Raw genomic sequence first — 72089 nt, forward strand, 5'->3', positions numbered from 1 at the left:
CCGCGCCATGATGCGCCTCCAGACCTGCCGCTCCTGTCCAGGGAACCAGCTGCTGGATCAGAACCATATACTCTGGGGCTGCTCGGATCTCGCCGAGCACCGGAGAAGAGTGATAGCCACCCTTCCCCCTAATCTGAGGCCTCAGGATTTGGACGCCTGGCGCCTTCCCACTGGTCCCCCCGAGAGACGGCGCCTCATATTCCAGTCGTTACTACAATTTTTACAAGAGTCAAAAATGATGAATAATATTTGAACCTCCTCTTTTACCCCTCCCTCCGCCCTGATGGATTCATTTCCTGGGGGCGGAAACTTTTTATGATTATTTTAATAAACGTTTTAACAACAACAACTTTCCCAATGTTTGTTCCACGTGGCAATTGGTCGTGGTTTGTTGCCTCCAAGCATAGTCGCGCTTCAATCGCTGCTCCCGTAACCACCCTTGCAGATGTCGGTGACGATTCGTTTTGAACCGCTTTTCGCCTGAAGCTTCGCGACTAGAGGTGTGCGCAGAGACGTCGGCGCGCCGCCGCCGACGCAAACTGATCAGCGCGCTACCGCCGCCGCCGACGTTTTTTCTCGGCGCGGTCGCCGTGCCATTTAAGTAGGAATAATTTTTTTAAGTAAATCCAGCTTCGTTTGAGATTTGTGTTGTCTTGTTTAATTTTTTCGCTGTCTCACGCATAGAATCATAGGGGGAGCAATGAAGCAACATCAAACAAACGAAAGCAACGCTGCCCTCCACGCGTCTGCGCATGCGTGTCGTCACCAGTCAGCCCCCCCAACGTGGGATTCCGAAACTCCTCTTTCAAAAGCGCAATATAGAGCTACGAGAGGGAACAGCGGCCTCACAACGTCGTAATGACGGCTTGACAGTCGTGGGTACTCTTCTGTATTCATGATAACTACAGCCTTTCCAAATCTTGCCTCTGAACGAAATTGTTTGATCCAATCATTGTTTTGTACCCAGTTTGTTCGTTTCCTAAATAAAATTATTTCTACATGCCTACTGCATGGTGCTGTTTCTTTGGAACATTCACATGAAAAATCGAATGCAACGACACCGATAGCTGCACTGAACTATAAAACAGTTTCGACGTGCAGGTCAAAAAAACTTTTTTTTCCCCTGAAGTAATTGTGCATCCAAGCAATGCCTGCATTTCTACTAATCCGCACTTGGTTCTATCAACCTCGTGACGACGAGTTATCAAATTGAGCAAATTGGTTTTGAACCGCATCATAACATATCTCAGCTGAAAAAATATTCACCTGAAGCAAAAACAGAAAATGTATTTTGATTCATTTTTCTTCCGGGAAAAGGCCGTTATAATAAAAGTTACTTAAGCAAAGGGTCACTAATATTCAGAACAAGTGATTTCACTTACTGTCCAGTCGGGAATGTGTTATAGCATCTGGTGATTGGTTGACTGCTTAAGAGTTGAACCCAGCAATATATTGTCATACAAGAGTTCTGTTCTATTTTTTATTTATTTTTACATAAAGCATTCAGGACAAGTGGAAGCAAGATTAACATATCTAGAGAGTGTCACGTGCGTCGGTGCTGGCTTAGCAATTCTAGACGAATTCACTAAGTATTTGCTCAATGGAACAATATCTCATATAAACCGAGGCATAGCAAAAAAGAAAGCAATTGCGACTACGAGGCAAAAAATTAGCAAGGATCGGCATATTTGGGGGCGGGGCGGATGAATTGTACAAACACACCATACGCGCCTTCAGATATGTGCTCAATGTTTTTCCAAATGTGTCGGCTAAAAATCACAAGATTATCAAAACGTTTTGCGTTTCTCTCACTTTCAAGGCCTCCGTATTCGGTCCTCTCCGCCCTTATTATGAAAAGCCCAGAAATTCAATCAATTTAGCAGTGAAGGATGTAGCGAAACAGCTCTTTAAATTTGTGGCTTCGGTTCCCACGCCGCCGGCGCCGCCGCCGCCAAGGAAAAATGGCAGTGCGCCCATAGAGTAACATACAAGGATAAGAGAGGACACTTCCATAGGCCCCTGCGGCCGATTTTGGTTCGCAGCGCACCTAGCGGGTGTGTGGAATCTACGCAGACTCAGAGATTGAAACCGCAGGAAAGCTGATCTCGAAGGCAATCTTCTGGCGATTAGAAAATGTACACGGCCTCCAAGATTGCTCCCTTGTGAGTGCTCGTCCCGGAGGCTATATTATGGCTATATTTTGATTTTTTTTAACGCGTTGCTTGCATGCATCGAGTAGCTTCGTGTAAGCTGTGCCGCCAGAGCAGCAAGCACACGATACCACTGTGTGTTTATGCAGGCACTTTAAATAAACATGACAAGTGTTGGAAGAGACGAAACTTTATTTTTCAGTCATTCTCAGTAAGCACATGTACACTTTTTTTTCGCAACGTTAGATGAACGTAAGCACAAAAAGATGGGCACACTGTACAATGAGAGACATGCTAATACAGCTGCCACCTGTTGAGAATAAATTTCACAAAAGGAATAAACAGGCGATATTATGAAAAACCCCACCGAACAGCAAAACTGCAGAAGATGGCATTAGCATTAAAGAGGAAAACAACGCTCGTCCTTTGAAGCCTAACCTTTCTTATTAAGTGGTAGTTTCGGGCTGCATAGCAAACAAGGAATGAAGGCTGCACACTGCAGTTGTCAGCCAACCATGCTCTCTCCCTGTCCTGCCGTTGTTACTGCACCTCGCAACACAGCAGTAATTCCCGTAGTACTTGACTATGGTCGGCATGACCTGAAAAAAAAAAGTATTGGTTATGTCTTCTCTCCCGCCTTCGTACAAATTTTCACCTACGCACTTCAGATCGCCCTTTCGCGAAAAGCGTCACGTGCAATTGCTGCAGCTAAAAAAAAGCAACCTTCGGTGCCATGCATGCGCTACTGAGGCAGGAGTGTTTATTCAGATACGTCGTAGCCACAGCTTACAAACATGCTTCTCAATTCGCAAGTTCTCTCTAATTGCGCTCGTAACAAAGGCTTCAACAATATGTGCACGCCACGAATAACGATCCTAAGCATAACGTTTGCATTCTTTCACAGAAGTGCAACATAGAGCACTGCACGGGCCGATTTTTGCGGCCCGGGCCCGGCCCGGGCCCGTTTTTACATTGGGCGGCCCGCCCGAGCCCGATAAAAACTTTTATGCCGAGACCCGGGCCCGGCCCGGGCCCAGAAATAATCTACGTTACCCGCCCGGCCCGGCCCGCCACCCCTTTACCTTAAGCCCGAGCCCGGCCCGAGCCCGACTCGAAACTGGCCCGAACCCGGCCCGAGACTGAAAAATACGTGTTTTTCAGAGTTGAGAAGCCCGAGAATAACTCGCAGAAAGCCCGAGCCCGGCCCGGGCCCGTGTCAAAAAAACCTGAGCCCGGCCCGGGCCCGGGTCAAAAAGCACACGCCGTGCCCGAGCCCGGCCCGAGCCCGTGAAAAAACTGCTCTACCCGGCCCGGCCCGGCCCACGGGCCGGGCCGGGCCCGGGCTTTCGGGTAAGCCCGAGCCCATGCAGTGCTCTAGTGCAACACACGTGCATTAAATTCAGACTACGTATACTGGCGTGTGCCGACTCACTTTCTCGCGCCCAGAAACGATTTTCTCGCAAACGTGCTGCGCAGCATTCCAAGTTGCTGTTTCTTACATAATGTGAAGCAATCCACGAACATCATGCGCGAAGTGAATAACACAAAAAGCTCTCTGCGCCGAACAGCACAATGCGACAAATGTTAACTTACGGCTGAAGTGACAAATACATAAGCAATTTGCAAAGTAATGAAGGGAAAAAAGAACGTAATGAAGGCCTTCTTACCAAGCAGCAGCCAAGCAGACAGACACGTTCTGGCAGGCGAACCCAGCAAATACCACGCAGACGTTATCGCACATCTTTTGTAGCGTCGCCTTGCCTAATCACACCATGGCGGATATTTTGTAGCGATGCGTTATACTAGTCTTATCATCCAACGCTCACGGCCGGCTGATCCCGTTGATAACGTCTACGTCTACAGCCAAGGAGGTTATAAAAAAAACTTCTGGAGTGGAGATCCCCTATGCGCGCCCATGCGACCGGCTGAAGCCTGGAAAACCGGTTGGCGGCCATCTTGCTCCAGGCAAGAACGAGCGCTGCTTGCGCGCTGGTAGCGTAACCAGTGCGATTTCGTGGTGGCGTTTTATGATGAAAGCGGGAGAATTACTATGATTTATTTAGCGCAGATGTTTTTTCTTTAATGCGACAGCCTTTTATGCATACCTCATAGTGGGGTGTCCGTCTCAAGGCCGTTTCAAAACCGTGCTGTTGACACGAAATGATCCTCTTAGGATAAGAGGTGATAGCGCGCGCAATGCCACTATTAAGTATACAATATTAATTAAGCATGTGAACTGCAGTAACAATGAATATAGATAGGTGAATGAAGTGTGTTGAGACTGTAATAATGTTGAATTAGGAGTAAATAATCGTGGATTAAAGGGGTTTAGCTGGGTGATAGGAGTTCAACGAAAGGTAATGATGGGAAGAACACGCGGTGCTGGGCTAGTTGATGATGATGGGAAAGCCACATTTAACATTCTAAAAGTGATTACTCGATTGAACTGAGGCGATAATGCGTGCACAGACAGGTGAATTAGGCGAATTTAGAGTGACTTTTTGCTGAAAGAATTGTGACGAAATAAAGTGACGAAGTGACGAAATAAAGTACTCCGTAAAAGAAGTGGAAAGCGGCCGTCGTATCATTGAATTAGCGACGCTAGGGCTTTCATGTCGCCTAGTTTTATCATCAGGAATCCCCAGTAATCTTTGTCATGTCAGGCTAAGGACAAATGCACAAGGCAGTTGTTAACGCAATAATACGTGGGCTGAAGCTGTAACGCGTTTCATGCGCATCAGCTTGCCACATTACCGAAGTGACACGAAGTACAAGGTGAAATCAGTAAAGTGGTAAATAAATTTTTATTATGTCCTGGCTATTTTGATAAAAATAAGCATAAAACAACATGGTGGAAAAAATGAATAAAATATTGCATAACTACCTGGTGCATCACAGTGTATACTACAGGAATAGACGAATTTGTATGAACTCTGATTTGTATAGAGCTTTACACGACGGCATGGAACAGCAACTTGATCTCCGAAAACAGTAATATTCGCGATCCAGCCTAAGTTAAATTACGCCGAGATAGGATACCTATGGCTGCACAAGAACTGTTGTTGCTCCAGGCACATATCTTGTTGTTACACACATGATATGTGACTGGCAATACTCTTTATTTACCAGTTACGTCAGTTATTTTCTTGTTTTGATGCGAAACAGTTGCGTGCCACGCTCATAAACAGTCAACTTGTGAGACGCAGCTACGACGTCCGCCAGGTCTGTGAGCTGTATCATTTTATATAAATAAGTAGTAAATAATTCCTCTCGACATGCGGAATCTCATATGCAAGCGCACCGGAAATATATACGAACAGCAAGCATTTCTTACGAACTCCCTGTTTTATGCAGATGTGCGGAGAACACTAGAAAAATGGTTGGAGTGCTGCCCTGTCGCAGCCTTGTCGTTTGACCAGACCTGTCAAAACAACCCTCTTCAAAGTGCACCGAGCAAATAACATCCGAATCTTTAGGCGCCCAGCCATCTCTGCGAACAGCGGGCTGCCATGCGTCACGCAGCGCTTTCTCTTTCGGGAACCTGTCGCACAAACATGCAGAAAAAAGCTTGTGTCAGCCTATATTAGCCAATTAAAAGTAGATTTCATGTACAACAGCGCTCCTCGACGGAGATAGTGCACAGCAATGGTCGAGCGATTGAAGGCTTTTTCGCGCTACATATACACGTGAAACGTTACTCCTGACTTTTGCTTCGCACGATTCGTGCGACGCAGGCGTTCACCATCCCGTTCAGCAGAGCTTGGATGTTCCCTTACAAACGCAGAACTACCGCTCAGTAGACCGTAACTAAGCACTATAAATGCCGCAACTGCTGAACTACCGCAAGGGCCCAAGCGGCGCAGCTGCGTTTTCTGCCAGGAGCAATATGGCGGTCGCCGGCGTCAGCCGCGGCGCGGCATCTCCACTCCAGAAGTTTTTTTTATAACCTCCTTGTCTACAGCCACATAGACAAGTAGACGTATAGTGCACTATAGAAAAGTTACAATAGATAAGTAGTACGCGCGTTCCCTTGGAGACAGGGAGTGTTGTATTGCCCTCTAGCGGGCGGCATGAAGCTGCGTAGCTCGGTCGCTTTTAGGATCGAGTGGCCACTCTTGTAATCCGTATGTTACTCTATGCTGCGCCGCCGCCAGAGTTTCACACTATAAAACATTTTTTTATAGTGTGAAACCCTATGGCCGCCGCCGATCAAATACCCGGCGCCGCGCCGACTATGCCGCCGCCGCCGACCAGAAACGACCACCACGCCGCCGCCGGCCGAGACCGACACGGCGCACACCCATTCTCTACGGTGGCTACAGTACATCCTCCATGCGCACACCTCTATTCGCGAGTCCTAGGGTTGCCAGACTGGGCTATTAATAGCCAAATTGGGCTACTTTTTATGCGGCTTGGCGTCGAAAATTCCGAGTTGGCTACATGGCTATATTTGGGCTATTTTTGTATTAAGGACGTCAGCACTGACAAAATTTGGGAACGCCGGTTTATGAAAACCCAAAGCTCATCGCTGCGAAAAAGTTATGTAATCAATCTCGAAGGCCGTGTTTTTAGGAATTGTCGGCGCTGAGTAAATGGCGTTAAGTCATCGCTGGCGTGTTTACACGGCTTTCATGGCTAAGCTCTCTTTTTGTTTTGGTTTCGGCGCCATCTGCTGCCGCTTCACACGTGTATCAGTATGAAAACCGTTCTCAAAACTAAGCATGGGCAAGTGGGCGAAATACAGCCGTGCACATAAGAAGGAATTGGACAAGGACCCCTCTTTCAAAGGTAAATTGTACTTTATGCGCATATTTGGTTTTAAGAGCGTCTGGTGGTGCGTTGTTTCGGAATGGAGTAAGACATTCGGCAGATTTATTACTCTATTACAAAATGTCCGAAATTCATTTCGCATTCGAAGGCAACTGTTGCATCTGCAAAGCATAAAGCCATTCAGAATTTAAAATATTGCAGTTGAGAATGAGGATGTTTTAAGGTAGCGTGAATGAGGTCTTGCGTGAGGCTCCCACATGATCACGAACTTCGGCACAGGCACGGGCGCACTGTCGCACCTCGTACTTGCGGTGGACGTACTTTGTACTCGCTCGTCGTCTGCCGTTATCTCAAGATCGGTAGCCACGGCACGGTGCGCGTGGAGGACCGCTGCTGTTTCGTCCCCTCTTGCCCTTTTAGTCTTTGGAAACACACAGATATTGCCGGCCCACCGGCTTTATTAAAGAAAAGTTAATCGAATGCGCTATAGGATATTTATTGCGTTTCCTTTTTGCAGAAGTAAGAACGCAGGTGCGCCATTTTCAGTTAGTGTGACGTAGAGACGGTAACGGAGGGTGCGCCAGCCAGGTCGCGTATTTCCATTTGCTACTGGGTACAGCGTTTGACCGCTGGCGCCACGCTGCGCCGCTCGCGCGTACCATGTTTCGAGCCGCCGCCGCTGGAACGGAGGAGGCGTTGACGGAGAAAACGCGGGGCTGGTGGTGACTTAGCCTGCTGTTGGGATCGGTGGTATTATAAACGCATCACTGTTTTGATGATCCAAATATAATCTCACTATCAGGGAGGGAGCAGTCTACCTGAATGGAGCAGTATTTTTTTATTTGGGATGTTGCTACGCTGCGCTCCGCAACACCCCAACGACCGCCGCTTCGCGTCGGCGCCCGGCACCACGGCTGCCGCCGTGGCGCCGGGGTTCAAGCAACCGCGCTGGCAAACAGTGAGAGAAAAAAAAGGGAAAAACGTGATTGAAAAAAAAAGAAATGTAGCCAGAGCGGGTTCCGAACCCGCGTACGCAAGATCCCGAAGCGAGCGCCGTAACCACTAAGCCATACAGCCACTTTTTTTTTCTTTATTACATAGGAGCAGACTCTTCAGCAACACAAGAAACAATGCGCTACAGGTACATATTCAAAAGTCAGGCAAGCATGTGCACGCGTCCAATAAAGGCATCCAGTCCGGCGCTGTTTCTTGAGCAGCGTACACACTACGGACGTAGGCAGCAGATTCCCGAAAAAACGACCGAGTGCTTCGCGGTGGTTCAGCGTGCCTGTCACACATTCTACTGCGCCAAAGACTATGTAGACCAAGTACTATGAACATGTCATATGGTGGGTCACAGGAATCTTTAAAAGGTAAAAAACGAATGGTGTATGGTGTGATGTCTAAATCTTTTTAAGTGTTCTTTGGAGAATGTCCCAGAAGAACACGGCATCCCTACAATCGACAAAACAGTGATGAATCGTTTCAGCATGTGGACACAAACGGCAGTTTGTAGACCACGGCACGAAACAGCCCCTTTTTTCTAACCAGGTTTTGACAGGAAGGGTTGCCGAATGTAAGTTAAAGAAAAAAGTTTTGATCCCCGGAGGAATGATCATTCGACGGACACGCTTGAGTACATCTAAGTAGCAACATTCCAAATAAGGCGCACGATAATGGGGAACAGGAAACAATGTCTCTATCAGTGCAGCAGAAATTTCTTTACGGGATGCAGTGAAAATATAATCCAAGCTAAAGCGAGCTTTAAGGAAGTGAAAGCCTTCAACAACCTCTTTCAAGAAGCCCCAAGGAGCAGGTGGTGCATCATTGACAGATGACGACACAACTATTTCTGGAAGGTAATTCATTAATCGAAGTTGTAACATCTCTCTTAGAAAAGGACTGTTTACATCACGTAAGAAGAATAACCGGGAGACAAGTTGCCTAACAAAAAGGTGAACTAGGCCAAGACCACCACTCTCAATAGGAAGAAAAAGGTTATCACGCCGCATGGCCTCAACACGTGAGCTCCATACATAGGTAGCAAACACACGATGGAAAGCTTGCAACCTAAGTCGCGAGCAGTGTAATACCTGCAGGACATACATAAGTCGAGCTGCTAGAAACAGATTGCAAGCTTCAGCTCGGCTAAATATGGACAACTGCCGCCCCTGCCAGTTGTTAACCTTACGTTGTACTTCTGCAACTTCCGCTGACCAGTGAGGATTACTATTGCGATATTGAGAGAGGGGTACACCTAAGTACCTAAAGTCTTGTCTCCACTGAATACCTGCGAAGCGAGTTGGCATTGTACACCATTGACCGAACCAAAATCCGGAACTCTTCTCAAAGTTCACAGTTGCACCAGAAGCTGAGCAAAACTGCTGCGTTATGGCAAGGGCAGTCTCCACACTTTTCTTGTCAGCACAGAAGAAGGCTATGTCATCTGCATAGGCAACTACCCGGATCTCATTGGATAACAATCTGAACCCATGAAAGGTATGATCCTTCAAAATTCGTGCACAAAGCGGTTCCAAGTACAAAGCGAATAACAGAGGTGACAAGGGACAACCTTGTCTTACTGATGCCCTGAGGTGGATAGATTCAGATAGACAACCATTAACTATTAGCCTACTATTAGCCTTGTTGTGCCATTAGCATAACACATTGAGATGCCTTTAAAAAGAAGAGATCCAATGTTTATGTACTCTAAAACACTAAACAAGAAGCAGTGATTAACTTTATCAAATGCTTTTGCCAAATCAACCTGAACTATTGCAACCTGACCCACACTTTCTGTCACACACTCTAGCACAGACCGTGCAACGTGGATATTTGTCTGAATTGATCTTTCTCTAATGCCACATGTTTGATGGTCTCCCACCAATGATCGAATTACTTCTTGAAGACGACTAGCTAATATCTTAGCAAATATTTTGTAATCCACGTTGCAAAGTGATATGGGGCGATATCCCTCAACTTTCTGCAATTTTGTTACATCACTGCTTTTTGGAATAAGTACTGTGTGCCCTTGATAGAGCATGGCAGGTAGGTATCCAATCCTGTAAGCTTCTTCATACAGTTTAAGCAGAAAGGGAGCCAATATAGAGCAGAAACATTGATAAAATTCCGCACTCAAGCCATCAGGCCCAGGAGTTTTGCCTTTAGTTAGCGAAGCAATGGTTGCTTCCACTTCCTTGATATTTATGTCTCTATCAACGTCATCGCATTCTTCTTGACTGAGCTGTGGCAGCAACGAAATAAAGTTTTCCGTTACAGCTTCACTCTTAATTGCTTTATGAGACTGAAAGATATTCTCGTAATGATCCGTGAACGCTTTCATTATTGTATCCTGGTCATTAACAATCGCTCCGGTATACTTTATCTCGAGAACTTGCTTCGACAGAGCATGCTGACGCTCATCACCAAGTGAACGACTACAAGGCTGTTGCTCCAAATACCGACGAGTACGCGCTCGAACTAATGCACCTCTGTATCTCTCAGTGTCCATTGTCTGCATTTGTGCCTTAACGTTGTAAATGTCCTCAATGTACTTGCCAGGATGCAGGCATTCATGTTCGTGTAGCGTATCTAGCAACTTGCACAACTCTTTATATTTTCCTTTTTTCTCAAAAGATAATATGGAAGCTTCTTCAATGGCTATCATTTTAACTTCTTGCTTGAATATCTCCCATTGCGCAAAGACAGATAAAGAATTACGACTTGAAACGTCAATAAGAATTTCCGGGACGCGCTTGAGAAAAGGCTTATGTAAGAGTAACTGATTGTTAATTTTCCATAAATCCCAGTTCATTCGCGAACTTTGACACTGCCGGTTGCCAAAACAAACCGACACCAAACAATGATCACTGAAGAACACAGGGTGCACACTGTAGCCGTATAGTCTAGGGAGGATAGGTAAAGATACATAAATCCGATCAAGCTTGCATGAGATGTACCTTGAAAATGTGTGTAGCGAAAAGGGACCTTTTCATGATCCCCTACATCAACAAGCTGGTAGTCACATGTCATGGCATTCAAAACGTCAGCGCTGGTATCATGGCGTTGCCTTGTAGACGACCGATCCTGACCACTACACACACAATTAAAGTCACCTAAGACAACTAATACACGGTCATTGCGTAAGTGCTGGGTCAATGAGAGAAAGTAGTCTTCCCGGTCGCGTGCCTTACGTGGCGCATACACGCAAAGAAACCTCCAAACATGACTATCCATATTGACATCACACCATACAAGGCGCCCTTCCCTATCAGTGCACAGTCCCAACACGTTGCATTGCCGCGTTTTTCTCACAAATATCATACATCCTCCAGAGACACCAATCGCGTGGCTGACACATACTTCATACTCCGAAAGAAATGGAGCTACAGCAGCCGCTGTGTCGTCATCGGATTCAATTTTCGTTTCCTGAATTGCAATAACATCTAACGCTCGGCTACGCAACAAGTGTAATAACTGACCCTGCCGTCGCTTACTACGTAAGCAACGGACATTCAGTGTTCAAAACGTTAAGGGAAGGGCGCCCGCCATGATTCCACTACTGAGGCGCAGCGCCTACACGTAACGCTGCTACCTTTGTTCTGCCTGTCCCATCCCTTTGGGGTGTCGCAGCTGCAGCAACTTCTTGAACTGCAGCGGCATCTGCACTCACAGGGGCTCCATGAAGGGGTTTCTTCGCCTTAGCCGCGGCGACCTTTGGCTCTTTCCCAGAGCACTCCAAATCATCTGCCGGCGCTGGACGCTTCTTTGATGTCTCAGTCATTTCAGTATCCTCGGCAGGATGAAGCTGGTCCCGAAAAGGTGGTGATTCGGCCCACGTTGCACAAGGGTCCTTTTCACGGTTAGTCACTGTTTGTTCTTCAGTAAACTTCGCTGTAGCTGTGTCCGCAGCTGTCGATATTTGCACTTCTTCAGCCCGGTGGTCTTCAGCAGGCGCTTCGCCAGAGGCATCTACGACCTCACTTACATCCATGAGATGGTTAACGATGGTGTCATCGTCCACCGGTTTACTGCCACGAAGCTTGTCAGCATACGTGCCAACGCATGCCTCTGCGTTATGACCATAACGGTGGCACTTCGCGCAGCGTGGTGTTTTGCACTGTCTTCGTATGTGCCCTATTCTGTTGCATCGAAGGCACAAGGGAGGTCGTCCGGGAATCAAAAGTAAGCATTGATGTCCGAAGATCGTCAGAAGATGAGGGAGGGAACTGGTAGAGAGGCCTTCTTTGAGCGTGAATTCGACATCACGATTCGTCATCTGCCAACTCTCCATGCCTTCGCAACGCCACATTTCTCTGGTTATGGATTGCACCATGCCATATGGTTCCAACGCTTCAACGATACGCTTCTGTTCTAGGTGAGGAGGAAGCCACAGAAGCTTCATTTTGATGTTCCGGCTTTCTGGGTCGATGACAAGGCACTTGAGTCCTTTGACTAGTAGCTCACCTTTATCGACGAGCTTCTGCTGAGAAAGGCTGTTGGCACAGGTGACGAGCCACAGATGGCTCATCTGATACTATAAGCGGTGTTCAGCCATACAGCCACGCTTGCAAGGGTTGCATTCGTGCAAACCATATCATTGCGTTCGAGCGCCCTCGGTGAACGGAACCACCTAGAAACGCGGTACGTGCGAGCGGCGCAGCGTGGCGCCAGCGGTCAAACGCTGTACCTACTAGCAAATGTAGTGTTGCAGCCAGGTCGAGCCGATTGTGTTCGCTAAGAACGGGTTATCAGAGTGCGCGGGCTCGTTTCCTTTACTGTTGTCTGCACCGGCGGGCTGACCACCCGTAAAATGAGTATTTTTGGAACGTGAGAAGGCTTTCACTAGGTTTAGCAAAAGTGGTTGTCTATGATAAAATAACAGGTAACTGAGCAAGAGGTATTTCCTTTTATTGCGATAGCAACTATATGGGGATTCCAAGCGCATTTCTAGCGTGGTGGTGAGGTTGCGTCTAAAGTTCAAACACGGTAACATCGTCGCCCCGCGCGTATGTTCCCCAGTGGAATTACATTTCTTTATTTTTTTTCAAGTCACACTGAAGGTAAGGTATACATAGTTTGCACGTGACGTCATATCCGCCGCCTGCCCCGACCGTCCGCCATCGCTAGGCACCTCGCTACTAGCCGCTGGCACGCTGCGTTTGTGTTCGGCGTTCGTTTCTACGTGTTAGCGCCGCGTGTTTGCTTTCGTGAAAGCTTTGCGATGGGAAAAGTCAGGAGCCCTGAATTTTGCCCTTTCTACATGGACGAGCTTGTAGGGCCGACGCGGGCTCGCTACAAAGAAAAGGTCGGAATGTGCGACGGCGTGGACCCATACTAGCTGCACGTTGGCGTGGATAACACACCCGGCCACGACGTACGTGGATATTATTAATTATCTTGTCCCGCCCACGAGCTACATCACGCTGAACGAAATAAAGGCTTACAAATAGCTGAAGGCGCACAATTACTTCACGAGCGGTTGGATGAGGAAGGTTGCAGCGAAGCGCCTGTCGTCGGGTCTTACCATCGTCCTCGGCGAGGTGAGTCCATGAAAGCATATGTTTCTTGGCGTGCGGCAGAGAAAACTATCTCAGTATTTTTTGTGCTGCTTCATTCAGGGAAAGCTTTCTTGCCACAATGGTTCACCTATATGCACTTTTTCCCCAAGCTTCAAGACGTGTGTTCGTTTCTTTCTGCGAGTTTTGGTTTAGAGTTATGTGCATGGTCCGTGCATGTGAATTTTGTTGCGTTAAATAGAAGTAGCCCACTATATTAAAAGCATGTAGACATTCAAATATTGCTTAGCATGTCGCTAAGCGAAGCACACATACCAAGAAATGACGATACGAAGCAGTTTGTAGGCCGTTAAAAAAAAATTGGGGTTTTCCGTGCTAAAACCACGATCTAATTGTGAAACACGCGGCAGTGGAGGGTTCCGGGATAATTTTGACCGCCCAGAGTTCTTTAACGTGCACTACAACACAAGTACACGGGCGTTTTTCAGAGCGGTAAAGGCGACTATGCGTGTGGGAGCGGGCGGTCACCAACCAGTACGGGGCTTTCGCTGCCGCCCTTTTACGATCATGCGTGATGTGCAGTGTTTTGGCGTGTTATATACTCGCCCGAAACAAAGTGACGACACGCACGTTGTTCAGGTCCTTCCGATTTGTCCGGGAAAGCCACAGGCACCGACGTTTCTCCGACAGCATTCTTGTGCGTTCGCACTGCCATGTTATTACGTTTGGTGTGGACCTACGCCCGGTTCTGCGTAGCTCGGCTTCGCGGCAGTGGTACCTCTTGTGCGGCAACCGAAAATCGCGCACACTGGCATGATCACAACGCGAGAAGGAACTTCGGATCAACAACGCGTCAGCGCGCGCAGCCTGCCCCAGCACGCTTCCGCAGGCCCGCAGGTGCCTAAAGATGGCGGACAGGCTCACGGACCGGTGCGGAAGTGACGCATGTGCAAACTATGTATACACAGTCCCCCTCGGAAATTTGACAACACACGCATTCGTGCCTGCATTCACTGAAACTTACGCACACGTTTTCAGATTGCACGAATCTTGCCAGGGAATCCCTGTTTAAAAATTGCACAGTTCAACGCTTCGATACTAATAACACCTGGGTTACTGCCAGCGCCGTAATCCAGGTGGCAATTGAAACTGTAAACTTTATTTCACTTCTGCTGCTACGGGCCAGCAGGTCGTTCCGTTTTTGCACTGAAAGGCGAATTGCAGTCACAACTGTCCCTTCTTTGCACGAGGAAAATGCGAGGTTTCAAGTTTTCTCCAGAGTCCAGTGTGCCTCTAAGCAGCAGCATTTGCTAACTCATCGTCAAGCTGCTTTCGAGTAAAAAATACAAAATTGAGAAAGAGAGAGAGAGCGGGATAGAAATAACATGCTTATTTTATGAATCATGCTTAGGAAAGGCATCACTATTCTAAAATGCATTGAGCTCGGGCCGCCTCTTGGGCACTCGATCGTGACCAGCCGAAGGTGATCCTAGAGGAACTGGCAGTATTTTGCCTGGCACTTGTAGAAAAATCCCTCGAGTAAAGCGAGGCGTGAACTAAAGTTAGCTCACAACGTGGCTCAGTAAATACTGATAGCGTCATGAATCAATCGGAAACGAAATCCTTCGGCTCGTAACAATAAGCGGTGTTCAAATCCACGTCCGAGTGGCAGCTCTCACTAGAATTCTTTACGCAGATCTTGAGGCCACTGTTTTGCTGGTTGCATGCGGCAGAAGTAATTTTGGAGCCGGAAATACGCGGTGAACCATCTGCACCATCTATAAGACACCTGCAGAACATCATCAAACATTTGGCTATGTTTGGACTACTTTTGGGTCACAAAAAATTAGGGTCTGGCTATCTTTGGGCTACATTTTGGGATCATTTGGCTATTTTTGTTGGGGTCATCTGGCAACCCTATTCGCGACCTATGTGGATCGATCTTAGTTAAAGTGTTCTAGAACACTTTACCTTGGTTTCGCTCCGATCTAATTTGTATGCGTTTATCGTAGACGTTCGCACGGCCCCTGCCGTTTGTGTGATTACATCACCCCCTCCATCGTCGTCCAACGGCGTGGTAAAAAGGCGTGACATCATTTCACTCGACCTGCCAGACGCTGCTGGATACGTTACATTTGCGTAGCCGCCATGGAGCGGGGTCTCGTGAAGCATGACTACTCGACTCTGCCGGACGAAGTCTGGCTCACGATACTCGTTCACCTTGATGCCCGATCCCTCTTGGCGATGGAAGTGTGCAGCCTGCGTTTCAGAGACATCGTGCACGACAGCGTTGTTTCTCGCAAAGTCCGCTGTTGCCCCAACGTGGGAATCCAAACCATACAGGCCTTCTTCACTCCCAATCGAGTGCCATTCATCAAACAACTTCTCCTCGACAACTGCTTCATGATTGACCCTCACTACATAATGCATTGTGCCGCCATTTGCACCAACTTGACCTTCTTGTCCTGCATCGGCTGCCAAGTGAACCCTATTGCCATACTGAGGCTAATTACGACACCGCAGAGCTCACTGGAGCGAATCGAATGGTCGCTGTGCGGACCGAACGTCTACGCTGACGTACTTCGGAGGTTTCGAAATATCATCGTGCACGAACAAGAAGTATTTGCCGAGAGCCTGCGCTACATGTATGTGGAAGTTTCCAAAGTGGACCCTGACGGGGAAATTCTCTATTATATTCTGGCCCGCTGCAGTGCTCTGGAAGACATGCATATTCACATCACAGACGGTGACCACTACGGGAGCATCGACCTATGTGGTTGCATAGTTGGAGACTTTGTCAAAAACTTTAGGTTCACCTACTCGCAGGAGGAAATCACGAGCCGCCAGATCAGATGCCCGTACACGCGATTCTTCGGCAAGATCCATCCTAACATTGAATTCAAGATCGCGGCGTCTCTTCTAGGCAACACGGTGATCAACACACGGCCCAACGGAGGAATAAACTGCATGTTCTTGTCTGACGTTGTGCAGGAGCCGGCGGCCATCTGGAGTTTCGAACAGCTTGTTCTCGCCATCAAAGAAGCAACCAGCAGCAGCGCAGAGCAGCTTGCCTTTGCGTCACGCCAGCGTTGCTGGTCGGTGCTGCGCTCTCTGACACTGACCCTGGTGCCGCCAGTACGCCATTGCCGGCTGCCCGTCTTTGACGACAACTTCATCAACCCACTGCGTAGCCTGCTTGCTTCTTGCCGCGCTGTCACCGAACTCAACCTGACCAGCATCCATTTTTCTACCAACGTCAACTGCTGCGGAATCTTGGCGCCCAACCTGCCCATGCTCCAGGCCCTGGCCCTCGCGCCGTGCGGCATCAACTACGAGCGTTCCGTGGACCAGCTCGCCAACGGTTGCTTGCGTCTCGAAGAGCTCGACGTGCGCGTGTCCCGAGATGGCGCCAGCGGTTTCTGCAAAGCGTGCGAGCTGCCTCTGCACATCAGCGAATGCAGCATGGCCTCACTTCAACAGCGCAGCCAGTTGAAGCGCCTCAGCCTCTGCGACATCCACCATATAGCCTCGCTGGACTTCCTCAGGGCGTGCCGACTGATCGAGCTTCGCATTTTCGCAGTCTCCTGGAGCGAAGACAAGAGCTACCGAGGTATCGGAGACCTGTTATGCGCCAACCCCAACCTTCGCACCTTCACCTATGAGAACAACAAACTGCACTTTCACTGCGAGGAATTCCGTCGTGAAATTATGCGTGCCAAACACCTTCGCATCTTGACGCTGTACTCCAAGCAGCACACCGATGTTCCCGTGATCAGGGAGCTCATTGAGGAGCTCACGTCCAACATGCCTTGCCTCGAAGCCCTTCACCTGCACTACACTGCCATAAATGGAACTGAGCTGCCGCTCTCCTGGCTCATCAACGAGCGAGGACTCGGGGCAAACACGCGTGGTGCCACGGTCGCCGGCAAGCCGTGTGTTTTCTGCGACCGGTCCACTTACATCGGCCTGACCCGTGCACACAACCGGAGCGACGCCCGCTTCTAGATCGGTTCGTTTACTCACGGAACAAGTGCTTCAATATTACACGACTTGCACTTTCACAAGAACTTGCCCATTCAAACAATGCTCATGTATGAGAATTTATTCACCTTGTTGTCAGTTCTAAAACAAACATCGTCAATATTTATACGTCTGCTCATTTCCTTGACCTAGCATTACCACATTTTATTTTTTTGACCATCTGGCCAATTTCGGCACGCAATTTAGGCCGTGACTGCTGCAAAGCAGCCTGAAATCGCGATTAACGGGTCGTGCGGGGAGGCGAGGGACTCGTAGTGTGGGGAACACGATACACTGTTCTAATTGAAACGACGCAGCACGATTGAACGCCCTCGCAAATTTCTTCAATATCCCGTGAGCGTCGGCCGGGTCAGTGCAGCTGCGAAATGAGCTAGAATATGCACGTGCGCGCAAATCACGGTCATGCCAAGGTATATGTAAACTGGTAGCGTAGCCAAGGTCGATCCAAATGGTCGAGAAGCTTCGGACGAAAAGCGGTTCAGAACGAATTGTCACTTACCTAAGCAAGGGTGGTTATGGGAGCAGCGATTGAAGCACGACTATGTTTGAAGGGAACAAACATTGGGAAAGAAAAAAGCGTCTTTTAATTTAAGTGAGACACAGATTCATTCAACGAAAATAAAATTCCTAATGAATTTTATATACGCATGGCGAAAAAAGAACAACTCTCTTTTACTTGATCATTATCAATAAATACCAATACATACCATGTCAGCTTGTTGATTGGCTGAATATTCTGTGAGGAGCGTCACAGGAAGGGCCGTTTCGTAAACGTCAATTTGACATTGCGCTGGGCCGCTATTGCAGAGATTTCCCGCCATAATTTGTGGTGTGACGAGCCACGCGAATTATGGTAATGACCGGCCACATGCAATGGCAGTTGGGAGGCATGCATTTGCCGCATTTTCCGTCATTTGGGGCCATGAAAATCTTTTGTTCACAACGTGTGCTCATAGCATTTGCATCGCTCTCATGTAGTGTTGGCATTTGTGTTTTGAACCATCATTTTTTTTAAAAACCACGTTTATTTGAAATAATATTGGTTAAAACTAACAAACTTTCCGAAACTTTATGCACTTTTCACTACAGCGTTTGCATCATAATCAATCCCTACTGAAAAAATGTGAATGAGAATGTACGAGAAGTAGTTGTGCGAGATTATTGCTCCGTAGACTGTGCGAGAAACTGGTTCAGTCTGCGAGAACTCATGCAGTCTATGCAGCAATAATCACGTACATTTCTCGTACACGTGTACGAGATCACGTTCTTGTCATTGAACGAGATTCTCGTACATTATGAACGAGTTTGTTTATACGAGCTGAGTGCATACAAGATGACGAGCATGTACGACCTGCGAGAGCATGCACCCTGAAAAAGATAGGCACCTCATATTCATATTTAGTATAATGCAAATACAATTCTTGTAAGTACAAGTGTTCATGCACGAACACTTGTGCTGACCTTACTGCAGTGTTGTGTTGCTGTAATGGTTTGTTCAGAAATCTACAGTAAAGAGTTACGTTGAGGTGAAAAAATGGCAGGTGAGGTAATGGTTTTACTTGTTAATAAACAAGCACACTTTACACAGGTTCTTCAGCACACCTATTCAAGCTTACACTAATAGTGAAGTCCTCCAATTTTAAGCAAGAGCACGTCATACATCTGGCAAGCGTTGTTTATTGGACCTCGTAATGGTACTTCAATACACCCAGTCTGTTGACAGAAGACCACTGGAATGTGTTGCTTGAGTGACAGCTTGCAGCGCACCTGAAAAAGTAAACACAAGCCAACAGTTTCTTCTTCACACATGCAATATAATAACACATAGGCAAAAGCAGTTGGGCTTACATTCACACAGCTAAGAATGCTTCAGCATTCAGAACATGTGATACTGAACAAAATTTATTAAGAATAAGTGGTTTTCTGCAATGCTTATGACTCCTAAGGAAACGTGCAGGAAACGTGTGTGGTAGAATAACCTGTCACATTAGCAGATCACTGAAACAGGTGTTATCACACTAAAAAAAGACATTATTTGAGTAACAATGATTACTAGTACTGAAGCAACATAAGTAGCATGCATAAAATCTACCTTTAGAAAGCAGCATCAACAGGTCAAGCTAATTAAATTACTTGGAAACTGCTATTCTGCCAGCAAAGTACCGTAAAATACCGATCAAGCGCCTCCCCTCGATGTGAGGATAATGCAGGGAATGTTGGGGAGGGGGCCCTTGTTCGGTACTGCCACAAAATGCAAGATGGCGGCGAAAAATGCTACCCCCCCCCACCCCAGAAAAAAATGCAGAGTCGAAAAAAACGGAACCGAAAGAAAAGGAAGACACACACAAAGTGCACTAGAACTAAAACTCTTTATTATTCATTCATTTATTTGCTTTCAAAGCTGTCAAATGAGTCTTCAGAGTCCGATGCGAAAACGAGGCCTAGGCACTCTGTCTGCAAGCCCTCGCGAAGTTCTGGGGCCACGGCGCCGATGTCACAAAGCTGGTCATGCAGCTGACCATCCTCGGCACCGTCGAGCGCGTTAGCAATGCCGCACCCTTTGAAGGAGCGTGCGACAGTCTCTTCCGTGACAGCGGCCCATGCCTCTGACACAAAGTGCAAGGGCATCCTGTCGCGACAGCTTCCTTAAATTGCCCTTCGGCGTTTTTTCCTCTTTTCTAATGAAGCTTTTCCACGTACGGCGAAGGTTGGCCTTAAATGGTCTATTCCAGAACACGTCAGCTGGCTGTAGTAGGCTTGTGCACCATGCAGGCACGTACACGACGTCTGTGTCGCACTGGTCTAAGGCGTCCTTTGTTGCCTGCGTTTTGTGGATGGGTGCCTGATCGAGCACAAGTAGTCGCCGCACGTCATTGCTTTTTGGCCCCCACACCCTGATCAGCCACTCCTGCAGCTTGCCCGATGTCATCCATCTATTTTTTGATGCGGTGACGCGAAAATTTGCTACGAAAAGAAAAATAAATAAGTTAGCAGTAATCACTGTGATCGAGCATCTCCGTTATCGTTACTCTCCGCTTTGAAAGCAAGCAGAAAAGAACTTGGTGCACAACGGTCATCACTCACCTGGTATGCAAGACTCATGAACGCCTTGGGTGGAATTCTTCCGCTCGGTTCCTTAAGAATTACAAAAGCTGGGAGCTTGTGTCCACTTGCGCATGCTGCCAATGCAACCGTGAAGCCCCTCCGGGCGCAACCAGTGTTTGCTATTCGCACAGTGCTCTCGCCGACCACGTTGTTCGTCCTGTTTGCCGGAGAGTCCATTCTGACCATCGTCTGGTCCATATTTGAAATGTTGAAGAGGGTGTAGGCGTGGTGCATCCGGAGAGCGTTCACGGCAGATCGAAAAGCCTTTGCTGCCTCCGTGAAATCTTCGGGTGTCTTCTGGCTTTCGTTGGTGGCTTGGCGCATTGTAACGCCGAACCGCTGTTTCCATCTCTTGATGTACTGGCTGGATGCAAGAAAATTTCCCAACTGCAAGCTGTGCGCAATTTTAACAGCTTCTTCAGAAAGCAGTCTGTTACTTACAGCACGCCCTGGGCTTCTTTCTCGCTCTAGAAATTCAAAAAGAGCGTCATCCACTTCTTCGCTGAACACTGGCGCTCCATTGCTCAACTTCCGCCGAAGCTTGGCCTTGCCAAAGTTCTGCTGCAGCAGTCTCATACTTCTCCCACTCACGGATCCTCTTTCTATCTAGACTGAAGTCGCGAGCTGTCGCGTGCACATTCTTTCCGTTGTGGCGATGCCATTCCACGACTTCGATTTTCTTTTTCACTGTGTATGAGTGCATGTCGCGAAGTCACAGCCACGTTTGGCACAGCAAAACAACAATGATAAAATGGCGAGTGTCGCCAGTGTCAAGGTTGCCAGCGCGAGTGTAGGTGGCCCGTTCTTGGATTGGATTTTGGATTAGACAAGAACGTAGCCAGAAGCACGGTTTTTGGCACGGTTTAGAAAGTTCCGGGGCGAGTTGCCAGAGAAGTGGGGGGGGGCTTGTTCGGTAGTGCACGATAACTCGAAATTCTCAGATTATGGGAGGGGGGCGCTTGCACGGGTGGGACGTTTGATCGGTATTTTACGGTAAAAATCATGGTGGCATAGTGGCTTTGGCATTGCACTGCTAAGCCGAATGGTGCAGGATAAAATCCCATGCACAACGGCTACATTTCGATGGCAGCAAAGTGCAAAAACACCCCCATAAGGTGCATTGGGCACATACCCCTGGTGTTGAAAGTTAATCCAGAGTTCCCCACCACAGCGTCCCTCATAATCATATTGTGCAGAAGGACTTGATGTTAGGCAAGTTGGTGTTTGCTGAACGACATATTGTAGTGCAAAGGCACAAATACAGAGAAGACATGTCACAGGCGCTACTAGCAACTTTATTTGAAGGACAGCGAGATACAGTATATGTACTCTTCACAATGCACAGGCGCACCAGCTGCTTCGGGCAGACCACAGAGGGTGATTATCAGGGTTAACACGATCATTTTGAAAATCTAAAGAAAGCAAGTTCCACATCTGAAAACAACAGAAGTCAACTTTAACAAGCATTACTTTTTTTCTTTTATGTAAAATGCTTCCAACAGCTCACATGCGGTTTTATCTTTAGTTCTGCTCAGGATCTTCCCATCGTGAAATCTCGCACAAGGACAGGCTTTACAGTGTGCTGAAAGATGCACATTCAAGTCTTTCGTCGTGTTGTTAGCATGCTCCATCATTCGATCATTGATGCAGCGGCCAGTTTGTCCTACATAGGACTTTCCACAAGACAGTGGGATTTCATAAACCACTCTGGTGGCACATCGCCAGTAAGGTGTGACGTGTTGTACTTGGCAGCCTACCTTAGATCTGCCCATTATGCGGGGACATAGTTGGGCCAGCCTATTGGGAACAGAGAACACTAAAAAAGCGGGCACACTGGCGAATGAGGCCAGAGCTGGTGAGCGGAGTGGCCAAAGGCCGCAAGTTGTACCGTATGTGCATAAGTTGAGCCTCAATTTAAAGAAAGCAGCGAACAGGAATGGAGTGCCTGTAGTGTTCTCTGCTCCCAATGGGCTGGCCCAACCGTGTCCCCACATAATGGGCAGATCTAAGGTAAGCTGTCAAGTACAACACATAACACCTTACGGGCAATGTGGTCCCGGAGTGGTTTATGAAATCCCACTGTCTTGTGGAAAGTCCTATGTAGGACAAACTGGCCGCGGCATCCATGATCGAATGAGGGAGCATGCTAAAAACATGACAGACTTGAATGCACATCTGTCAGCGTGCTGTAAAACCTGCCGTTGTCGTGCGAAATTTTATGATGTGAAGATCCTGGGCAGAAGTAATGATAAAATCGCATGTGAGCTATTGAACGTGTTTTACATAAAAAGTAGTGCTTGTGTAAGTCAGACCTCCATTGTTTTGTACGACGCAGAACTTGCTTTCTTTAGATCTTCAAAATGATTGTGTTAGCCCTGATAATCGCCCTCTGTCGTCTTCCCGAAGTGGTTGGTATGCCTGCGCGTTGGGAAGAGTATATATACAGTATCCCGCTCTTTCGAATAAAGTTATTAGCAGCTGTGACACGTTTCTGTGTATCATCTGTGTATTTGTGCCTTTGCCCAACAATATGTCGTTCAGCAATCATATTGCGGTTTTGACAAATAAAACCCCAAAATTTTATTTAAAGCAAATAGTATTGCATAAGGCCAAATGCTTATATAGAATCATCTGATAGCAGCTATGTTTATCAAAATTTAATACTTTCTAAAACTACTTTCAGATGGTTTGAGCAAACATCTACTTATGTCAAAATTATTGCCATTAATTTTATATGGCCCATTCTGCCTTACTTTCTTTTTAACCAAAATTATAAATGCAGTGCAGGTGCTCACCACACCTAAAGAAATTGGCACCACTCCTTAAAGTGCATGGTATTGTTTCAAATGACAGCACAAATTTGCTTTGCGATTGTTAGCCAATGAAATGATTGTCAAACTTCTTGAAATCACGGACTCCTGGACAGGATAACTAGTCACATTGGGCACCCTTTCATCAGTTTTTGTCCAAGAAATCAAGCAGATAAAGACATTAACCTGAGTCTGCAACTGTTAATGCATTCTGTTTGGTAATGATAATTTTATGGTCATTGACACAAGGCAAGCCAAAAAAGCTCCTTTTCTGGAGCCGACAAGGTTCCTGGATTACACCATGGAAGGTAAGCTCGTGGACCTTTCTCCTGCTTCAGAAAGAGCTTACTGCTGGCACGTTACACGATGCAGGTTACTTTCGTCAGGGTCGGGTAAAGTGCCAGCTTAAGTTCAGTCTTTTGCACAGAATGGCAGTTTCAGGTTCAGTGGGCTTGTAGGAAGACAAGCTCAAGATAACTTCCTGGTTTGAACAGGCTGTTTTGGTTATAATACATCAAGCTTTCTTGTGACTCCCCACACAGGTGGTCCGTTAGTCTCACTTTGAAGTTGACATTCAGCTGTATGACCCAGAAGACCCAAATAATGGTCTGCTCTAGTTCACACCTTGCGAAGAATGCTCGAGTTTCCAAGCTCTTGATTTTCTGTCGGCATTCTTGAACTCTTGCTGCAGTAATTTCTTCCCACCTGGCCGAATTATCTCGACGCCCCACGCTGACACTACTGATGCTTTCAAGTGTAGACTTTTCAGGATAAGGTTCTTTGCAGGAAAGGTGGCACTTACAGATTTCTATTCCGGACGCGAGTCAGACGAACCAGTAAGTCTTGGCAACAATGTTTTGTCCATAAGTTCTGTAGAAGGTATTGTGAAGGGTTTGACGAAAATTCATTTAGCCAGGTCACATGACTATGAAGTTGTGGTGAATGACCAAGTGCCTGTCATCGTGTTAGTGACGATACAATTTTTCGTAAAACGTTTAACTCCTACAGGACTACACACAAGATGGAACCAAGACTTGCCGGTTCATTTCACTCATGTCTTGAATAGCCACCTGTAAGTGTCACCTTTGCTTAAACCACACTTGCAAAGCCAAGAGTCTTATCCTGAAGTCTTCAATTGAAGACATCAGTAGCGTCAGTGTGGGGCTTCAAGATAATTCAGCAAGCTGAGAATAAATTGCTGATAGTACAAGTAACAGTATGCCAACAGAAAATGAAGGGCTTGGAAGCCGATGTATTCTTCACAAAGTGTAAACTACAGGGTCATTGTTCACGAGTTTCCGGATGCGTAATTCCATGCCAACTTCATGCCGACGCTAAGGAAACGCCAGGCCAGGCAGTTGCAAGAAAAGAAATTTAGTGCTCTAAGAAAAATGCGGCCACTCAAACCATGGAAGTTAAGTTTAACTTGTCTTCTTACAACTACACTGAACCTAAACATGCTGTTTTGGGCAAGGGAACAAACATCAACACTGGTGCCTTGCCTGACTATGAGAGTCATCTGCACCGTGAATGGTGCCATCAGTGCACTTCCTTCCGAAGATGAGGCCCGCACCTGCACTGTCAGTGTGCTGTACAAATTGCAGAAGCACATCCCACAAGCTTGTCTGCCTCGCAAAGAAGCTGTGTGGGGCTCCGGAACCCATAGAACCAAGGAACACAAACCTAAACCTCGTCCTTTCACCTCTAGCTTTATATTGCTGTGCAAGCGGTAAAATTGGATGGTGTTAGTAGTGGTCTGTCCTGTCACCTCCTTGCCTTTCCTATGAATTTTGTGCTAAATACGGCTTTTTCTTGGTGAAAGAGTGCTAGTTTAAGCCTTAAACCAAATCCATGGCAGCAAATGTTCACACTCCAATTAAGGAGTGTGAACATTTGCTGAAAATAGGTCCACGAAGAATATTGCCAAAAGAGCACTTTAAAAAAACACACACGTGTATCTATCACCACGGCCAACCCTTGTGTCTTCTATCTTAACAGATTTCTCAAAACTCAAGCTGAAAACTGATATCCAGGTGCAAGCTCTCCATATCATATTACCTCAATGATGAAGCAAAGCACACTGGTGCCTGGATGTTGTGGGACCAACTCAGATGTGGAGATCAGCACTGATCAGCAACACAGCACAGCCTGCTTACACTTTGTCTGCAGGCCCAGCCATACCTGCATTAAAACAAGTGGGCTTAGTGTCACATGAGTATAATATAAAAAGTGACACTGTGACCAAAGCAATTCTTGTTCGGTATGCATACAAAAACTGCAGATATTCTCCATATAGCAAGCTTCACTTTGAGTAACAAATCCTGCACTATAAGGAAAATATGATACATGAGCCATCTATGCAAGAAAATTAATTGAAGATCCCTTTTTTGCCTCCCTCCTCCTCCTCGCGTATAGATGGCAGTCAGGTTAAGTAAACTAGGCCAGACAGCCACATAGTGTAAGCAAAGGTGGTCACTTGGTGGGCCAATTATGATCCCCTAGCACGACATGCATCATAACAGTCGTTTTAATGTTTTTTGTAAGCTGGCCATCCTGCAGGCACTGCAATGTTAAAGCACCCATAAGCCTAGCAGCATTACCCAATTGGGCTAACCAATAAGTGTCCCCAGCAGCATAACTCGACATGTTTACCAGGAGGCTTTCATTACACTTCGACAACTATCCTCCTACGGCTCGAGCCCAATTTTTGTCAACAGAAGACAAGCCTTAAGCATCTGCACAAGGGCACTTTAAAAAGTACGATAGCTTCCTACTTAATTCCACCTTTAAAATAACATTGGCAAGTTCAGTACCATGTGTAGAACCAATCAAATTGTTCTGCATTCAAGTAAGCATCCCCTTTCATACACGCAAATATCAGCAACACTACTACTGACATATGGGCATTTTGTAGACAAAAACACCAAGCGCAAGAGCTGAAGCTTTGGCAAGTTGGTAACAGTTTATTTTGATGGTGTTCATGGCACACAAATGCCAAAAGAATAAGCGACAGGAAGACAGTGAAAAAGAACTGTCCTCTTTCGCACTATGTGTGTCCCTTAGTTCCTTGGAATGTGTGAGCTGTGAATGCCACCATCTGCCTGTCCCTTATCTCCTTAGAAAGTGTGCACTGTGAATAGCATGGAAAGGAACATAGAGACCCGATAATGTTAGAATTGATAAAGAAAAGGAAACATGTTCTCTGATGCAGCACATCTTTAAGCAACTTAATTTTCAACCAACATCCTAAGCCTGCCGTGCTTAAAAAAGCTCACTCCAGTTGCTGTGCAAGACAACAGTTTGCTTTTACATAAAATAGTTACATTTATTCTATTATTTTGGCAAACTGGTGCTTCAGTATTGTGAAAAGGTGGTATCATTGAAAACCATGAATGCACTATATGTAAGCCAAACACGGTTGTCCACAGTGAGCAGCCAGCCAGTGGACTCGTGGCGGCACCCGCGGCGTAGCCAACCACAGCGACCAATAGCAGCTGCGTATTTGAATGTGCTTTATTATTAATAAAGCACTTCTGTGTGCTTTATTACATAATAAAGCACACTGAAGAGAGTGAGGATCAGTGGCTTCCGTTAAAACAAGAGTGTTTCAGAGAAAGGTAACTTTGCGCTCCGCTTGCGAGCCCTACACACCACCTACAGCAACAAAACTTGACTGAGATGTTCACAGAAGTGTATGCTACCCGCAGACTATGTTAATTTCACCAAGCCCGAGGGGTGGTTCAGGGCCCCTTTAATGGTGACAAGGCTTGGTCAGCAGAAGGCATGGCGAGAAGAAAAAGTTACAATTACAAGGCTATCTTCTACTGCTGAAAATGACTGCCATTAGCAGTTGCAAATGCTTGCCTAAAAGCACTTAATCTGGTAATTTCTGCTCGGCCTCTTGTCACCATGCATTCGCAGTGTGACCTTGCGTAACAAAGTTGGTGTTTTGCAACATTGCCCATTGCCTTCATTACATTGTACTGCATTGTTTCTTGTGAAGGGAAGTTGGCCTAAAGGAGGGCCAGGTAGTTGGCATTCTTCCATTGCTCAGACGCACAGTGAGTAGAGCAAAGCGCAGTAGAGAAAATGTTGTTTATGTTCCTGCCAGTCCAGTAGCTGGGTAGATTAAATGCCAACCATAAAGAAGTACTGACACATATTTTACAAGTTGTTTAACTCTGCCACATCCATTGCGAAGTCCAATTTCTATTTTCTTTATGCGTCTCTTACTTCTTTTTTTTTCTAACTGTTAGCAGGTGACAACAAGGGATTGCGACAGCGAGTTTCGGGCCAGAGTGCTGGTGAAGATTTTGATGCCGTTCGGCACTACCACAACTCCATGCAGGAGAAAATTGCTGAGGAGATGGTCTCCTCGGCAAAGAACCTGAAGCAGAATTCAGTGCTTGCTAGACACATTGTGAAAAAGGACACGGAGGTAATTAACTTGCCGTGGGCCTCCAGATTTGAAAACTCTTTATTATTGGCGCTGATGACCGCGAGGAGCAGTGCCGAGTGACCTCAGGCGCATTCCTTGCTCTTGTCTGTTGCACAGATTGGCCTTAACGAGCTCATAACACACAGAAACCACCTGCCACAGAATTGGAAAAACTCTCCTGTTACCTGGACGAAAACTAGAAAGCAAAATTTTCTAACCAATATAAAATTTTCATTAAGCACAGTATGACCTATAATTAAATTGAAAGCCTCACTGGCGTTTAGGACACCTTTGCTATTTTTTCAGCTTCAGAGGTAAAAAAAAGCACTTTATACTATTCGACTGAAATTCTATCACTACAAAATATTTTCCAGACCTTCATATACGAACTGAGTTCTGTCATACTAATTACATGTTCCCTTTAATAAGAGTAAAGTTTACTATACATCTCGATTCCTAGGTACCTAAGGTACCAATAGCTAGCTACATTCTTGTTACGTAATATGAGGAGCCTCTTGAGCATGTGCAGCACTGTGTTTTTTGCCCAAAGTTTGTAAGCATAAAAGTTTGTGTTAAATTTGCTGACATTCAATATTCACTTTTTTTTCTTGATTCAATTTGAAATAAACTATTCGGTGTTCGGACACCCCCACTTTCAAGCTGTTAAAACGCATATAAAGATGCTGTGTTTATACCATGTTCAAAATATTTTAAATAAAATAAAACTGCTTGTGTGTGTTTAACCTACAAAACAACTTAATAATGCTGTGTTTCTGAGGCTTATGTAAGCACATGCATCAGGTGTTGAATAGATGTGGCACTGAGAAGTAAAAAATGTCTGAAGTTAAATCAGGACACAAAATTTACCTCTGGACGTTCAAAAACAAGGGTCTGGGAGAATGTCTTCGAACATGCACATGGTATCCTTTCAGATTGTAGATTTGAACGTCCATTAACCTACCTGAGGTAATACAGTAGGAATGAAATCAAGGTTCCCAATATGTTCATCTTGTCAGACTTATCCTCTATAGATAGACATGACTGTGAGGTCAGTAGGAGAAGCATTTCCTTTAAACTTTACTACAAATTCCAAAGTTCATGCAATGCAAGTTAAGTGGAAAATCATAATTTACGCATTCTTTTGCCACCAAGCCTTTTGCTCACTAGTGCAACCTAGTCGGTGAAACTGTGAAGTCCAGGCTGCGTGCCAGGCTCCACGGATTTTCAACTTTTTAGATATTTAACACCCAAGCTAAATAATGGGTTTACAATTGTGCTTCCAATTTATTCGAAATGCTTTAGGTACACTGAGTACAAGACAAAAAATTTGGCATTGTGAAATCCACTTTCAAAACAATGTGCACTGGATACTATTTGGTATGATCACTACATGGCTCACCTGAATTGCAAGAGATATAATACATACAACCTGACTGCTTCAGGTTCAGTCAGTGGTCCCCGGCAAGATCAGTCAGTGGTCCCCGGCAAGATTACATAGCAGCCTAAACATCAAACATGTGCAAATTTTGCCCATTCATGCTCTATGAGCTGCTCTCAATAGCTATTTTAGCCACATTCTACTGCCCCCTGGGAAGCCAGAAAAAATGAAGGACACTTAAGCTTCGCCTTTAAGAGTAGAACACGATAGCGTTATCGGGACCCATTCGCATCGCATCGTTCGCATACGGCACGTAGGCTTCATTCACTGCAACACTGAATGTGGGAAAGCCAGTTTACAAAGACCAAGCTTACACCGATCCCCTTAAAGTCGGCTTCCCTTTTAAACTTAAATGCATTGCTGGAAAGACGTTTTTTAAGGGGCAATATAAGTGGTGTTATATCAAAATGTGAAGGCCCTAGGACCATTTTTATTATTTTATTAATTGTTTGCTATTGCCCCAACGCGCGCAGGTCTGATAGAAATGCTGGAAAAGGGGTTTGTGTTTGAGTTTTCTCGTAGCAGAATTAGGTTTTCTCATTCATTCAAATTACAATCCGACTCTGATGGTAAACAATCCGACGGTGAATCCAACGCCAAATGGTAAAGTTGTACTTTACCATTTTTCTGAAGGATTTCACTGTGAGAAATTCAATTTTTGTTCACCAAAACCTTGCAGCACGTGGAGGGCCTGCGCGGTCTATGTGGTTGGATGATTTTCTCTGCCAACCGCGATCACACGCCGGTTGTCGACGCTGGATTTTCTGCGACACGACACGGGGCCCTAAACGCTATCACGTCAATATTCGACTGAAAACTGAATTACTTTTCCAACCCAAGGGGTCTTCGAATACATTGAAAATGTAGCTGGCCAACAAAGGGCCAACAAATTCCTCTGAGGTTTCTTCGAATTATTGCAAGTCTACTGTGTGTAGTTATAGAAGTAATAAGTAGCAAAGCAAAAATATTTTGCTGGCATGACTTTCACCACGTTGAAGTGAACCATAGGTCGGCGCACTCACTCATGAGTGCACCCACTCACACTCACTCGCACTCATTTCAAAGGCATGAGTGCGAGTGTGAGTGAGTGTCAGTGAGTGTGAGTGCAGGTGAGTGCGAGTGCGAGTGAGTGCCAGTGAGTGTGAGTGCAAGTGAGTGCGAGTGAGTGCCAGTGAGTGTGAGTGCAGGTGAGTGCGAGTGTGAGTGAGTACCAGTGAGTGCGAGTGCAGGTGAGTGCGAGTGAGTGTGCGTGCGAGTGCCAGTGACTGTGAGTGGAAGTGAGTGCGAGTGTGCGTGAGTGCCAGTGAGTGTGAGTGGGAGTGTGAGTGAGAGCCAGTGAGTGTGAGTGCAGGTGAGTGCGAGTGTGAGTGAGTACCAGTGAGTGTGAGGGCAGGTGAGTGAGTGCCAGTGAGTACGAGTGCGAGTGAGTGCCAGTGACTGTGAGTGGAAGTGAGTGCGAGTGCGCGTGAGTGCCAGTGAGTGTGAGTGGAAGTGAGTGCGAGTGACAGTGAGTACCAGTGAGTGTGAGTGCAGGTGAATGTGAGTGAGTGGAGGCGAGTGCCAGTGAGCGTGAGTGAAGGTGAGTGCCAGTGAGTGTGAGTGGAGGTGAGAGCCAATGAGTTTGAGTGGAGGTGAGAGCCAATGAGTGTGAGTGGAAGTGAGTGTGAACGTGGTGAGTGCCTGTGAGTGGAGATGAGTGTGAACGTGACTGAGTGCTGTGAGTCTGAACGTGGTGAGTGCTTCTGGGTGTATAGAGGTGAGTGTGAGTGCAGGTGAGTGTGAACATGAGTGAGTGCTTGCGAGTGGAAGTGAGTGTGAACGTGGTGAGTGCATGAACAATTAGCAGAGGTGATATCGGTTCACCTTGTTTGCGGAAAAAATGGAGGCACGTTGTGTGTACAAGCTCACTCGCGGTGATGACTTATTGTGCACACCAAGATAGAAACCACTCACTAAGGTCGTAATAATCCAAGGTTCAGGCATGTGTGAGAAAATGTATAATGAAATGAGCGGATATATTATATTGCGATAGCAATTATATGGACTCTGCAAGCGAACTTGTCCCGCGGTTCTGGACGTCGTGGTGAGGTTCCGTATGAAGTCCAAACATGGTAAAATTGTCGCCGCGTGCCCGCGGTACGCTGTGTGTGCGAGTGCAAGCTTGCGAGGGTCAGCCGACACTTGCTGCTCAATCTCGCGCGCGCGAGGGAAAAGGCAGGGCAGAAGCGTGCTGCTTCTGTCGCGCGTGTGGCACGGGGGGGTGGGGGAGGGTGGAGGGTCGTCTTGCTCCGGCGGCGGCCGCGTGGGTGTCGTATCTCGAAAGCGATCTCCGACATGGAAAAAGTGCATGCCCGCGCATGTCTCCTCTTCAAAGCGATTTGCGACGTGAACAATGTTTAACTAGAGCCGGTAACTTAGTATGTGCTGTGTTTCGACATTTAGTTCTGTTTGAAGCGAGAGGCGGCACGAAGGTCAATTCGCTCGCAGGTATAGCTACGCCTCCTTACTCCAGCGTTCTGACAGCGAGTTCCCACGGTCATCGAGCGAGATGCATTCATGTTTACCTGTGTGCGCGTGACACCATGCTTGTCTATTTAGTAGGCGAATGTTTACAAGTTTATACAGCCCATTAAACTACTATCCTTGCTTCGTATATCTCTCTAGTAATTTGCTATCGCAATCGAAGCTTCGCGTTTTGGGCGAAACTGCGACATTTTCTTTAATACGCCAGGAAACATGTATGGGCTGGAGCGCTGATAGCAGACATATCCAAATCATGACCGGCAAATTTTGCCATGACTTCCACCAAGTGAAGACGCTTAATACCGTGTGATTTGCTACACCTTCGCTGGTCATCTGCCTTCAGAGGGTGGAATGGCTCCTCATTTTCTTCCTGCTTCCCTCTTAAACGTACACATACAGGCTCGTTATATAAACAGGCAGAGCGCAAGAGGGACTAGCCAAGTTAGCACAGACTAACAGACACGCACGCTCGCATACATGGAGAAAAGCGAAGATGCAATGATAGATACCGCTTTGTTTTCCTTTTTGTGTGTGTTTTGGCATTTAGTAGTTGACTAAATATACGGACAGTAAATCTCTCCCTCTATTTCCCGCTGTCTTGGCTCAATCCGACCGAAGGGGAGCTTAGCGAGCATGGGTGGCAAGCATGCACACGTCTAATGTCAATGACAGAGAGATGGACAGAGAGAGGTTGGGGCTGACGTCAATGTTTATGTCACCATGAATAAATTGAAACGAAAACTTTAGTCATCCTAGTTTTGCTCTACTTTGCAGTGTTAATAAACCAGCTCTCTTTAATAATTCAGTCAATGAATCCGTTAACTTTTATTTATTAAAACAGAACCGTATTGCCTTCCTCTGCACTCCTTCCAGTCTTGCAATGAGTTCTTTTGTGTACGGAAACCAAACAATATTGGCGTGCTCCAGCACTGTTCAAACAAGCATTTTGTAGGCCATCAAAGTTTATCTGGGGGCACAAGACGAAGGTGTCATCTCAGAAAGAAGAGCCGCTTTAGTGCTCAGTATGTACACTGATTTCCACTTGAGGTTATTTTGTTAACATGGCTTTCCCCTCAGAGAGCGTATGCTAAAGTGACACCTAAATATTTACGCTGAAATGCACAAGTGAGAGGAGTCTCATTAATAATGTAAGTAAATGCAGATATTTGTTTCTTACTGTTAGCGTTACAGATTTGGGGGCATTTAGAGTCATCTACCACTCCTGACACCAAGAAAAGGCAGAATTTTGTATATGGTGATTATCACTGTGATCAATTTCGCGGTACGAAATACAATAGTCAGCAAATAGACGGATGTTACCATGTAATTGGGAAGGCAAATGTTTTATGTATATTAAAAATAAAACTGGGTCCAAAACACTGCCTTGGCGCAGTCCCGATGCAACAGCTGCTAAATTGGAAGCTTCGTTATCAATACACACGAATTGTGAGCGGTATAGATAGGCACAGTGTGACTCAGTGCACTCACTCAGAATAGCACTCATTTCAAAGGCGTGAGTGCGAGTGAGTGCCAGTGAGTGTGAGTGGAGGTGAGTGCGAGTGAGTACCAGTGAGTGTGAGTCGAAGTGAGTGCGAGTGTGACTGATTGCCAGTGAGTGTGAGTGCAGGTGAGTGCAAGTGAGTGCTAGTGATTGTGAGTGCATGTGAGTGCGAGTGATTGCCAGTGAGTGCGAGTGCAGGTGAGTGCGAGTGCGAGTGAGTGCCAGTGAGTGTGAGTGGAGGTGAGTGCGAGTGAGTGCCAGTGAGTGTGAGTGGAGATGAGTGCGAGTGCGAGTGAGTGCCAGTGAGTGTGAGTGCAGGTGAGTGCGAGTGAGTGTGAGTGGAGGTGAGTGCGAGTGAGTACCAGTGAGTGTGAGTGCAGGTGAGTGCGAGTGAGAGTGGAGGTGAGTGTGAACGTGAGTGAGTGCGGGGCCTGGAAAAAATTATGGTGAGTGAGTGTGAGTGAGTATTGTACCACACTGCCGACCTATGAAGCGAACTAAAAAATGTTTACCTTCCAGGCTGTTCAAAAGAGCGTGCAATCTGCGGACCAAAACTACGAGGGGCTACAAAATGAGCAGCAACAGCTTGAGGAGCACATACGTCGCTCGTGTAACTGTTGGATCTGGCTTATGCTTGCGATCGTATTTTTTGTCTTCCTCAACAAGGTTGTCTTCATGCGCATTTTTCCGAAGTGATGAAGGCTCACACGCCATGCTAGTAACTCTATGTACAAACATAAAGAATTTATTTTCTGCGTTAAAAAAAAACACCGTTTCTTTTACTGGAAAAACTGGTCAGCTTCTCAAGATCTGAGGACAGAGCAACGTCTTCTTGCTGCATGGTGCAGCCTCGAGTCCATTTTGACTATAACAAAGAATATTTTGACAATGGCGTAAGACACTGAAAAGCTGGATGCAAAGTGTGGCATTGTCATTGGTTTTATACTTCCTGGCTTGCCATAAAGGCATGGCTTAGACAGAAAAGGTACACATCGCAATGAATTCCATAGGCTAGGCTTAGTTGTGAGAGATCAGTAAAACGCATCTGCCATCCTATCAAGCAAGCATGCAATTCATATGAATCTAAGCGCCAGAACATGTGAACTTAAAGGAAGAATAAAGAGAAATCATTTGAGCTGCATTAGTAAATTATCCTTCCACAATGCCAAAAAAGCCACTCTTACAGTGAGAAGAGGCTAGGATGTGATGGATTTTGACGGAGCCTGCTCAGGCCTAGTTAGATCCTTATTGATAAATTTGGACTATATTAGTTCAAGAAGTGCCAAATACTTTAACTTAGCAAGTTTCAGGAACATTTACTGAGTCACAATGATCAAAATATGAGAAAAAAATATCAAACCCAGTTTCGTTACACTGGCATACCGGCACTCGGATTCTGACACGAAGTTCAACAAACAAAACTTTCACCGTCATTTCATTATGTAATAATCGACCCCTTACTGCTAAATTAAAAAATATGGTTTCTAACCAATACTTTATCTGTCTAAACTGACGTACTATTTCTTTTTAGTGTCTCTTTAGATGAGTACCACGGATTATAAAAGCTGCCTTACAGCTCTTTAGTGTCAAGCTCTTCAGCTTAGCATAAGCTGTCTAAAAGATAAGACTTAGACTGTCAGGCCTCTGATATGAGGCAGCCTTGTAAGGCAATACACAATCAAATTCCTCTTTTAGTACTAACTTTATCTTCACAATTCGCAGCTGTAATTGCATATACTCAACTCGTACACTTACAGATTTTGTCCTCCCCCTTCATTGGGAACTTTGTTTTCAGTTCTTGAGGTTCCTCACATATGAAGACAAATGGAGAGAAGCATTCCCCAAATGGATACTAAAATAGGTAAAAAGGAAAGGGCAAGACTGCTTAGAAACAGCAACAGAAGTAGTGGTTCTAGAAGTGGCTATACTCTGAACATCAGTATGTAGCGTGCGTGTTTTGTCATGTAAAAATGGTTTATGAAATACTAAACTATATCTGGACAGAGTTATAACAGCCCAACTTATAATGAGTACTCATTTTTATCAACAAAGGCTGGTGAAACTTGCACGTGGGTAAAGGCATTCTTTCAGAATGAAAGGTGCACGGACTATTAACTCGGCCAGAGCAAACACAGTGGTCTGTCGCAACACTGAAGTGACACTTCGCACAGGCATTCTTTCAGAATGAGAGGTGCATGGACTATTAACTCGGTCAGAGCAACACCGAAGTGACACTTCGCATGGCTGAGTCCCTGAAGTTCTACGTGGTTTCAAGATGCCCTACTGTCGGCATGCTGTGCTTGGCACAGTGGAGTGCGTGCTCTTGTGATGGCATCCCGGTTGGGGTGAAAAAAAAAAGAGAAAAACCCTGAGTAGCCATATAATTAACAAGTTCAACCTCCTGGCAAATGATAACCACTGCCCAATCAAGGATGCAGCAGCAAGTTCCCTCAAAGGGAACATGTATAACATGAGCCAGTGAATCGCCTCTTCTACTCTTTTAGGAGGAGCCTCTCCTGCATGATTATCTTAAGAGCATATCTTCAGAGCAAGACATCTTGCTTCACCCCAGTAATGTTCTTGCCTGTCTTGCGTCTGCAAGAATGAGGCAGAACACTGCTTTTAAAGGCGCTGATTTTTGGCTTCTTTAGCAATGTGCTTGACTTTTGAATTCGTGCAGTACTTAATGTAACGTGTGCTGTCAGCTTCTCTATAGCAGAGTGCAGAAAGAGAAGTACAGAGATAATGAAGATTCCTATTGTAATATCTTTTGATTCAGGTGTTTTTTAAAAAAACTTTTAACAATTTTCACCGGTGTGAACTTCGACTGCCCACAGGTCTTTTTCATGAGTGAGGAAGAGCACGGCAGAGATGCAGAAACATGGCACTGATTTCCTCCTCTCACTGGCATGCACAACGTTTAGAGTATGAGTGGTCTTCACGTGTGATGATGTACTTGAAAATTCAAAATATTTGTTCACATTTAGCGCTGCCCATGTAGATATTATCACATGTTCAATAGTGATATGTCTTGGTGCCATTCATTCAGATGTGCAATGAAAGCAGGTGTATCACCGTGATGGCATCGTTTTGCAACAGGTACAAAACTGAATGAGAAAGTCTGGTGGCGACTGTGACTGGGAAAAACGTTTACGGGCATCCTCAGTGACACGGTCCCTGAAAGCCTATTTCAAGAAGCCTGTAGCACAGCGATTGCCTTCTAATAAAGAGTAAAACAGTGCTGGCTGCCTTGCAGCTTTCCTACACAGTTTTCTAGTTTAATTGTTAGGGCTTTAAATTCAAGCAGGAGTTGTGAAGAGTGCCAGAGGAGAGATGCAAGAAAACAACATGTAAACTTAAACCTTACTGAACAAGAGCGAATAATTTGTCAGCATGTAATGATTTGTTTCCAATATGTGCCAGAGCATTATGTATAGGAGGATAGCTTAAAGCAGCAGATAGCAAAAAATAAGTGAAGCATCAGCTTGTGTGTTGGCTGTTTGCTACGCCTTCACTGCATGTTTTTCTGCTCTACACTATGTAGTGCCCCTTGTGGTTATAAACATGTAGCTAATTACATATGCTAGCTGTTAGCTGCCTGTATTATTGTTCTGTGCATGGATTTATTACCCTGCAGTACTAACAAACACTGCAGGTCATTGGTGCACCAGAGGTCACTGAAACTTCTACAAGATGGAAGAGGCACCTGTTCATGATAGATGTCCTAGGGCAGGCAGTCAACAAGGTTGACACATCCCAAAAGGCAGCTTGTTGGGTACTCACCTGGAAAACTAACAATTTCTCCCGTCCCTGCCATGGAGAGAAAGAAAAAAAATTGGTAGTTTAAAAAAATCGTAGCATTGAAATGGACATTTCCTCAAAGTGTCGTCATACTCTGTTTGAAACAAAAACTAGACACTGATATTATATCTGCTAAAAAAGACGGTTTTTAAGCTAACCTAACCTGGCTCCGATGCATCCTGTTACCTTTAATTTACTTAATGATTTGTGTCAGCATACTGTCAATCCTGTAGAGGTTATAACTGCAGAGGTATGCACCCGTGTTCATAAAATGGGAGAAAGGCCGCCATGCTTATTGCTACAAGACATGACACAATGCACTCTACAGTTTCCCGCTCTTATAATCATGGCTTGACCTCGGGCATGACACAATGCACTCTACAGTTTCCCGCTCTTATAATCATGGCTTGACCTCGGGCATTTCCCAGTGTTGTGATCAACAGAAGTTGAACAAGGGAAGCATTGGTCAAGAGCATTGTTTCGACAATGGGACTTGTAGTTGTCTGCGCCTTGCTCAATCGCTGTCAAGCACTTCAAGCCTCCAGCAACCCAGTGTGTTGACAGCTAGTGGCACATATATATAATGAAAAACAAGTGCCTTACCTTCGACAATCTTGCGATAGATGTCAACCACTTTACTGATGTCCTCGTGGGTGGGCTGCTTGCTGGCTGAATGGATCCACAGACGGCCCCTGTATGTTGTAAACCAAGCGTGCCCTTCGTGCCTGCAAACAGGCAGAAAACACAGCCAACTTACGCATTAATTCAAAATGCACATAGACAGTCAATTGTTGTATAAAATATCCTAAGTTGAAAAAGATATCACACACAATAAAATCATGACCGATTGATATACACACACAGTGAGTGCATGCTGCTGGTAAGGATACTCCCATGGCCACTTGTTTAACGTGGGTCAGTACAATCAAACCCGCATATACAGAACCCACATATAACGAATTATTGTGTATATCAAACAGCTGTAAAATCCCCTTCAAAATCCCATGCAACTGTATAGGGATGGTGCACGCGTATATAGAACGCCCGTTCACGAGCACATTCGATATATCGAAAGCGGCGCCGTACTGAAGACCTCAAAGAGCACTTCTTTGTGCACTTTGAGGTTTTCTGGCACCTGGAGGTGGAGAAGAGAATGTGCAGTCAGCTGAGCCACATCAAGCTGTTTGGCTAGCCCGTATGCTACCTCGAACGTCCAACATTCCTTCTTTCCGATTTTCATGGCGTCGTCGTGTGGGTAGAGTGCCTATTCGTGAGTTCATTTTCCGCAAGTGATGGCCACTGCAAATGTAAAGAAAAGAATTAATTTGAACTTTGCAAGGAAGTTGAAAGTGGTCCAGTAATTTGTACAGGGAACAAAAGTTTGCTTGCTTTTTTTCCGAGTTGCGTGCAGTAGCTTAGCGGCCCTCGGACGCACCAATCGGTATGCTGCCGTTTGCCTGTGGGCTTATTATTTTATATATCAAATTACCTATAGATCGAACTTTTTTGTGATCCCCTTCAGATTCGATATATCCGGGTTCGACTGTATAACGTAAAACTATTCCAAATCCACCATTTTTCCATTCATGATAGATCGTAGTGGCTCGGGCACATCCCATTTAGGTGGAGCCCGAGCCCTTTCGGCCTGTCATGGAAGGCTAGTGGCAGATTTGGAATAAAAACAGATTGGAATAGTTTTACGTTATACCAGCCGTGGTCTGGTATGTGTAGCTTAGTCCATAAGTATTGCTCACATTCCCAGCAAATTGTAACCCATGGTTCTTCAGTTTTGGGAGTGCACAATCCAGGACATGGTTACATCTCTCTCGTTAGGATAGCGGTAAGTGCTATATGTATTGTTCGATCAGTTTAACAAACTTCTTTCTATTGTGATAGCAATTATATGGATACTTGAAGCGTATTCAAGCCATTGGCGTCGGCATCATTGTCGTGCTATGCTGCTGATGAAGCATGCACGGCTCGAACGCATAGGGTTAGAAGGTGAGGATAAAAGCAATGTGACCATGACATTATGGCGCATGCTATCAATGAATCAGTTCGTGACAACTTGTGGTTAATCTCGGATGTGCGCTGTCCAACCACAGAATGTGACCTGCTTCTTGGGAGAGGGCATTTCAAAACTGACATTTTCATGCAGTACACTGCTGGCCAATAGACCAAACAATATTGCAGTGGTGCTAATACATTAGGTACTCACTTAGGTGGTGGAAAAAGAGTTCTGCAATTTCATTTTTCACAAACTAGCCAAGTGTCCCCAAAACTAACTTGCTGATTAACTTCACAAGTTCACATTTTTTTTTCCATGAAGAGACAGCCCTCGGTCTCTGGCATGGCAGATCAGTGTCAAAGGCAAAGATGCCTTTTAAACAATGCCATAATTCAAAGCAAAAACATTAAAATACCAAATTCTGAGGTGTTATGTGCCAAAGCCACAGTCTGATTATGAGGCATGCCGTAGCAGGGAACTCCGGATTATTTTGACCAACTGGGGTTCTTTAATGTGCGTTTAAGTCTAAGTACACAAGCGTTTTTACATTTCACCCCTATCGGAATGTGACTGCTGCAGCCTGGATCTCGAGCTCAACAGCACAATGCCATAGCCACTGGGCTACCATGGTTGCTGACTGGTTCTTGCAGCAATAGAACTAAAGCTGAGTTGCCACACAAGGAATTCATGAAAATAGATGATTTCAGTATAGCTACACATTTTAGAAATCAAATAGATTCCTCGTCACATTCAACACAGTGTAAAAACACTGAGCTAAAGAACATCATCATACTTTTTGATGCCGGCCACTAGCAGACCAGCATATGGTTGTTGCACAGAGAGGGCAAAGCCATCGTCAGACATCTCCATGAGTGCTCGATCCTAAATGCGAGAGCTGAGGACTTGGTCAGTGCTTGAGGTGCACACCAGGCTATTGTCGCCCATTAGACGGCTGCGTTTTGGTGCACGGAGGGCTCTGGTTGGCATATACTGCAGAACAAAGCAGATGATGGCGAGTTCCAAAATATTACAGTAAAACGCCCGACGACAGAACGTACTGGGAGGACAGCCAGCCCTTTCACTGTTGTAGAATGATATTTCCCTAGCAGGATACTGATTAAAACAATCTAAATGGCAAAAATAGAAAGCATAACTCCCAACACAACTAGTAAAGATGGTGCAATGGTTCTGACAACCTTTAGCAAAGTGAATTTTCACTGCCTTTAATCTTTCAAGTGCACATACCTCAGGAGGTGGCATATCCAAAGCTGGATCCATAAAGTGTGTGGATTCTACTTCTCTACACACACGGTCGTTGATATTTGCTTCAGCCATAGGTGCTACGAGTGACTGCAACAAGCTCTGGATGCTGGCATGCTGTGCCTCCTCCTTCACCACTTGGCGCCCAGCAAAATCTAGCGTCACCTGAAACAAATGAAGTTCAGCTTTTTCACAAGGTTATATAAAAGTGACAAAGACATGGAGCCCCCATTATTATGATGCATTTCTATTCTCAGCATGGCATTGTGTGGTGGTTGTATGCCTGCGTAGAAAAAAATTATGGTGTTTAATGTTCTATAGGAAACCATGGGATATGAGGACTGCTGTAGTGGAGGGCTCTGGATTAATTTCAACCACCCGGGGTTCTTTAACATGCATCCAATATAAGTAAATGAGTCTTTTTGCATTTCACCTCTAACAAAATGTGGCCGACACAGTGGGGAATCACTTAGTCCACAACCTCAGAAGCCGAATACCATAGCCACTAAGCCACTGTGGTAGGAATTTAATGAAACTGTTACGATGGGGTGCGTTTATTTAGCAGATGAATTGATGATAAGGGGCCGCGCCGACACCGAGCCGCTACCAAGACAAGCGCACTTCGTTCTTCTCTTCCTCCGTCCTTGCCGTAGCTTTTGCGTAACACTAACTGTTACGATGGGGTGCGTTTATTTAACAGATGAATTGATGATAAGGGGACGCGCCGACACCGAGCCGCTACCAAGACAAGCGCACTTCGTTCTTCTCTTCCTCCGTCCTTGCCGTAGCTGTTGCGTAACACTCCTCCCTTCACAGACGAAGCCCGCTGGGCGAGTAACTGTTACGTCCACTCGGAGTCACGTGGATGACAGCGTTTCAGGCGAGCGACATGAACAAGCTGCGTCTTCTTAGACCAGTAGCCATTGGACACGTGACGAGCAATCGAGTAGGTCACATCCCTTAGGCGATCGGTGATGACGAAAGGCCCGGTGTAACCAGCCAGAAACTTCTGGCACAGGCCGCGCTTGCGAAGTGGTGTCCAAAGCCATACAATGTCCCCTTTGTCGTATGACACATTCTTATGTCTTGAATCGTAGCGGATCTTGGAGTGGTCCTGGGATGCCAACGTACGGAGCTGAGCTATGCGGCGTGCTTCCTCAGCGCAGCAGAGAGTCTGGGCAATAGAAGAGTCCGCATGAGGAGTAAAAGGTAGAATGGTGTCAAGAAAGTTGCGGGGTGGTCTAACATAAAGAAGATAGAAAGGGCTGTAGCCTGTAGTTTCATGCCTTGCGGTGTTGTAGGCGTATGTGATAAAAGGCAAGATGTCATCCCAATTTTTGTGCCTGGAATCCACCTACATCGAAAGCATGTTGGTCAAAGTTCTGTTAGTGCGCTCTACGAGACCATTTGTCTGTGGGTGATACGGGGTCGCATGGCGAAACTGGCAAGCACAGAGACGCAACAGCTCTTCGACTACGTCGGCCACGAACTGGCGACCGCGATCACTCACAATAACACAAAGGGGTCCATGACGGAGTATAACGGAGGATAGGAGGAAGCTCGAAACATCAAGAGTCGTGGCCATTGGCATCGCTGCGGTTTCAGCATAACGCATCAGATGGTCGACGCAGATTATAATCCAACGGTTGTCGTTTGTTGAGCGTGGGAATGGGCCGAGAAGATCCACTCCAACCATTTCGAAAGGAGATGACGGTGGCGCTACAGGGTGAAGGAGTCCGACTGGAGCAGTATTAGGGCGCTTGAATTGCTGGCACTTGTTACAACTGGCCACATACTTCTCTATATCCCGTCGCATACTGGTCCAGTAGAATCGGCCCTGAATGCGGTGGTATGTTCTGGTGAAACCCAGGTGCCCAGCGGTCGAGTCGTCGTGCATAGCACGGAGCACGTGGGTTCTTAAATTTTTAGGGACCACTAAGAGGAGGCGGGCACCATCAGCCGCATAATTCTTCTTGTAGAGCAGGCCATTTTAGATGACAAAGCCATTGTTGCCTGTTGGCTGAGCAGCTGAGGCGAAGAGGGCATCCAGGCTGCGGTCGTCACGCTGCTCTTCCCGGAAGGTGGCCAGGTCAGGAAAAAGAATGTCGTCGATGGCGGCCAGAAACTCATCGAAATTGTCGGCGTCACATTCACTTGTTGGTAAAGGAAGCCTCGAAAGACAATCAGCGTCCGCATGATGTCTGCCACTCTTGTAACGGACTGCAAAGTCAAATTCCTGTAAACGTAGCGCCCATCGAGCAAGGCGGCCAGACGGGTCGCGGAGACCAACCAACCAACATAGTGAATGGTGGTCCGTAACGATCGTGAAGCGGCGCCCGTACAGATATGGCCGGAACTTCTGGACTGCAAAGACGACGGCGAGACACTCTTGCTCAGTGACGGTGTAATTTTGTTCGGCCCTGCTCAACGAACGGCTGGCGTAGGCAATGGCATGCTCGGCGTCCCCAAAGTGCCGCACGAGGACGGCGCCGAGGGCGATTCCACTCGCGTCGGTGTGCAATTCTGTAGTGGCAGAGGGGTCAAAATGACGAAGTATGGGTCCAGAAGAGAGCAGATTTTACAATGTCAGATAGACACAACTGAAAGCCAGAGGCCAGTGCAGATTCTACTGCCAAAACTCTGGACTTTTTTTGAAAAGTTAACGAACCTTCTGTTGTCGTCTTGAGGCATTAAAGCATGCTGCTCTGCGCACAGCTCCTGTTTCTTCTTACGAATCATTTCTCGTTGCTCAAGTGTAAGCCATTTGTTGTCAGAGGAGTAGTAGTCAGCATTATCATCTATTACTCGTGTACGGCGTTCCCTGCAAGAATAGCCACCACAATTGTGAGAATAAGAAAATGTTACGAAGAGGTCAGGAGCTTGAACATTTTTACATGCATAATGACTAGAAACATGAACATTAGTTTTTCAGTAAAACTGACTGACACTGGAATGTTACCACAATGAAATGTGAACAGAAGAGTGCATGGATTTCAGTGCATGCTGCACCATCTAACAAAGTCCATGGCTTTACTTCCTACTCTCATCTTCTCAACTGTCACTCAGCTTAACAGCATTTCAATATCAGCACTTCAAGTCTCTTCTTTTCTACAATGCCCCTTCGTGGATGTGAGTGAACAGAGATATTTTTCAGCCTCCTGTCCAAAACAACACGTCCACCAACAAGCATTGAAGGAAAGCAGAGGCTTGTATCACTTCACTGGTATGATATCAGAATACTGATAACCTGAATTAGCAAGGTTAGATAAGATTAAAATTAAATTATGGGGTTTTACGTGCCAAAACCAGTTCTGATTATGAGGCACGCCGTAGTGGGGGACTCCGGAAATTTGGACCACCTGGGGTTCTTTAACGTGCACCTAAATCTAAGTACACGGGTGTTTTCGCATTTCGCCCCCATCGAAATGCGGCCGCCGTGGCCGGGATTCGATCCCGCGACCTCGTGCTCAGCAGCCCAACACCATAGCCACTGAGCAACCACGGCGGGTTTAGATAAGATGAGAGCAAGATGTGAAGTTGCAAGCCCTGTAGCTAATTGCACATGTGCAGCGGTTTTTCATAAGCACCGTTAGACAGTAGAGCCCATACCGAAAACCATGTACTACGCAGTTCACATTTCATTTTGCTGTGACAGTACCTTGACTGTAAAGTAATTGCTTTAGTGAAATTTTTAATCTAAGGAGTTTTTATAAAATTGTCCAAGGACACTTTCACTGATGATGAAAAATTATTTTTCTAGGATTCTGCTTGCAAGTTTTATTGAAAGAAGCTTTCGCACACTACATCTGTAACCTCCATGAGGAATCAAGTGGTGTTTCTTTGATTAGGTTTTCAGGAAAACATAATTTCTTCCTACACAATGCTACTGAAGGGTGCTGATGCATGCATCATGCAGCCTTTTCTGGCTCTGTAATTTCTAGCATTAGACAATCCCCATGCATGCAAAGGACTTCTAACAAAACAGAGCAACTACACTTGCATTTCACACTGCAGTTGTGGTTTCTGATCCAGCCATATTCTGTACTGACACAAGGCAGACTGGTCACTGCCATAACGAGAGCTTGAGAGGACGTGTTCACAGATGCAAAGGGTTGCTTTTAGCCCATAGCAAAACATTTGAATGTCTTCTGTTAAAAGAATGCATAGCTCTGAGCACGCACCATTTTGAGAAGGCATGAACGTCACGGGAACATCGAAAACGGCGACAACGACCACCTAGCCGCACTGGCACGCGAAAATGCCGATGCCTGCCGTACTCGCGTGGCAACGAGCGGTGTTGCTTACGATGCAGTCACGAAAGGGCCATCACTTGTTGCCTGTTTAGCATAAGAGGCAAACTGTGTTATCGGTAACTACTAAATCTGGCAGCGTAAAAATACACTCTCCGTAGTTGCACTTTGTTCATGGAAGCGTCGGCGACTGCGACCGACAGCCTTCGTTCAAGAACGGTGCCTGTACCGCGGTATTAGCACTACGCCGTGTCGCCGCTTCCCACACTCTGTGTGTGCATCGTACTAGGCTAAGAGTGGTTCGCTTCAAGACGATAAGGTCAGTACGGAACTATATAAGCAGTTTCCGTCGTCGTACTTGCTTATCCTATATTTCCGGTCCGCCGGTAGCGGACGAACTCGTAGGCTGTAGCTGCCTGAACGAGATCGACACCGCCTCAAACTTGTTGAGGAGGGCTGTAAAGGGCTGGAAATCATGCATATCAGCGTCGGAAGCACATTTCGACTCAATTTGAGCGTCAATAAATACATACACGAGCGCAATTGCGGCGATATTCACGTTGTCGGTGCGATGTTCTCACTCGGCGGCCGCTCGCACGGCGATCAGCACACTGGTTTTGTCGGCGTCGTCGGCACGAAAGCTTATCACACTACGATCACTTGCTGTCGTCGGTCGCTTCTTCGTCATACTTGTATGACAATATAGGTCTCCCACTGGCACAGTATCACAACTACAGCCGGCCGAGCGTTGGCGCCAGCGTGAGGTCGACTTCTCACTGGCATCGGTGTCGTGTCGGCACATATTGTGATTTACCGGACGTTAACCGAATATCGCTGTGAACAGCTGAAGTTTCTACCGAAACAGCGCAAATACCGCGTCGTCGACCAACTATGCTGCATACGCGTGCGTCGTCAGCTGCACGAACCACCGACGCCGTACAAAACGTTTCCGGCGCTCGCCGCTAGGGTACAGCGCATGCGCACTCGGGACATGCAAATACAATTGGTAGCAGACATCTTTCTTAGCTCTGCAGTAAATTAAAATAATTATTTATAGGTATTCATAAAGTTTTCTTATAATTAAAATAAACTATAGAAATTTTAAGTCCTAATACTGCCAATTTTTGTTTACAATAGAAGTTTAAAAAAAACATGCAGAATAGCTGTACGTCAAAACGCGCGCAAAGTTTCGCTACGGCAGTTTCGTGCTATTTCGGCGCGGGCGGTCGCGGTAGGGATAACGCTATTCAGCGCTGAGCGCTTTCCTGCGGTAAAAATTTCGAGGGCGGTTTTGTGCCACTCACAGGCATTACCAAGCGTTAACGCAACGCAGTAGCCATGGTGCGAACGAAGGCGGACGTTGCCAGCCGAGGTAAGTATGAACACCGTGAACAAGCTGGTTGCACTGTTCACAGATAAGGTGGTTTTCGGCCAACAGCGTATCATATCTCTTCCGCAGCTGTTGGTGCGAAGTCCTTCAGGAAAACTTTGAGCAGTCCCGGAGCTGCCAGTTCCAGCACACCGGGTTCTCGAAAGACTAAAGGAGGTATGTGGCCCGATATACGGCTGAAAAGCGTAGCAGTGCATTGCTGGGTTGATGAGTACTAGAGAAATCGTGTGGACGTTTGAGCGCTGTTATATTTTCTCGCCGAGTGGTTTTGGGCATTTAATCAGCGTGCGTACAGGTCCTTGAAATCCTTGAAAACCCTTGAAATTGAAAAGTGCGTTTTCAAGGCCCTTGAAAGTCCTGGAATTTTTTTCTTTCCTTGAAAGGTCTTTGAATTTCGTGAGCAATGCACTCTGATATCGACATTGCGACCTCCTTTCTGTGATAGATCGGCGTCGATCTTACAAATTCCCCCATTTCAAAAACAATACGCCGGCGCGAGCACACATGGTTCCGTTTTGCAGAACTGCACGAAAAATAAATAAAAGGCATCACCGCGTCAAACCGGAGCGGAGCGAGACCCGTGCCGCGCTTCGGTGCTAGCTCAGCTGGCATTGTGTACGCTGCTTTCCTCACCCTATCGTTCGTTTCACTCCTCGCCGGTGGGTCTGCCTTGTCCCACTCTTGCGCGCGAGGTGAAGCTAAAGTGGAGCAACTTTACCACTGACGCTCAGTGCCTTTGGATGGAGGTTTGTTATATTATTTATGATAATATAAGTGCAATAACATTACCGAATTTTCGGTCTATAATTCACACCTTTGTATAAGACTGCCCCTCAAAACAGCAGTTTGTTCCGAAAAAAAAAAAACGTATATAAGGCGCACCTGTTCTTTCGGTAAGTGATTGAAAACAAGCTAGTGATGTTTCGCTCCGTGAAAGCGGGTCACACGCAAACGTATGGGTGCCATATCCTTCCACTCCAGGCGCATTTCTGCCGTCGTGGTTGCCGGGATATTCCGTATAAAGACCAAGGGCGATAACATCGTCCCCGCGCGCCGTATGCTTGCGGCGGTGAGCCGAATCGCGCGCAAGGGAGGAAAGCGGGAAGTCAGCCCGGGAAGGGGGGGAGGCTGTACTTTCGTAGCAACTGCGTAGTTTGCGCAGCGGCGCGAGCCGTATCTTATCTGCAGATGTGATGACTTCGGGGTAGAGCGACTCGCGGTCGGCCTACCGCCGTTTGCGTTGCTGCTCCATCGTTTTCGCACGGCGCTCGGGGACTTCATCACGAGAACCCTGCACCTCGATAGTGCGCACAGAACCCGTAGCAATGTCAACGAGCGCGCTTCGCGTGGCCATGACATCGGATCCGATTTTGACGGCACTTCTTCCGGGGGAAAAAAAAACGTACACCGTTCTATAAGACGCACCGACGAAAAATTCAGAAAAAAAAACGCGTCTTATACACTGGAAAATACGGTATGCAGAATGTTTTGGAAATATTTGATGAAGCAACCCAGGTGATATATACTGCAGAAGCCTGAGCAGCTGTTGTGAGTGTTCGTTGTGGTAACTTTTAATATTGTGGGCTTGAGAAATGATCAAGACTTGTTTTACAAAATTGCAATATACATCTACATATTTGTTATAATATAATGGATGTGTAGCAAGACTACACTGAATGGTATGGAAATGTTTGGTAAACTTGCCCAGTTAATACTTGAGATGTCAGAGTAGCTATTGGTAGCATTCATTGTGTTTTGTGAACTTTTTTTGGTGTTGTGAACTTGCAAAGTGATCAAGGCTAGATGTTATTTCCATCATCTGGATATACAATTATTTTTTTATTTTAGTGCAACAACCCTATGCTGAATGTTTAAATATTTTTGGTAAACTTTACCCAGCCTATACTGAAGAAATCTCAGCCGCTGTTGTAGGCATTCATTTTGTGTTGTGATCTCGAGAAGTTATCAAGGCTAGACATTTTTATTATAATTTTGATATACATTTATTTATTGTAAGTGCAATAGAACTAGTTATTTTTGGAAATGTTAGGGTAAAGAAATCCTACTTTGGGATGCCACTTTGAGTCCTTGAAAAACCTGCGACAGGTCCTGGAAAGTCCTGGAATATCCTTGAATTTTTGCTTTGGAAACCTGTACAAACCCTGTTTAATGTTGGTAATAGTTGCACGAGCATTGATGAAATACAGGTGCGCGCCTTCCATTTATGTGGCGCGGTTTCTGCCGGTGGTCTGCCATATCCAGTGGCCATGTTATAAAAGAATACTTTTCCTTCGATTCTATTCGTTCATCACCTGTGACAGCGAGTGGCCGGTAACGGAGACTTGGTGTCATGCAAACCAGCGATGGCAGGCCAAAAAGAACGAAAATTTCAAATCGTTACATAATACAGCCCCGGCTCACTGGTCGAGATTTACGGTCATTTCAGCAGGTTACGTGGCACTTTTTATTTCTGCCCAGCGGGAATAAAATCATGGGGCACCTACAGAAAGGCCACACACAACTTTTAGTCGTATAATTGCTGCCAATCGTACCTCATTGCCATCGAACTACATGCCTGCATCAAGACCATCCTCACCGTTATGGTGCCTGCACAAACCTGACATACGCCTCACCATCCCAGAAATTGTGAAGAAAGCTCACATGCCGTGATTTGCCCTGAAACAGGCCACATTAGGACTTCACAGTGGCCGCATACATGTTTATGTCGATGGCTCAGTCACACTTACAAGTTCAGCTGCCGCAGTGGTGATACCAGCAAGATCCGTCAAGATACAGCTAAAGACGTCACATGTCTCATCAACGACAGTTGCTGAACTGGTAGCCCTCCGTGCGGCTCATTTCATTCTGGAGGAACCACCCCATCCATGGTCAATCTTGTGTGACTCCAAGGCAGCCCTCCAGAGTTTACTCTCAGTACTGCGCCATGGATCACATGAGCAGCTCGTCGCAGAGATCAGACAAGTACACCATCGCATAGTTGATGAAGGGCATGATATTGCCACGTGTCTAGCGCGGCGATGACGACGACATAAGACACATCGGTGCTTATGAAAAACATAGCAAGAAGAAGCAGTGACTAGCGCACGGTATTTTAAACCGTCCGTTCTTGTTACTGCCTCTGCCGACAAGTGCGGTTCGTTTGTCCCTCGAGCTTTCGTCGTCGTGACACTGGTGGAGGTGCTGGGTACCTGATGCTCGGGACGCCTGCTCGGACCCGTACACGCAGTCCCGAGAATCAACCTCTCGACATTACTCCAGTGCACCAATTCAGCCGCCGCCTGTTAGGCCTGAGCCCAGAATTCACCAGCGTTCCAACTCCGACCAGCATGGACACTCCTACATCGGCGAATCTTCCTCCTTCACAGATGGCGACAAGCCCTTCCCAGGTGACTCTTCAGCATCCTCTCGTTCCGGATATCTTTCGTGGCGATGCGTTTGAAGACGTTGAGGACTGGTTTGATCAGTATGAGAGGGTTGCCAAAGTCAACGAATGGAGCGCAGAACAAAAACTTAGGCGCGCCTATTTCGCACTAGAAGACAGTGCGCGCACGTGGTTTCAGAACCGGGAAGTGTGCTTCCAAACGTGGAATGACTTTTGACGCCAACTCCTGGATACGTTCTGTTCCGACCGGCGGGATTACGCGCAACAGCTAATCGAAGCGCGCTTCCAGAAACCCAACGAAAGCGTCGCTATGTATGCTGAGGATGTGTCCCGTCTATTCCGCCGAGCTGACCTCGATATGCCCGAGACTAAGGAAATGCGCCATCTCATGCGCGGAATTAAGGAACAGTTGTTTGCAGGCCTGGTACGAAACCCACCAACCACGGTAGACGAATTCATCAAGGAGGCCACAATAATCGAGCGAACACTTCAACAACGATGCTGCCACATTGACCGCCTGTCCAATACCACACCGATGAGCGCCGCCGCTCAGAATGCCACCACTAGCGAAAGCTCTCTGCGAGAGCTGATTCGCAGCATACTGCGTGAGGAACTACAAACCCTGGTTGCTTCTGTTGCCGAAGTCGTCCGCCAGGAGCTGCGGCAAGCCTTTTCATCGCCCGCGCCGTGTCCCGAATCACGCCCGTTGAGCTACGCCGATGCCGTTCGTCGTCCTCCCCGTCCACCGCCGACCACGCCGTTCCATCCGCGACCTGTTACCACTCCATCATGGCAGCGGGAGCCTGGGAGACGTCCACCAGCTCGCTGAACTGACTTGTGGCGCACTGCCGACCATCGGGGAGCCGGGTCACATTGCCCGTTACTGCCCTCATCGAGACGTCGCATTTGGAGGCTTTCCACGTTCAGCTTCCCCGCGCTTTGAATACCGCCGTGCCCTGGACGAGGGTTACTCGCCGACCACCCAAGCCGCTTCGCCACGTCGTCGCTGGCAGTCTCCATCACCTCAACGTTCCGCTTCCCCCGACCGTCCCAGTTTCGCTGACGTCGTCAGAGGCCGTTCCCCCAGTCCTCACAGGGGAAACTAACGGCCGCGACCTCCGGGGGAAGGTTGCCAACTGTCGAGACGCCGAAAAGACCCCCCAACCGCCGCAACAAGACGACATGCCGACGACGAGTAATGCTGACAAATGTGTTTGCGCCGACCTCAGCCTTTTTGTTGACTGACATCCCGTAACAGCCCTTGTGGACACCGGTGCTGATTTCTCGATTATGCGTCAAGAGCTGGTTGACCGCCTTAAAAAGGTGAAAACACCATGTACAGGGCCACACATAAGAAGTGCCGGGGGTCAGATAATGACGCCAACGGGTAAATGTACCGCCAGACTCCGCATCGGTGATTCCAGCTTTGTTGCCACGTTCGTTATTCTCCCCGAGTGCTGCAAAGAACTCATCTTAGGGATGGATTTTCTACGGGATTATGGAGCTATTATAAACATCCCGGAGCGTTTGGTCACATTTTCAGCGAACCCAGATGTAGACTGCAACTATGATAGACAGCACGGGCGTTTGCGACTAGCCGAGGACGTGACGATGCCGCCGCGAACCTGCTGCCTTGTGTCTGTTGCTACCGAGAGGCCTTACCACGGTGATGTGATAGCGGAACAAATCAACGTATTGCTCACACAAGGCGTTTCGATTGCACGGGGCATTCTGGCTTTAAATCATGGGCATGCAGCAGTGCTCCTTACGAACTTTAGCAACGAACGCCGCCACTTTCTGAAAGGCACTACAGTTGCGTTCTGTGATGACATAGTACAAGTAAAGGACTGCTTCGCTGTGCATGACCAAGGAACGAGTGACAAGACCATTCCGGCCCCGACAACATTGTCCGTCGACGTTTGCTCGGCCCTGTTGCCCACTGAGAGGCACGCCTACTAGAACTCATACAGCAGTTTGAGGATTGCTTTTCGTGTACGTCCAAGGTCAACAAACGCCACTGACCAAACATTGGATAATTACGGACGATGCCACTAGACCGATTCGACAGAACCCCTACCGTGTGGCCCCGAAGGAACGCGAAGAAATACAAAAACACGTGAAGAAAATGCTCGAGGATGATGTGATACAGCCTTCGAAGAGTCCTTGGGCGTCCCCTGTGGCGTTGGTCAAGAAAAAAGACTGCAGCTTACGTTTCTGTATTGACTACCGCAAGTTAAATCAGGTAACAAAGAAAGACGTCTATCCGTTACCACGCATCGACAATTCACTCGACAGGTTGTGCCACGCACGCTATTTTTCCTCCGTGGACCTACGCAGCGGGTATTGGCAAATAGAAGTCGATGAGTGAGATTGGGCGAAAACTGCCTTCGTGACGCCCGACGGTCTCTACGAATTTAAGGTGCTACCTTTCGGTTTGTGTACAGCGCCAGCCACTTTTCAGCGTCTAATGGACACCGTACTTTCAGGTCTAAAGTGGCAAACGTGCTTGGTATACCTCGACGATGTGATAGTTTTTTCGGCTACATTTGAGGAGCATCTAACCTGGCTACAGGCTGTTCTCCAAGCCGTACGCTCTGCAGGCCTCACGTTAAAGCCTGAAAAATGTCATTTTGGCTTTAACGAACTCCAATTCCTGGGCCACGTCGTCAGTGGCGAAGGTGTCCGGCCTGACCCAGACAAAATAGGCGCGGTTACAAAATTCCCCACACCATCTAACAGGAAGGCAGTGAGACGCTTCTTGGGCCTGTGCGCTTATTATCGCCGGTTTATTGCGAACTTTTCACGTATTGCCTCACCGTTGACGCAACTAACACGAGAAGATGTTCCCTTTGTTTGGGGCGAACGCGAGCAAATGGCTTTTAGCGAATTATGTCAGCGTCTGCAAATGCCCCCGGTTCTGGCACACTTTGACCAGGACGCCCCGACAGCACTTCATACTGACGCGAGCAATGTAGGTCTGGGTGCCGTGCTGGTGCAATGGCAAGACGGCTCTGAGAAAGTGATCGCCTACGCCAGCAGAACTCTTTCGCGCTCAGAAGAAAACTATTCAACTACGGAGAAAGAATGCCTCGCCGTTGTGTGGGCTGTTATTAAATTTCGCCCTTATTTGTACGGTCGCTCATTCACCGTCGTCAGTGACCACCATTCTCTGTGTTGGCTGACTAATTTAAAAGACCCCTGCGGTCTATTGGCGTGCTGGAGCCTCAGGCTTCAGGAGTTCAACATGTCCGTCGTATACAGGTCAGGGAAAAAGCATACCGACGCCGACTGCCTCTCTCGGTCACTTATACAGCCTTCTGTCACCGAGGATCCGGACACAGACAGTGCATTCTTGGGAGTCGTCGGTACATTTACCATTTCCCAGCAGCAGCGCGACGACCCAGAACTGCTTCCGCTTATTGATTTCTTGGAAGGCCGGAGCAAAGACGTGCCTCGCCTGTTTGGACACAGTCTGGCGTCATTTTGTTTGAAGGACAATGTTCTCTCTAAGAACTTTTCTCCGATGGGCAGCACCTACTTACTGGTCGTGCCTGCTTCGCTTCGCAATGAAGTTCTCACAGCGTGTCATGATGAGGCCATCTCAGGTCATCTGGGCTCCACACGAACATTGTCCCGACTGTGGCAGAAGTATTATTGGCCGAAGCTCCCAGCCGATGTTAAACATAATGCGCGCACTTGTCCTGACTGCTAAAGACGCAAAGCACCACCCGACAAGCCAGCTGGTCTCCTACATCCTGTAGAGGTACCGGGAACGCCCTTTGCCAAAATTGGCATGGATTTTCTTGGACCATTTCTAACTTCAACTACAGGGAACAGGTGGATTATTGTCACCACTGACTACCTCACCCGTTATGCGGAGACAAAAGCTAACCAGCGCCGAACAGCAGCTGAAGCAGCTCGATTTTTCGTCGAAAACGTTGTGCTTAGGCACGGTGCCCCAGCGGTTGTAATTACTGACAGAGGCCCCGCGTTCACGGCCGAACTTTTAGAAGCAGTTCTCAAACTCAGCGGCACAGCCCACCAGGAAACGACAGCCTATCATCCCCAGACGAATGAACTAACGGAGCATTTGAACAAGACACTCGCTGACATGCTTTGCATGTATGTTGACGTGGACCATAAGAACTGGGACGACAATTTGCCTTATGTAATCTTCGCATATAACACCGCTCAACAGGAAATGACTCGCATGACACCGTTCCACTTGGTACACGGTCGCGAAGCCACAACAACTTTGGATGCAATGCTGCCCCATGAGTGCGACGATATCCATGCAGATGCTGAAGAATTTGGTCAACGTGCCGAAGAAGCCAGACAGCTTGCACGTGTACGCATCCACCACCAGCAAGACTAGGACGCAATGCGGTACAATCGTCAGCACAAATTTGTCGCCTACACACCCGGCGAGAGAGTGTGGGTTTGGATACCCATTCGGCGTAGGGGACTTTCTGAAAAACTACTAAGGCGATGTTTTCGCCCATACATAGTTATCCGACGACTGAACGACTTGAATTACGAGGTCATGCCCGATGGTGAAGCTTGTTCGCGACGCCGCCAGCAACCCCCCGAAGTGGTGCATGTGGTGCGCATGAAGCTGTACTTTTCCAAGTGACTCGCGTTTTAGTGTCTCATACATGCATACAGTCAAGTTGGTTGCGCATCGGGACGATGCTTCCCTTGGGAGGGAGGCAAATGCCACGTGTCTAGCTCGGCGATGATGAGGACATAAGACACATCGGCGCTTATAAAAAACATAGCAAGAAGAAGCAGTGACTAGCGCGCGGTATTTTAAAACCGTCTGTTCTTGTTACTGCCTCTGCCGACAAGTGCGGTTCGTTTGTCCCTCGAGCTTTTGCCGTCGTGACAATATATCAGTGGTTGCCTAGTCACTGTGGCATACATGGCAATGATCTAGCGGACGCAGCAGCCCGATCTGCCCATGACGGTGTCAACTGCGTTGCCATTCCTCTGTCAAGAGCCGACGCAGCGAAAAAACTTTCCGCGCTTGTGCGTGAGCTAACATTGATGCAGTGGAATTCATCTGATTTCACAAATGCACGCCTTCATGCCCTGGACCCTAATTTACAGCTCCCTATTCCGTTCAACCTTCCACGACGGGACTGCACACTTATAGTCCGTCTATGGCTTGGAGTAGCATTTTCAAATGTGTACTCCTTTCTTATCGGAATGGCCAATAGCCCACTTTGTGAATTCTGCGGGTGCAACGAAACAATCGCACACCTTCTTTGTGAGTGTCCTCGTTTCAACCCGCAGAGCAGCACTCTTAGCGACGATAGATCAACTGGACAAACACCCAATAACAGAAAAGAACATCCTTGGAAACTGGCCTACACAAACAACGGTGCGAGCCGCCCTGAAGACACTGCTGTGTTACTTAAGACACCGGACTCATTGACAAATTGTGACTCTGCACTGTGTTACGTAGGATGGAACGTTGACACTATGCAACACGAGAACGTCTTCGCAGACTGCGTGACAGTGCCCACAGAAACAGTTCTGTTTTGTGTGTGATTTTCTTTTCTTTCCTTCCTTTTATTTATTTTTACTTAGTTTTTCTCTCTCTCTCCTTTTGATCACTTTACCCCTCCCCCGGTACAGGGTAGCCAACCGGAGATAACCTCTGGTTAGCCTCCCCATCTTTCCTTTACCTTTTTTTCTCTGTCCAACGGATCACTGCTTAGGAGCGTTTCATCCCGTTTAGTTCTAATAGCATTGCATTCTTGGGATACTTCACACTTTCCAGTCTGTCTGTCTCCAACAGTTTTCCCTCAAACTTGGGTAGTACATGGTTTAATAAGTTGCGTCGTATATATTCAGTCTAACGCCTATATTCAACAGATGCGCTGAATTCGTGGCGGTGTGAACGGCACTGGTTACGGTATTACATAGTTGTAAACACCAGAGCCTATATGAAACAGCCCGATTGTGGAATTTGTTGCATCGCAGCCCTGTTAACTTCTCAGTAATGTTGCCGTTGTACCACTTCGCATCTGCAAATTATAGACTGCGTCCTACATAATATCCAGTGACTTTTGCATTAAATGCTGTTTACCACTTTTGGAAAAGGGAATTTGACTAGAATCTGCACTGAATAGTGATCTTTTGGTAATCAGCGTGCACAGTGGCAGTTTAAAAATTTTGTTCAGCCACGTACATCTGCCTGACGAGGCTGTTCACATCGGAATCCACCTGTTCTTGCTCGCACAAGTAGGTGCTTTGAACAGCAACGCCTTCACTAATGCAAATTTTGTCAAAATTTCAGATAAGTATGGCGGTGGGAACCCTTACTGCCCACGGCCAACTCCACCCTGGCAGAAAGAAATTTCGGGGTTCCTTGTGAAGACAAGTGTCTCCAAAGATGAGAATGGACAGCAGCCATCTGAAACGGCAACTAGTTCTGATACATCTGACAACGGCGCAAGTGGCAGCTCATCTTAGTAGTTGCTGCTCTCTTGTTTTTACATACCGACTGTCATCCTGCAAGTCATTTCATCATATTTGCTGTATATATATGCTTTGCAACGGATTGTGAATAAAGAACACTACAGGCATCTGCAACATTCTGCATGCTTTCAGTTTATTCTCTTACCACTCACACAAAGCAGAAACGGCCTGGAGTGACTGAAGCTCACTAAACTATCCTCATAAGAGAAGGATGGGAGGGGGAGGGAATGCATTTCACTTAAAATTTAAATGAAATAGAAAATCTTGTTCAGAATGCAAAAAGAAACAAGCTTTCTGCCACACACTGATTATCACAACAGCTTGCGTTTGTGTGTATGTATACAAAGTTCAGCTTCAGTGCAAGGCTATCTGTGTAGCATAATTGATGTAGACCATTGAGAAGGGGTTTCAGAAAAACTTTTTTTGATCTGGCTTCCATCTCCCATGAACTTCTCATGCCCAAGCAAACTTTCCCTTCCATTACATCTTTGGCTTGCCACACAGACTATAACGAGCGCTACAGCGAACGAGGAAAAAGATGACAGCAACATCGCCCAAGGCAATGCTCCTCAGAGAAAAATGCTTTGAAACCACACTATACTTCAGGTGATAGAAAGTGTGGTGCGTGTACCACAGTCTCGTCCTCTGAACGCTTTATTAGCACCCCCTTTATAGAACAAGGGAGTACATTTATGGTCAACACAAAATTATCTACCAGAGCCAGGCACTTTTTATTGTGCAATCTTTAGTCTTATTGAGAACATTCAGCAAAAGTGTCCTAAAGAAAACAGCTGGCTGGATAGTTTTCCAAACTTATACAGCATTCAGATACTGCGTCATTAAAATCATGTAAGGCATAAGCATGCTGAAACAGCAGTCTGCTATCTAAAGAAAAAATTTTACAAACAGCTGCCAACAGAAGCTGGCTGCCTAGATTTTCTTTTACAAGTAAGGGCTGACCAAGTCACATCCAGCCACCTTTTGCCAGGACTTGGCAAATGCCCTGTAGCACTTGTCTTTTCTCTAGAGGGGGCAATAAGCTATTGCGGCTGTCTGAGCTCGAAGTATCACATCCACCTATATAATAGTCATCGATCAGACTCATTTAATAATGTCCAAAGGGAAAGGAAATAGTGTCGTGGTAGGGCCCATCCCACGCCCCAAAAACAACAGCAGAAAGAGCTAGTCCATACGCTTTGTAACTCTGGGCAGCTTGCAGGGCTGCCTTGGCAACACACTGTAGAGCACTGTGGGATCACGCATGCAATGCAATGAAACAATCGGACACAAAATAAAGAAATCCACCGGTATTGCATTGTTCCAAGCTACAACTATTTAGAGAAATACCATGCAACCAAGACCAGACATAGGGAAAAAGAAAGGTGATGAGAAAGGAACAAACAGAACAAAAGGGTTCAGTAATTTAAAAGCATTTAAAGCACAGCACAATTTGTCAAACTAAGACTGCAAGACAGATGAGTTTGCCACATCGCTTGCCACCTATCGGATTGTGCGCTGATCGATGCAGGTGAACTCAAAGCAAAATGAGCAAGAGTAAGAACGCACACATTCACGGAGGCAACAAGTAATATACATATGGGGGAGCAGTGTGCATGAGATCAAAATCCATTCATTCTAGTGTGAAAAGGCAAAGCTAACAAGGGGGGGGGGGGGACATTGAAGACGCGACACGCGAGTGATAATCAGGTGAGAGTAAGCAGTGCCTCAACAAAATGACTAATTACCATGGCAGAAATGACATGCTGAAAAAAGAGAAGGGAAAGAATGGAACAGATAAAAAAATGTTTCAGAAACCATCAGATTTCAGCTACATTAACAATGTCTTCAATGTCTTTCCTTTGCGTCACTGCCAAGGCTGCAAAGACAACAAATGGTCCACAAACAGACAACTCCCGCTGTCTCTTTTTACTAAAAGTGCTGTAAGACGACACCAACAACTGTGCTTGTAACATGCCCAGATAAATGTGAAGGCAAGAATGAAAGATAGAGGAAAAAAAAGAACAGCAGCATCTCTTGTTCCACCTATTATGTTTCTTTGTGTACAAGGCAGCAGAGATAAATGTATTATACACAGGGAGGAAAGAGGCGCAGTCCGTTACAGCGATCACATACATGGCATATAATTATCGAGGGTGGGAATAGAAAGACAACAAGAGGCTGCTGTCACCTCTGTTGGCTGTAATAAATCAGGATATTACTCTCATGCCTATGAGCTTGCTGTTCTCAGCTTCCAACACTGCTACAAGTCGTCGTTTTCTTTAACCTGATTATTACAAGAAAAAAAACTACTTAAAACAAAACACAAAAATAAATTAGGAAAGACTGGTACACAAAAAGATGTGACAGCACGAGGAAAGAAAGAACAAACTATTCTTTACAATTTGTACACTGTTTGTGGGAAACCACACACGTTTTTTTTTTTTCTTTTTGTGGGGAGGGGCCAGGAGAAAAACCTCAAACACTGACCCTCTCCGCTTCCTGACTTCATCCACTGCGACATAATAAGAAACGAGCCCCTAAGGGTGCATGCGCCAGTAAAACTCAACCACATGTGTTTGACTCCTGCTGATTGCTTCAAGTTCAGCTGACGTCGCACAAGCCTTCAACACCTTATAGTTCGAGAAACTTCCTTTGCAGAGCAAAGACCATTGCAAAAAAAAAAAAGAAGCACACAAAGGTGGATAGATTTTGGTGTAGCCTGTATAGTAAGAGATCCACTGAAGATAATTACAACACCAGCTAGGTGCTGTCCCATAATCTCGGAAGATAAACCATTTATCTACACACATGCACAGGGTGGAAATGATTGCATTGCCATGCATATACGCAACATAATGACAACCACCACAAAAACCCATCGCATTCCTATTACTTCCACAGGTAATTTTCACTAATGCTATGGAATATTAATATTGCTGTCTCACTATGTATACACTAAAATCTATAGCAACCAATACATTGGGCATTTCAATTGGTTCATGAAAGTGGAATGAGCACTTGCCAGACTGAAGCAGCGGCACTACACAGACTGTTCAATGCCCAGCCCCGTGTAAGTCACTTAAAACTCGTCACGGACACGTGCTGACTGCCTTCTGGCGGGGACATGCCTTTCTGTTAGAATCACGTTCAGGCTTTCGCGTCATTACACATGACTAGCCAGACGTACTAGGCTTCTGCATGCGCAAAGAGATGCGAAATGCGTGAATGCAATTTGTTCATCGACAAAAGGCGCCCCTATCTTGCGAAGTGATAATTGGAAATATCTATGCACCCTACATCGATCGTCAACGCCGGAGCTGCGTTTTCGAGCTCGTGAGCAGTGTCTCGACGTGGTGTCGAAGGCCAAACAGGCATCCGGCTTTATCAGAAGACGCAGTCACAACTAAGACTAGCAACAATCTACGACACACGCTGCAACACACGAATTATCTCTGTCGGCACCACGCAGTCGGCGGCACAGTGTCACCACGAGTCTTGGAAACCGCCAATCCATAGCAGTACAGTACATGTGGTGCCGTTTTGTGGATCGAAGCTTCACGCTACAATGCCTCCTTGGTGCCCGGAACGAACTTCCAAAAGTGAAGCCAAACGATCGTAAAGGTCGTTTCACATGGTGCGATTTTGCACTGCGATTATCGCACCGGAAGTGCGATTTCCGTCGCATGCGACGAAAATCGCAGTCGCAGGGCTGATTCTGCGATTTTCGGCTGCGACCAACCGTTTGGTCGCAGCGTCGCATCGTCGCAGCAACGTTTATAGATACTTTTTTCTCTATAAATATTGGATCAACAAGCCTCGAACAGTACAACTAATTGAGTGGAGCCTTGGATTGCGCAATCGGTACGTAACATCAGCACCGACATGCGAACAGTGCAGATAAAAACTCGGTCAGATTCGGTTCTGTGATTTCTACGAGTTTGTTGACACGCTACGTTGCTAATCTGGCGACGCTGTTTTTTAGGTTGGCTTCGGGTGCTGATAGTACATAATTTTGCGTGATTTTCCGTTATTCACACGCGCTGCGAGTTGGTAAGTACTACGAGGTGTCCCTCACGGGAAGGCATGGCCTTCGGATGTCGTCCCAATTTTCTGGTTCTGGAGACAACTCGCGATATACGAAAACGCCACAGTTTTATCGCGGTATGCTTTTACGGACGGAACAATTTAAAGAATATGCAACTACGGACAAATGCTGTGGTCAATAGGTCATGCTATACGCGCGACCATTTAGTTGCAGTCGGTTGGTTAGGGCTTTCATGCGCATTTTCCCCAATGAATTATCTCATTTCAAGGTTATGTTACTTCCGCTGCGAGACGCAAAGCGAACGTGCCAACTGGATATCGTAATGAATGTTCTACAATAGCATATTTCACGCTTTGACTGGGAATAAGCAGTATTGCCAATTTATTTTCGAAGCAATATTTAAACAGTTTTTTTCTCATTTTTCTGATGCATCATCCCAAGCAAAATTGGCCGAGGGCCGACAATCGGGTGGTGCTCGGCAGATCGCTGGGAGCCGATCATGTCAGCTTGAAGAGCTTGGACCGTAAAAAGGCCGACTTATGCTGCCGACCCCGTCGGCGCTGGCTTGGTCACGGATGCTGGCCCGTATGCGTAGGGCTGCATAATGCCGAACACGAAAGTTTTGGCTGGCCAGAGACGGCTTCACGCTGGCCTGACGCTGCTGGCCGATCATACAGGATGCCCCTGCCCGCCGCCTAGTCGGCGCCGACATCCGCCTGGGTGAGAGAATCGGGTAGCAAAAGAATAGAAAGGAGGAGGTCGCCTCAACCGTCTGTGGCATGTCGGTTCATGCAGCATTCACGGAGAGGAACCGGCAAGAGGCAGGCGCGTAGATGGTGGCTGTTCGGGGGAGCTCTTGGCAGGAAGAGACGTTCAGTGGCTGGTTGATCGGCGCAGCTTCGCACGGATGCTATGGCGCTGCGCTTCTTGTTCACGAAAAATGGACATTTCCAACATGCGGATTTTCACCTCCTACGGACGTCCACATTTACTCGTAAGTTGCACGTATTATTTATGCTATTAGAGGCTATCTTTTGTCGCGTTAATTTGGAAGGAGAGCGCGTAAGGCTGCGTTTCTTTGTTTCGAGAGCTCGTCTGCCCTTTTCGATCTGTTGCAAGCGACATTATAATAGCGCAGCCAAAGGTCATGTCTTGTGGTTTATGGAGCTGCACTCAATGTGCAAGAGTTCACATGCCAAAGCTTGTCGTACAAGCAAATTAAGAGACTGGGTGCGTCGTGATATGCATGAAGCACCGATGAGTGCATGCAGTGCCCGTAACGTATACTGCACAGGGGGTCCCAACTATCTTGCACCAAGATTTAAAAATATGCAAATGCCACGTAGCTGGACAGAAACAAGGTAATATTGTTTGCCATCGCTTGGAGATACTCAGATTATTTTTTTGCATTCGGCCTAATTACATATTTTGTCCTAATTAAATAATCAACTTCTCAGATATTATAGATGAAAATTGTCAACGAGAAAATTGTAGAGCAACATGAAAAATCCCCGATACAGCTTTCTTTTGCTCAATACGTGTTACATAAGAGTGTTTTTCCGAGTGTGAAAGAAACCTGCGAATACACGCAAAGTGCCTGAAGCCACAAGTTGCGCGGCAATTTTAGGTGTATTCGCGGGCTTCTTTCACGCTCGGAAAAACACTTTTATGTAACACGTATCCGGACCAGGACGAATTTTTCTCCAACTGCGAGGCTTTCTTTCGAGGAACCCGGTTGGGTTTCCATTGTAGCAAATTGCTACATTTGGGTGGATGTCTCAGTTTCCCTTTAATGAGCAAAAGAAAGCTGTATCGGGAGTTTTTCATGTTGCTCTACAATTTTTTCGTTGACACTTTTCATCTGTAATATTTGACAAGTTCATTAATTAATTAGGACTACATATGCAATTAGGCGCAATGCAAAAAAAAATAATCTGAGTATCTCCAAGCGATGGCAAACAATATTACCTTGGTTATGTCCAGCTACGTTGTATTTGCATATTTTTAAATCTTGGTGCATGATAGTTGGGACACCGTATACTAGTATATGCCGCGCGCACGATGTGTGTACTACGTTGCAGTCGTGGTGCAGGTAATTTAAAGAAAGGCGAATTTCGCCCCGCTAGCGTGAGATTTTCGCGACGCTTGTTTTGAGGCTGAATAATGGGAGACTGTGTTTGCTTGGGCGATACTTATTTAGGGTTTGTCATGAAAAATCAGGGTTTTGTCAGAACTTGTTCATAATTAAGTACAATGCTTAAAGAGTTATTGAGAGGCTACGATGCATCTGGTTCAATATTATAGTTATACATGTCCCATTTCTGAAACTTATGTAGTATATGTCTGTATTTCAGATACCAGAGCGTGACCATAGCAGAATTAGTCAAGTGACCTGGTTGCAGAGTTCGCTGGTAAACAGGCTTACGCGCAATTCAAGGAAGGACATTTTCAAGTACCCATACAAGACTGTCATTGATTAATTCCCATTTAATGTTTGTCACAATCACTAACCTATTAAAGCATTTCACAACAAAGTATTCCAGTTTCTGTTGTGTTTGTATCTGAATAGTTCAATAAAAGTCGACAAACAGCAACTGTAGTGATAATTTGTCTACAAAGCGCTCGCCTTCTTTGTATAGCGCTCTTAAGGACACAAACGTGCGCATGATATAAATAGCGAATTATACAGGGTGTCCTTTCTTATGTCAAACAATATAGATATATTTTTTAATCTTGTTGCCGATACCAGCAATACTTTTCTTCATGTGGGTTGCATTTAACAGGTGGGCATTACTTTCTAAATGAGCAGTATGGTGCATAAGTTGCTAAATGACAAAACCGTGCCAATTATCTTGTTAATTATTAACTTTAGTGCACATGTTGTAACGGTGGAAATGAGCCCGTTAACATACAGGGCCTATTCAGCTGGAACCAATTTTGCAACTAGTACCACGCAGTTTCAAGGTATGCGTCAAAATATGGGGCAAAAATGTCTTGGTGTCATCTGTATTTTCTTGCGGCACTGTGAATATATGCAATGCTCGAGAGTAGTATTCAGGACACCAGCTCATTTTGCTGACTTAATTTGACTTCGTATATATCAAAATTGGCGCTAGTTAAAAAATTGGTTCCGATTGAATATGTCCTGCGCGCTTACGGCCTCTAATTTCACCATTACGACGTGTACCCTAAAGCGATTAATTAAAAATATAATTAGCGCGACTCTTTCAATTAAATGCTGCTGCACTAGCAAGTTATCCAGAATGTAATGTCTGCAGTTAAGGTAACTCTGCTGAACAAGCGGATTATTTGGTATCTGCAGCAGGGGCCTTAAAAAGTCGACATAAGAAAGAAAAAAAAAACACTCAGTGCATGCGAGCTAAAAAAAAAAAAAAAAAGCCTACATATAAATGCCGGCAATAGAATGCTGGCCGTGGACAAGCCACGTTGTGACCGTCGTGCGGAAGTTGTTGGGCCGTACGGTGGTCAACCATGGCCACAATGAAGTAACCGGCGGCCATGACGTCGGCCCGATGCCGATTGCCGACCACCTGCTGGTGGTCGGCAAACAGATTGGCCACGTGCAACCGAGCCCGGCCCGACCCAGAAGGCCGAGATCGGGCCTTCGTATTTTTACCTGGCCATGGGTGGCCGCCCGATTTCCTGCCGAGCTCATTTTTTTGCTTGGGATTTTTCTCCTGAATAAGAAAACCAATAAACCTTCAGTGTGTTGCAGACTTTGTATCCTTACTGCATCTGTATTAACCCTCACATTAAAAGGTAATTGCACATTTCACTTACTTCAGTGCATCGAATTACTTTTGCTTATGCTGGTTGTAACATATCGCAGTACTCTAAGAAACTACTTAGCCATAAACATCCTTGCCTTTTCTTGCTTCTCTGTCTCTACTTCCTGTAAAACACATGCAATAATGCGAAAAGCAAGCAGACATCTGGTTTTTATAAATAGTAGATAACACATTAAGCAAAAGCAGATCAAAATTGTGCAGTGAAGTTAGCCGGTTGCATTCCTTCGTGTGAATGATAGTATCTTTTCAAGTGTGGGTGGGTCTTGCATGTCCACAGCTCATAAAGTGTGCAGACTCATCACGAGGCGTAGGTATTGCCCATCAAGATGGAGGCAATGTTGCTAATGAGTCTGCACTTACATGTACTACTGCATAAACTCGTATAACCATATCCCATCATTACTCAATCGAGCTTGCTCAGTCATATTCACCAAAATTCTACTTATCCAAGCTTTCTCTGACTCATATTCACCAAAATTGTACTTGGCCGAGCTTGATCTGACTAATATTCACAAAGATTCTACTCAGGCAAGCTTGCACCGAGTCATATTCACCAAATATGTACTTAGCCAAGCTTGCTCTGACATATTCATCAAAATTCTACTCAGGTGAGCTTGCACTGAGTCATATTCACCAAAAATCTACTTGCCGAGCTTGCTTTGACTCATATTGACTAAAATTATACTTGGATCAGCTTTCCCTGACTACCACATGACAATATTCACTAAAAGTTTACTCAACTGAGCTTGCTCTTACTCATATTCACCAAAATTCTACTCAGTCAGGCTCAAACGAACTCAGACTCACGGTTAGTTCGAAGTCTTAGTGAGCCGACGTTTGAGTGAGTTCACCGTGCTATGTATACATTACATTATGTGACCTGTGCGGTGAATAAGCAAACATTGCCTGTGAGTACATGTTGCATAGGGTGAAATAAGGACAACTGTAAACACTGCAGTTAGTTTTCTAGAGTTCAACTGACCGTTGCGTGAAAGCTTCGCCTCATGTCGATTCAAGCAAGTGCATTAGATCTGCATCATAATTTTTGCCAATCCTGCTGGCTGTCCTAGTCATTACTGGGTGGCCACATTTTGTACATTTCAACAACGTTGAATAAATGACTGTAGTGCAATATATTAAAAAAAGATGCTTGCATCACTGCACGTATAACAATCAGAACATGACACAAACACATGCACATAAGATGCACACAAATGATAAATACATAAACAGATGGAATCAGCTAGCCACCACCTATTGAAAAAAAAAAAAAAAAAGCACAGGACTACCTATAACCATTCCCCTTGCCAGGTACATGGGCTATAGGAGAAACACACATGCAACCTAGCAGTTACCTCAAGGTAGCAGCTATGGACGCTTTTGCATTTGCAGCTAGCCACTCAACCACTCAAGTGTGTTCAGTGTGTACCTGTACTTAGGCACACTGTTTATTGTCTATATCTCAAAAATTTAATGTGGCTCCTCAAAATTTTGAGAATATTTGGATTCTGAGGCTTGCAAAGGTAAATATTTTTATTCCATTTTCGTTCAAGGTGAAGGCTCATACAAAAGATTAGAGATATTGTCAGTGCCCCTCACTTTCTCTTAGAACATAAGTAGTCTGTTATTGAGATTCTAGCAGCTTTTCAACAGCAAGAAAGGGAATCAGCTTCCCCTGTTTTCAGCATTGGGTTAATGCAGGCAATTCAGGGAGGCATAATGTTTTGCTAATACAATCGGTTCGGGAATACCAGATTAGACTGTACCTTGACACTTTCCTTGCACTTTCTTATTTTGGTCAAATAACCCAGTTTGAAATGGCTCCAGTTAGCATGCTCTAACATTGGTCTAATATAGGTTAAGTACATGACTAACTTAACAGAGTGGGATGCTGGCTTTCATTTCCAGGAAAGGAATCATAGCACCTGCTCCAGTTGCATATGTTTTTGGTTATCAGGGGTATTCAGCCTCACTTTAAGGATAACGTGCTGAAGCAGGTAGAAGCACACGCATGCCATTAGCGGATAGTTTCGATAGCTTCTTACCTTACACTTGTTACCATTAATACAAAATTTTGGTGTTCGATTTTGTTATTAAACAAACGTACTCCTAACAAGGTATTTTAATGTTAGCCGTGTGGCTACGCGGCTGCGCTACGTACTGCAGCATATTAACTTAAGCTTCTTGATACAGATTCACAGCACACTAACAGCGCAAGAAACAGGACGAGAAAATAGACGACGCCCATGTCTGCCAGAATGATACGATACTACGTACACAAGTGACTGCAGCTCCTAAAAAAAAAAAAAAAAAAAAATGTGGTGTCGGCTTTTACGCCTTTCGAAATATTCAGAGAGCACTTGTATGAATAATTGCAGCACAGGCGCCGAGACGGACGAGCCAGGCTGGCGCTAAGATAAACGTTCACAACACAAATTCCATTGCACGTTCAGTAATTACACACAGATCATTTGCGGCTTTGTTCAGGGGCAGACGTGAGGTTTTGGGTTGGTGCTTGCTGCTAAGTTTGGTGCAAGGATATTGCTAGGAGCAAGAACTGCTAATGCGCAATCACGAGCAATACACACACATCCGTTTTTCAGAAGCTGACGTTAATCACGGGTAGCGCGAGAGTCTCTGCGTTGACATGACGACTCCGCTGCAGCTAATTCCGAATACTGCATATGCGATGACAACAGCTATAGGGGCTTGTTGATAGGTCCTCTTGTAATTTGTTTAACCGCAGGTAGAACGACACAGGCATAAAACACACACGGGACAGCACACAACGCTGAACGACCACCTGCGAACAGCTGTTTACGTCCGCCATTTCTCCTCGTATTGAACTTCACAAACCGCTGTTGCGCACTCCAAAACAAACTAAACTTTGAAGCGTTTATAAATTATAAAACGCACGTATTATTTGGTCCTAATAAAGAGAGGTCAATTATATTATAACGCGTACGTCTTTTTCATTACATTAAACGAATTTATGCGGCGTGTGCGACAAAATCTGGCAGCAAGCAACCCTGGGCTACGGTGGCTAGATGGGTTACAGTGTACTAGAAGGGGGCAGTGGGCTTACTCAGCCCACGGCCGCTCGATGAACCGTGCCTTTCATCTAGCGGCCGTGCTCAGCCGCTCCTCAGACGCAGTCAGCGTCGCATCCAAGAGGTGGCGCCACTGGCAACCTCAATGGAACCTTTGCTTGCAGAAGCTTTGATTTTCCTTGCGCTTCTGTCGGTTTCAGTTCGAAGCAGTTCACACTCTTATTGGTTTTTAATTTTGGCATACTTGACAGCCTTTACATATCTTTAGCAAGCACTATATTTGTTTAGGCCACATGATATTTGCCATAATAGTACCTTGTGGAAAAGGAAGACAGCAACTCTTGGGCAATTTGCTGCCTATCCTAACTCAGACCTTTTGTGCAAAGAGGTCGTCGCTGACGGATGTTGCTTATGCGGAAGGGGCCTTCGAATTTTCCGAATTATCGGGCAATCGTAAAAAAAAATTTGAAAATGGTTTCATGGAGTGTCGACCTAATGTAAAATTTTGTCAGACAAAACAGTGCGTGCATACTTCCCAGCTGGGCTCAAAAAAAAAAAAAAAAATCAGGCATGCTAATCAGGTTTGTGCCTTTGCTTAGCCAAAATGCATATGTATATATGGCTTAAATATTTCATTGTTCCACTTTAGTTGTTCCATGCTTCACAGTAGCCTTCTGCGTTTATTATTAACCATCATTACGCCGGCACACATTTGTTAAATCAAATCAGGTTTGTTTGTTTTTTTCATAAAGAAATGGAGGGAGGCCTGAACAAAAAGTGAAAACTAGTTCACTTGACAAAGGCTCCGGCCTATGCTTATGTACAGTTATATAAGGGTAAGCAAAGTGAACTTAACAGGGCTGTTGCTGACACAAAGCTTTTATTTGCAAGAAGTACAGCAAGCCATTGTTTCATGCACTTCAACTCATGTGCAACGGCTCAACTTCAGCTGCTTGGCCCTCTGCCGCTTTCCTGCCTTGTCACATGCAGTTAATTCCTTTCACATAAAAATGCAGACGTGTGACAATGTAAAAACTAATTATTTTAGCTGTGAGGCTAAGAGCGTGCACATTGCATGCAGCCAACTTCGAGGGAAAGCTTACTCTTAGCAACTTCCAGCATATCCATAACGCTGTCAGTGTGTAGCTCACTCTGAGAGAAGCATTCTGTGAAAAGATGCTCTGAAATTTTCACAAAGCCGTACAGCTGACTGGAGGGATAAAGGAGGCCTCCTCGGCCCAGAAGTTTGTTAGCCGGGCAAGTTGAAAACTTTCGCCTGGTGGCGTCATAGTGAGCAGCTTTATGCATTCTTGGCATTTTGTGTTGGAATTGACAATACACTTCCGCGCAACATAGCCCACAATGTGGTAAGTGAGCCTCGAGTCGCTTCTGGCCACGTGCTGGTTATGGTCGTTTGAAAACCGCAGGCCCGTGCAATGGTGGGGTACCACGTTTGTGTGGCCTCTGTGGCAGTAGCGCTAGCAGCAGTTTGACGGCACTCATTTCTGTCACCTGATGCTTCGAGAGAGTCAACTTCCAGTAAGGAGGCCAGTGTACATTCCTCGCAGTTTCCTTCGCTAACTGACCTAACTAGGCCATAAAAAGAAAAACAATTCACAGTGATCAGGAACTGCGTTCGAGTTGAGCACAAAACGTGGCTCGAAATGGAGCTCGCATACTGCGCTCGTGTCATCCAGGGGAGGTTCTATGGAGGTTCTTTTCCCACTCTTTCCGTCTATTTTTATCCTTCGGGACGCCAAACAAGGAGAATTTCGGCTGATCCTTCACATAAACATAGCCTGTATGGCACCCAGGCGCCTAACAGTGGTTTTGTCGATGCCGCTGCAGGGCTCAGTTACTGCAAGGCATACTAATCTCTTGCAGACTATAAGGAAAAAAAAACACTGAAGGAAAAAAAAAAAACCATGCGACGACGTCCACAGAAAAAACAACGCAGCTCAGCAACTCCAACTAATATGATCGGGCACTGGGCGGGCACTGGGCAGCTGCGCCGTCGCACCCACGTTCCATTGAAACCGACGCCAGCGCCGCCGCTCGGCCTATCGGAGAAGCTCATATTTGCGACATTCGTGGAGCCGCCGCATCGCATAGTCTCCGCCGGAGAGTAAGCCCACTGCCCCCTTCTAGTACACTGTAGATGGGTTATGGTGGCTAGAATTGAAAATTCTAGCCACCATAGATGGGTAGGTGTGCCCACGACCTACTGGAACTACAGACCTGCACAGATGTCCGGCTTCTATGGGAGCAGCTTGCGCCCACTTTCGTTCAACCGGTGGCCATAGGTGGCGCTTTTATAACCTGTTCGTCTGCTACTCGGCGGGTGGCTGGGCGGCGTTCGAATACATTTTCCTTCCTCCATGTTCGAATGTACGCGCCTGCTCTTCTGTAGCGGGCTGCTACCATATGTGACAATTTCTTACGAAGACAACAGCTAGTGTGTAAAAATTGTTTAAGTGTACTCATTGTATTGGCATGTAATAACGCGTAAAATAGTACACGAATTCTTTCTAGGTTTGATATTATGCGGAAATTTCGCGCCACTCCACACAAGAAAAAAAAAAACTCACTGATGGAGTGATTGTTTACGTGTTTGTTCGGCCCGTCAAATATGCATCGCAAAGCTTTTATGAAACTGTGAAAACTGATGGTAGAGTCCTTGCTTTGTTCTGCTTTACATGATGGCAGACAACATGTATACCATAATGTGATTGTTTACGTTATCCCACCTGTAATTAACTCAAGCAAGCTGCATGACATGCCTTCTGCAGCGTCTGCAGATTCACGCAGTTTGTGTGTGGTCCGCGTGTACATATCGTCTGCGTGATTCTTTTAAATTTCCTTGTTCATATCAATATATCAAGTTTATTATTATTGTATTTCATTATTACTGCATTGTACTATATTTTATCCTATGAATCTTCTGGTAATCAGATTTTTCACCCTTCTGCGAAGGCAACGGGAAGAAATGTTATCGTCTGCCGGCTGTACTCGTTTTTCTTTCTTGCACCGCTCTTCCTACTGTATCTCGTGATTTAAATGAGAAGCAATCATTTGCAAATTTTCTTTTCTTTTTTATTTTCGTGAATCTATGCATTTACAAACAATGCAAACGATCTGTGGCTGCCGAAATAGCGGCACGAGCGCTGGAACAGATCGCCGAAGCAGACGACAGCGAACAGGTTATAACTAGCGCCACTCTGCTCGCACGTTCTATCCCTAGCGGCAAAAGGGGTGAAGTAGACCAGGCGTGCTGGAGCAGGGAGATCTGTGCAGGTCTGTAGTTCAGTAGGTCGTGGGTGTGCCGACCGAGCGTAGTTCACCACTTCTCCGCATCATGACGTATAAGTGGCGCTGCGGACAGTAGAACGGCTGAGCTGCGCGCAACGTCGGCTGCGCTGTGTAGACGAGCAGCGTGTTTGATAGTATCGCTGCCTCTGCTCTAGCTTTGAAGTACGCGTTATACAATGGCGTTTCGAGCAGAGTAATTAAGCAAAGCCAGAATGGGGAATTTGTTACTGTCGTCTACTCAGAAGACACGATATGCTGAAGTAAATTTTCTAGCTTGGCGATGGGTCACATATATTTATTGGTACAAATGCGGCGCTCCAGCCCATTGCATTAAAGACATAGATGCATTTTTTCCATGCATAAAACAATACTGCAGTGGTTTTATACGGTATATGGAAACGTTTTTACATGATATTTAGTGAGTTGTAATGTTTCAATTTCGAGAAATCCAGCTATTGTGTTTATTGCTGCATCAGTTACGGTATTTAAGTTGTTGCGATACGAATTGTGTTGGTAAGTGCATATGGTTCACTGTTTGGTTGCAATAAAATAAAGCAATATGTCTTGGGCTAGATTCATGAATATATTTAAAATACAAGAAACGCTCTCATAACTTGACGCACCAACATAAATAGCCTAGCGCCAACAAGGCCGCAACGTTGGTCCACCACATCATAACATTATTCACAGCACACGCCTCCACTTCAGGTGATTCTTCTTCTCCCTGTTGCTTTCGCGCGCCATGTTATTGCCCTTGACAAGAAAGTAAAGGCGTGTAATTGAATAGAACTTCACAACATCGTTTGTGAGCTTGTTCTTGTGCCGCTTACAGCCGATCAAATTCGGGGGATTCAGCTGCAGAAAGGATGCAAAGTCGGCGATACACTGTTCCTTCGTAACTCATTTAAACTGAAGCACCTGCAGCTTGAAGGCGTCTTCGAGCGATGCTACCAGTTTTTTAGTGCTTCAGAAGGGAGCAACAGCCCTGACCCACTCATTCTGTTGAATTCAGTAATGTCCCTGAGCAATCGGAGCACTTGGTTCTTTGCAGGAACTTCCTTGCTACATAGCCTGCTATATAGAATATCAGCCTAGAATCACTTTTCTTTTCCCTGTAGCAGCGCAGCGGTGCTCGATGTCGCAGGCGCTGAGCACCTCATGTGCGGCTTACAAATTTCCAACGTCGAGGAGCTCATGGACGTACGCTTTTCGGTGTACCGCTTGCTCATTAACGTCGCCGATACACTCTAGCCATCGTACCGATACTGAGCAAGCTACTGAGCAGCTCGGGGTGAACATTTCCGCTGTCAGACAGCGGAACAATTCCGCTGTCTTTCACACAAATTTAGAGCCCGACTTGCAGTTTGGAGCGAAGCAGTAGGTCTCCTTGGTGGTCTTCTTTGGTGGAGCAACGCCGCCGCTAATCTCGCCGGTCATTTTTCTGACCTGGAACATTCCACATCGCTTAGGAACTTACAAACAGTACGAGAGATGCGGAGCTCTTCACCTTTGAAACTGACACGAACAGACGACATACAACTATTCCAATACGGGCTTTATTTTTTTTGCTCGCCGCCAGTCCGCCAGCCCCATGTAGCAGACGACGCGCGCTGCGGAACCGTTCTACTGACCGCAGAGCCAATTTTGCGTCATGACGCGGAGAAGCGGTGAACTACGCTCCAGAGGCGCCGGTCGGCGCACCTACCCATCTAGCCACCGTACCTGGGCGTCGCATAATCGCATTGTTGACATCGCACCATGTGAAATGGCCGTTGCGAATTTCGCATCTGCGAAAATCGCAGTGCAAAATCGCACCATGTGAAACAGCCTCATCATCATCAGCAGCAGAAAGGAAACCGAGGGGCCCGATTTTTATTAATCATGTCATAAGCCAACAAACAATGACACCAAGGACAACATAGGGGAAACCACTTGTACTTACTTATTGAATTAAGGAAATGATAAATTCGTGAAGATGAAAATG

The 72089-nt window shown here is 46.2% G+C and overlaps 3 protein-coding genes and 1 pseudogene across 3 annotated transcripts; 2 read left to right on the plus strand and 2 right to left on the minus strand.

The window, feature by feature from the left end:
- Positions 1-11478: 11478 nt before the first annotated feature.
- Positions 11479-12450, minus strand: LOC119442217 (uncharacterized). The gene has a single exon (XM_037707007.1). It carries the CDS (start codon positions 12448-12450, stop codon positions 11479-11481), a length of 972 nt encoding a protein of 323 aa, XP_037562935.1.
- A 14853-nt stretch (positions 12451-27303) lies between these two features.
- Positions 27304-34637, plus strand: LOC119442231 (vesicle transport protein USE1-like). The gene is made up of 3 exons (XM_049661496.1): positions 27304-27316; positions 27654-27832; positions 33814-34637. Exons 1-3 carry the CDS (start codon positions 27304-27306, stop codon positions 33988-33990), a joined length of 369 nt encoding a protein of 122 aa, XP_049517453.1. The 3' UTR covers positions 33991-34637.
- LOC119453133 (activating signal cointegrator 1-like) lies at positions 34090-43389 on the minus strand (annotated as a pseudogene).
- A 2417-nt stretch (positions 43390-45806) lies between these two features.
- Positions 45807-56006, plus strand: LOC119437290 (PCNA-associated factor). Its single transcript, XM_037704348.2, has 3 exons — positions 45807-45985; positions 46073-46159; positions 55711-56006. Exons 1-3 carry the CDS (start codon positions 45952-45954, stop codon positions 55884-55886), a joined length of 297 nt encoding a protein of 98 aa, XP_037560276.1. The 5' UTR covers positions 45807-45951; the 3' UTR covers positions 55887-56006.
- The last annotated feature ends 16083 nt before the right edge of the window (positions 56007-72089 follow it).

This window comes from Dermacentor silvarum, chromosome 1, assembly GCF_013339745.2.
Source record: "Dermacentor silvarum isolate Dsil-2018 chromosome 1, BIME_Dsil_1.4, whole genome shotgun sequence".
NCBI lineage: Eukaryota > Metazoa > Arthropoda > Arachnida > Ixodida > Ixodidae > Dermacentor > Dermacentor silvarum.

Bases quoted from the DNA above. Each gene is read 5' to 3' on its own strand.
- LOC119442217 (XM_037707007.1), bottom strand. From the start codon at position 12,450: ATGAGCCATCTGTGGCTCGTCACCTGTGCCAACAGCCTTTCTCAGCAG.
- LOC119442231 (XM_049661496.1), top strand. The intron at 27,833-33,813 runs GTAATTAACTTG...TTTACCTTCCAG, and splicing joins TTGTGAAAAAGGACACGGAG to GCTGTTCAAAAGAGCGTGCA.
- LOC119437290 (XM_037704348.2), top strand. From the start codon at position 45,952: ATGGTGCGAACGAAGGCGGACGTTGCCAGCCGAG. The intron at 45,986-46,072 runs GTAAGTATGAAC...TCTCTTCCGCAG, and splicing joins GGCGGACGTTGCCAGCCGAG to CTGTTGGTGCGAAGTCCTTC. The intron at 46,160-55,710 runs GTATGTGGCCCG...TCAAAATTTCAG, and splicing joins TTCTCGAAAGACTAAAGGAG to ATAAGTATGGCGGTGGGAAC.